General features: G+C 41.2%; 4 protein-coding genes across 6 annotated transcripts; 1 reads left to right on the top strand and 3 right to left on the bottom strand.

Annotated features, from left to right (window-relative positions):
- The first annotated feature begins 5,523 nt into the window (after window positions 1-5,523).
- On the top strand, window positions 5,524-9,650 carry LOC115594858 (claudin-7-B-like). 2 transcript variants are annotated; one of them, XM_030439139.1, is made up of 4 exons: window positions 5,524-5,975; window positions 8,150-8,314; window positions 8,414-8,498; window positions 8,690-9,650. In XM_030439139.1, exons 1-4 carry the CDS (start codon window positions 5,753-5,755, stop codon window positions 8,838-8,840), a joined length of 624 nt encoding a protein of 207 aa, XP_030294999.1. In that variant the 5' UTR covers window positions 5,524-5,752; the 3' UTR covers window positions 8,841-9,650. The 2 variants fall into 2 exon arrangements, with proteins under 2 accessions (XP_030294999.1, XP_030294998.1); XM_030439138.1 differs by having other exon boundaries at window positions 8,150-8,498.
- Window positions 9,651-13,834: 4,184 nt separating this feature from the next.
- On the bottom strand, window positions 13,835-20,405 carry npm1a (nucleophosmin 1a). Its single transcript, XM_030438974.1, has 11 exons — window positions 20,236-20,405; window positions 18,774-18,853; window positions 17,789-17,908; window positions 17,483-17,576; window positions 17,243-17,358; window positions 16,845-16,909; window positions 15,895-15,952; window positions 15,731-15,808; window positions 15,469-15,579; window positions 15,306-15,380; window positions 13,835-14,994 (listed from the first exon to the last, which is right to left on the bottom strand). Exons 1-11 carry the CDS (start codon window positions 20,282-20,284, stop codon window positions 14,941-14,943), a joined length of 900 nt encoding a protein of 299 aa, XP_030294834.1. The 5' UTR covers window positions 20,285-20,405; the 3' UTR covers window positions 13,835-14,940.
- Window positions 20,406-23,744: 3,339 nt separating this feature from the next.
- kcnip1b (Kv channel interacting protein 1 b) lies at window positions 23,745-45,372 on the bottom strand. Of its 2 annotated transcripts, none has more exons than XM_030438733.1 (8): window positions 44,452-45,372; window positions 27,159-27,283; window positions 25,660-25,729; window positions 25,499-25,569; window positions 25,302-25,409; window positions 25,107-25,211; window positions 24,668-24,730; window positions 23,745-23,828 (listed from the first exon to the last, which is right to left on the bottom strand). In XM_030438733.1, exons 1-8 carry the CDS (start codon window positions 44,537-44,539, stop codon window positions 23,781-23,783), a joined length of 678 nt encoding a protein of 225 aa, XP_030294593.1. In that variant the 5' UTR covers window positions 44,540-45,372; the 3' UTR covers window positions 23,745-23,780. The 2 variants fall into 2 exon arrangements, with proteins under 2 accessions (XP_030294593.1, XP_030294594.1); XM_030438734.1 differs by lacking the exon at window positions 44,452-45,372 and adding an exon at window positions 32,255-32,625.
- Window positions 45,373-58,609: 13,237 nt separating this feature from the next.
- On the bottom strand, window positions 58,610-67,303 carry hrh2b (histamine receptor H2b). The gene is made up of 3 exons (XM_030438620.1): window positions 67,221-67,303; window positions 61,023-61,895; window positions 58,610-59,714 (listed from the first exon to the last, which is right to left on the bottom strand). Exons 2-3 carry the CDS (start codon window positions 61,641-61,643, stop codon window positions 59,235-59,237), a joined length of 1,101 nt encoding a protein of 366 aa, XP_030294480.1. The 5' UTR covers window positions 61,644-61,895; window positions 67,221-67,303; the 3' UTR covers window positions 58,610-59,234.
- Window positions 67,304-71,702: the final 4,399 nt, after the last annotated feature.

The raw sequence follows: 71,702 nt of genomic DNA on the forward strand, positions 1-71,702 counted from the left end.
GCAAAAAACAATGAAACTGCAGAGAATTAAATGTTTGTCGGTTTGGATATAATTCAAACACTTCTACGTGGGAGATCATCGTCGATCATGTCTCACAGCTGACAGTTTACATTTATGGTTTCTGACATGTGACAACAGTTTTATCCACCGCTGTCCCTCAGACCGGCTGAAGGAAAAGGACGCGTTCACTCTTCCCACGTGTCCATTTGCAAATCACCTTTATTACGTATGCAAATGTGATAAATATGGGTGAAAAAAAAGAACAGGAAAGGACAATTGAATTAAAGGAAAAGCTTTTCTTTGTTCAGGAGGATTATTCTCACATGCAGCCTTTACGTCTTGTGGCCTGAAAAAGCTTTTCTTGTTATTTTTGTGACTCATGAATTGATTTCTTTCTTATATTGCTCCTAAAAAACAACAAAAACACAACAACCAGGGAACCATTATATACCACTTTTTACTGAATTGATGGTGTATTTTCTTTATTCCATCCTATTTTATTTGAAGTAATTTGATATATATCACTTCCACAAAAACAGAAGGTTGTCACATGATGTCCCGTTAAATCTTAATCTCGAAAATCATAACAGCACAATAGTCAAACACTGTTGGTATGAGAGAATGCTGACAGTATGTTCAGGTAAGTAAAGCTCGCAAACACTTTATATAGAAACCAACTGGTGATTTTTAAATAAACACAAGAAGACGGTGAGACGGTGAGAAATTTGAAGTTCAAGGTTCATTTAATAATTTCTGAAATCAACCTTTTTTCCTCAAACATGGCTGTCTAGTTCTTTCACACATCATGTAAATATTGGGCTTTATTTACTGAGTAAGAGCTAAAATGGGCATTTATTTTTTTATATTCACATCAACCACCAGATGACAGTCTTGCGCCTCATAGTTCTGTTCTGTTTCGCCTCACCTCGTCTAACCTTTCGTCCTCCCGCCTGCTCCTCTGTGACGACGGTGCGACGCTCACTCTGAGGGGGAAACGGATTAGAGCGAGGCATTAGAGGTAACATCAGCACACATGTGTCAGATGGCGAGGTTAAATCCTAATTGGAAAACATCTGATCAGAGAGAGAGAAAAAAAAAGAGGAAAATTGCTTAACAGGCCAAAAAATTAGGACTCAGAATATCAAAGTAAAGGAGTTTTTTTTTCAGGTAAAAACTTGTTTTGTTCAGTGGAATGTAACTTTAACTTCTCATTGTATAAACAGTCCTCTGTTTTAGAGCTTTAGTCGGCTCTGAGGTCAACAATACAGTGCGAACAATAAAGTCGGGCGGCTGTGGCTCAGCAGTAGAGCCAGCTATTTTAAGGTTACTGGTTCAATTCTCCTGGCCTGCATGTAGAAGTGTCCTGGGGCAAGATCCTGAACCCCCAAACTGCTTCTGATGTGCTGGTCGGCACCTCGCAGGGCAGCCATCGCCATCAGTGTGTGAACGTATGTATGAATTACTGTCAGTCGCTTTGGACAGAAGCGGTTTTTGTCATTGACTTGGGATTTAAACAGTACGGAAGAGGATTAGAGCCACATGTGGATTTTTTTTTTTAGTTTGGACTTTTTCTCAGAATTCTGAGATTAAAGTCAGAATTCTGAGAAAAAAGTCGGAAGTCTGCACATGTGAATTTTTTTTTTAGTTTGGACTTTTTCTCAGAATTCTGAGATTAAAGTCAGAATTCTGAGAAAAAAGTCGGAAGTCTGCACATGTGAATTTTTTTTTAGTTCCGACTTTTAAGTCAGAATTCTGATTTTATTCTCAGAATTCTGACTTTTTTCTCAGAATTCTGAGAAAAAAGTCAGAATTATTTTTTAGTTCTGACTTTTAAGTCAGAATTTTGAGATTTTATTTATTTTACCGTAAATTCTACAGAATTTTTTTACAGTGCAGAATTCTGACTTTAATCTCAAAAGTCTGACTTTAATCTCAGAATTCTGACTTTAATCTCAGAATTCTGGCATTAAAGTCAGAATTTTGACTTTATTCTCAGAATTCTGGCTTTAATATCGGATTCTGACTTTTTTTCTCAGAATTCTGACTTTAATCTCAGAATTCTGACTTTAATCTCAGAATTCTGACTTTAATCTCAGAATTCTGACTTTTTTCTCAGAATTCTGACTTTATTCTCAGAATTCTGACTTTAATCTCAGAATTCTGGCATTAAAGTCAGAATTTTGACTTTATTCTCAGAATTCTGGCTTTAATATCGGATTCTGACTTCAATCTCAGAATTCTGAGAAAAAAGTCAGAACTGAAAAAAAAAATTCACATGTGGCCTAATCCTCTTCCATAAAACAGAAAGGTAGTGAGGGAGACAAAAATCTATTTTCTTAGTCTGATCTGAATTGTTTTCCCTTGTGTGTTTGTGACTCAAAAAACACACAGGGGTAAAAAAGTTTGCCAGGATGAAGTTTCTACTTTATTTATTTGTTTGTTTGTTTAATCTTTACCGGATGTCGTTGTTGTCAGAACATTTGTTTTTTTTTTTTTACATTTCTCTTTGTTTTCCCTTACATAACTTTCCCCCAAAGTTTCACAGATGAACTCAGAAAGATAGAACACACAGGGAAGCATCACGTTTGCCTGTGCATTGTGGGTAAATTGTCGACCTGAGGCAGCTGACCACGAGTCGACACGCCCTCTGAAGCACAACAAACACATCCAAATTGTTCCATTCCGTGTCATCTGTTTCTCCTCCGGTGACTCACTTGACGGGCCGAGAAAATTGTGACAAGTTCAAAATATTTACTACTCACTCCTCCGTGTCTTACCTGCCGTGCACGGTAATGACTCACAGAGTGGGTATCAATATGAAAACGCTCAGTGTTGCACAAGTATCGGAATACTTACGAAACCTGACAACAACTGTATATATATTTAGACCGCAGTAAAAGTAGTAGTAGTGACATATACATGCCTGTGCCTGTTTTTTTTCTTTTTTGGTGGGATGGTTTTCTTTTATTAAGAACTGCTTGGATACCAGCCGCCGCTCAATAAAAACCTGTTTGACGGGTGAGGTCAAACTGTAACTCTGTTATCAGCCCATAACATGGCTGTACAAGCCAAAAGTGAAACTGGTTCTTACAGACAATCATCCAGTCAGGCTTAATTTTCAACATTGCACACACGAGGATGAACTAAAATAAAATCCCGTTCTTGAGCAAGAGTCAGATCATATCCGACACGCCGTACATGACTTTATCTCTATCTGGCTGAAAACGGACATTAAAAAAAAAGGCCCAGGATTTCCTCTTGGGTTTGTCGGAGTGAACAATTCAGAGCAAACTGTCATGTGGGAACTGTTCTCCCTCAGGGCACAGTGCTCTGAAAACACAACTCAGTGTCTCTGCCTCCTGGATTTACCACTCGCTGCTCCACCTTTTTGCTGCTTTGTCGGGAGGAAGGTGTTTACCGTAGTGGAGGATCAAGGGAAGTGGCTGTGATACTGTTTACGCTCACATTAGTAGATGTAAAGTTAGAGGAGGGTATGAACTGAGGGAAAAGATTTGTTAAAAAATGTACACGATAATCATTCACAGGAAAGACAAAGTTCTGTTTTTTTTTTCCATTGTCTGAAGGGGAAGTGAGCCTTACAGGTGATAATCAGAAGCAAAGAGCTGACGGGTACAAATCTTATTTACCTGTCAGATGTGCAGGAATGTTCCACGATCGAGGACAATGTGTGTTTACACTCCGAGTCTCACACCAGATTCAAGACAGTATCCGACATGATGACTCATACAGAGAGCCATTTAGGTCTCCTATAACTCAGACAGCCCCACACACACACACACACATAAAAGTACATGTTGAATATAAAAGTTACAAAGCCCAGAGAGTCATATATGAAAGAATGTGATATCATACTAGTGTTTAACTTGTGGGTTTTGACTACACACACACACACACAGATGATATTTGCATGAAACACGTGAAACGAGATGAAGATGAAACACAGAAGTTACAGGAAGTTATATTTGAGTCCGTTAAAACATATCGTCATCGTGTGTCTGACTAAAAGTTAATTATCAAATGGCTTCCTTATTTTCCCCCGCAAAAAAAGTCAGATCCGCTCTGGTCTCCTCGCCATGTTTAGGTGTTGACTGATTGACTGACCTTTAATATTCATGTGAGGTTAAACCTCCCTGAACTCTGCAGTTCAGCTCACTTACAGATATGTTTATGTCTTGTGATCAATTTACACAATCTTATATGTTTCATATTAACACTACCTCAATTGCATGGAACTTAATTGTTCACTTAACTTCCACTTACAGCTTCAACTTCCCATTTTGACACTGATATTGTTAAACCCTTTGACGGACATGTAGGCCTGCGTCGAGGCTTCATGTCTTGGCTTTGATACAAATTTATGGAAGCAATCTCCTTTTTGCTTTAACGATTCATGAAAAAAGTGTTCGACAAGCGTTAAGAGTACTTACGAATGCAGGAAGATAACTTAAACATAACATAGGAGGCTATTTCTCATTATAATTATTGTAATATATGTAAAATATTATGACAGTATTGCTTAATAGAGCGGCTGTGATTGATTAATCAACTGAAAGAAAGTTAGTCGCCAACCTTTTTGATAATCGGTTGATTATATGCAAAACTTTTTCTGGTTCTTAAATGTGAAGATCTGCTGCATTTTCTTTTGTCATGTATGATAATAAATGACGATTCTTTGGGTTTTGGATCAATTTGAAGATGTCGGTTATGGCTCTTGGAAATTCATTGACTAAAAGATCAATCGACTGATTGTAAAAATGATCGACATATTTGTCAGAAATTACTATAATCATTAGTTTCAGCCCTATTATTTATTTATATATACATAAAAAAAACAAGTCGATCAGTGAACAGAATACCTACATTAGGACTTCATAATAACTGCAAAGTAAAATACATTTTTAAAAAATCACTTCAGAAAGAAATGTGCGGGAAGAGATGAAAAGATATAGTAAAGTAAATAAATAAGAATACACAATTTCTGACATTAAAAAGAATAAAAGCAAAACATGATTGCTAATGTTTTAAAGATGCTGGATTGTAGATAAGACTGTGGGTGAGAGTGATAACGATGATCAGCTGTTGCTGAATGTCTGGTGGTTTTGAATCCTCCCGTGTTTTTCTGCCTCTCCTGCTGTCACAAATCCAGGAGTTTATGACTAATGCTGGCTCCCACTGTCCACTTTTACTGTGCTTTTTTTTTAAATCAAATAACTCGACATTTTAAAGATACTGATCTGTTTGTTACGACTGGGACATTTTCTGAATCATAATGTGTTAAAAACAACACAAACCAAAACCATTAAACACCAAAATAATGCATCGAAAAAGTCACATGTCCGTCTATACCTGCAGCTCTCATGACTTAATAGGGGGTCTGTTCTCTGTTACCGGAAGTCCTGACATCACGAAACTTCAGGTGTTTGCCGCGACGCCGTGATGAGTCGATACTGCGTGCGCGTCCCCGCCCACCTGAGACAGAGACAGAAACCGCCTAGAAAAGCTCGCTCCCGCCGCTCCCCTCCCCACTCAAGGTGCGGCTGAGGAACAGGTGCGTGGAGATTCACCGAGACAGTTGGTGTTTTTTAAGCGTCCCATCAGAGAAACACACACGTATCACAGCAAAGAGGAGCTGACTTTACCTGAAACAGAGCGAACTTTATCTAAAAAGAGGAGAGAGGAGGATTTTGGACGTCGTTTTCAAGAAGAAAAACAAGGAGAAGAAGAAGAAGAAATGGCCAACAAGGGTCTGCAGATTTTGGGATTCGCCCTGGCCCTCCTGGGTTTAATTGGATTGATAATTGGCACCATTCTGCCGCAGTGGAAGATGTCCGCGTACGTCGGGGACAACATCATCACCGCCATAGCCATGTACGAGGGGCTGTGGATGTCCTGCGCCTTCCAGAGCACCGGACAGATCCAGTGCAAGGTGTACGACTCGATCCTGCAGCTCAACAGTAAGTCCCTCACCCCCCGTCGAGGTTCTTTTGTCATGTGGAAATAAGTGTCCTAAATGTGGGGACATTTATTTTAATTTTCTTTTAGTATTTTTAGTCATATTTAATGAGGCCTGTTGGGTTGGGAGACCTTGGAAAAGGCTGTGATGCCTTCAATGTCCAAAAAAAGTAGGCCCTTAAACACATCACATACTATTTCGTCATTTATTAAAGTTTATTTCTTGCCAATTGACCTACAAAAAAAAAAAAATAATAATTAAAGTGTTGCAGGAAATGATGTAACAGGCACCTGTTGGGAGAACAAGAAGTGACTTCTTCTTCTTCTTCTCCTTCGGCCATTTTCTCCCTCCTTAAGCTGTTCCTAGAATCCAGCTGGCCTAACCGGTTTCATGTCACTCATTAACCTCTCCTCAGTTCCTCAGTGCAGGTATTTGGGTTAGAAGCAATCTCACGAGGCCTCACCTGCATCATAAAGCAGCAGTAGTACGAGTAGCTTGATGTTTAACCTCCCAGAGATGATTTAAATTAACTTTAAAAACACACATTCTTTCACTTTTTTTTTACACCCCTTGGACAATGATTAGCCTTTGTAGCTACAGCATGCTAACCCCCATCTTCTTCCTCCTCCTGCATGTGTGTGGGGGGGGGGGAAAAAAAGGCCCAAAACGTAGGACTTCCATTACACAGCATATGTAGTTACAGGTTAAACAACACCTGTATGACCCGCTGTTTAGTCAACAGGACTGGACACCAGCAAGCCACACAAACATTCGGCCTGCATAGGGGATCAAATGGAACCACTTTGTTGAGTTTCTGGTGCTTTAATGTCGACTCATGTCTTGAATTCAAATTGTCTGAGCAGGACAGTTGCAGTAGGAGCCCGTTAGTTAAACAGTTACAGTAGGCCTCACTTCCTGGATATTTGGCAACACGGGCTGTTTGACGCTCGGAGAAATGTAATAAAATGACACAGTTACTCATTGTTGGTCGAGAAAAGAGCACCTGAAGCTAAATGAAGAAGTTGGAGCGGTCGTTGTGCTTCCTTGTCAGGAAAAAGTCCTCGTGCTGTATCTGTCTTTTATGGCCTTTATCTCTTCTCATCAGGCAGTGGCTTAAATGGGTCACTGGTGGCACGACGGTTGGATTCATGTCTAGAAATCAAAACCTGACTGATTGATTGATAGTCTGCCCTCAGGCATAAACTGCCAGAATGTCACACAGGGATCTGTTTCGTGTGAAGTCTCCTCCCTGTGTGTGTGTGTGTGTGTGTGTGTGTTTGTTTGTGTTTGCCTCGACTCACCTTGTTCACTTAAAAGAGCTCACAGCTGCAAGTTACTCGTTAACTTTGAGTTAAAAGTTCACAAACGGGTCATTTCCTCCAAAATGGCTTTTTTTTTCTCCTCTCTCTTTATTTTTATTTCTCCCTACTGGCTTATCAAAACATTAGATTGAATATCTGCAGCACATTGTTCCTTATCACCTTCCTCAAACACGAGCACAAACCAACTCCTGATAAAAACATTGTGTGATTAAAGCTGCGGTTTTTAGATACGGAGCGAGTGGACAAATAGTGGCTTATTATTCAGAAATACCTGCTCAAAAATCCCAAAGTTTAGGAACATTTGACTCAAACTCCTTTTTCAAAGATGCTTGTCTTTTGTTTTTGTTTTTTTGAGGTCGTAGTTTGAAAGCTACAAACTATCCACCTGCTGAGAAGCCGAGTGCGAGCTCCTGAAAGTGGGAGCGCCTTTTTCTTTTTTTCCTTTATAATGAAACTTGAAACCTGGTCAGACCTGTTTCTGACTTCGCATGCATGCACACAAGCCCACACACCTCCTCCCCCACCCCCACCTCTTTTAGCGCTCCACCGGGCTTCCGGTTGGAGCCAGTTTCTGTGGTGCGTTGTCATAGGGAGCGGCAGCGAGACACAGGAGACGGAGGCCGCTGTGTCGTGCATGAACAGAGCTCGTTTACACGGCTTTGAGTCAAATTTTGTGGCTTTTTAAATGCTTAAAAGCCAAAAAAATAAAGTGTAAACACATGAATCATTCAAATATAAATAACTTGACTAATCCAGCACGGCCTTTCAAGTGTTGCCGCACCCCTTTTACCTCGTGTACCCGTTTAATGTCACAATAACTGATGGATTAACCCTTTCTTGTCCTCTTACCCAGGTGCCCTCCAGGCAACCCGCGCCCTCATGATTGTCAGCATTATTGTAACGGTGGCCGGCCTGGGCGTAGCCTGCATGGGAATGAAGTGCACCAACTGTGGAGGAGATGACAAGACGAAGAAGTCTCGCATTGCAATGACCGGAGGCATCATCATCCTGATCGGCTGTAAGACGCCACTCTTTAAACTTGTTTCTGTTTCGCGGCCGTCCGTGTCTTTAACCCCCGAGACAGTCTCAGTGACGTTCTGCTTTGCTCTTCTTGCAGCTTTGTGCTCCATCGTCGCCTGCTCCTGGTACGCTCACGACATCATCCAGGCCTTCTACAACCCTTTCACCCCCGTCAATACCAAGTAAGCACGCCAGCAGAGTACGATGTCTCCAGACACGTTTTTAGATGTGCTTGTTTGTTTAAGATACCGGATTTAAGCTTGTCCTGCCCTCCAGACATTTGCATGAGCCCAGCTCGGTGCTGATGAATTGTCATGTGCATGTTTGTTTTTACGTTCTCTGCTCTGACCTACTGCGACTCCTCTTTCTGCAGGTACGAGTTCGGCTCCGCCATCTTCATCGCGTGGGCCGGAGCTTTCCTGGCTGTAGTTGGAGGCGGCATGCTGGCAGCATCCTGCCCGAGGGGGAAACCCTCGCCAAAGTACCCCATCTCCAGACCCCCCAGCAGCAAGGAATACGTTTGAACGGGACAGGACTCGGTGTTTGGAGGCTGAAGGAACACTTTGACATTCATGCTAGTCCTGCTCAGAGACTGAAGCATTGAAAACATGTATCCCAGGAGACGACTTGTACCTGTTTTTATTATTTTTTATTGTATGTTTTAGTTTCTTCAGGGCCCCTCTATGTTACTGTAATATTATTTTAACAGATTAATTATTAAAGTTTTAAAATAACAGCTGTTTACTTCTGAAAGTGCTTGCCGACCTACAGTCAGTGCTTACTGTTTGTATACTGTGTAGTGTACCATCCACTTAGTTGACACCTGTAAAGCACTATTTGTCAAATGCTTCATGCTAACTTTTACAGTGTGTCTTTGGGGAAACAGTTTGGATGCACTGAACAGAAATATCATCACAGTGGACAAGTCATGCACCACTTGTTACTGTGAATCCACACAGGTTTAAACATCTGGCACCTGAGAACCAATCTGCTTTCATTATTCTCATGTATTTGTGCCTTTTTATTTATATGAACGTAACAAAATCTGTGGAGACTACTGTTTTAAAATCAAACTTAAACTACTGCAAACTGATTCCATAAACTCAGATTGCCAATGTTCTTGCTGACATACACGCAGCAGCAGCTGTTGATAGCTTCGTATTTGTTTTACTTGTTCTGTAACAGTTTGTGTGAATGGGCTTTTGCTTATTGCTCCTGTTTGTGGTCCAAATGTGTCGCTGCGCTCAGCTAATGCTAATCTTTTTTAAAAGAACTTTTTGAAGTTGTGACTTTGCCATGTTTGTATTGTATATAAAATAAAAGCGTAAACTTGACCGTTTGTTTTCTGGCTTGTGAAAATGCTTTTTTAACAACTTTTTTTTCTTTAACAAAGAACAAAACCCAATTATTTAAACTGGTTAAATATTAAATACATTTAAACAAGTAGTGTAACAGTAGTACTTGAGTAAAAGTAACTATATGGTGCTAAAATGTTAAAGTGAAAGTCAACAATATGAAAAATGAGTAAAAGTCTTAAAGTATCTGATATTAAATGTACCGAAGTAATAAAACTACACGTAGAAGAAAATGATAAGATACCGATGTCTCCATGGTGTCAACTTATTATTGGCCCGGCTGATTCTCGGATTCAGTATTTATTTTGAATGTGTTTTTGTTTTTAATTGAGGATCTTTTGCCTTACTTACATCACATTTCAGGGCATTTATCAGTCACTTTTGTCCAAAGCGACTCACAGTAATTCATACATCCACACACTGATGTGATGGCTGCCATGCAAAAGCAGCTCCAGCTCATCAGGAGCAGTTTATCTTGCCCAAGGACACTTCAGCATGCCTGCCAGGGGAATCTAACCAGAGACCTTCTGCTAACAAGACACTGGCTCTACCCCTGACCCACAGAGACTCTTACTTGTCAATATGTATTTGACGACTTTAGTTTCCTTGCACATTGCCACTTGCAGTTAAAATGAATTCATCACCTCTGCAAGTAAATCAATTTAGTTCCGTTCCATCTCTGTAAAAGAGGAAAAAAATCAAATAAACAGGTAAAGAAATAAAACATGACACACACACACACCGACAGTAGAGTACATGAGACTCAGCCGTCATGTGCAGATGTTTAGTAATTCTGAACAGCATTTTGAATTGTTGGCAATTAGACATGAAAAACCGGCTGCAGATGAATTTCTTACAGAAGCCGGAATCTAATATGATCAGGGCTGCACGTCACTCTGGCTGGAAGCCATCTTCCTTTGAGTTGATGCCTCCACAGCATCGTCATGGCTCACAACATGAGAAGTTGCTCTGGTTTTTACTGCCACCTTGTGGTGCGTACAGGCAACTGCTTTCAGCTGTGGTACACATATGTATTGAATGGATGGATTCATTCACTGTGCATTAGGGGTGGTGAAAAAAATCGATTATTGATTAATCGCGATTACAATATTGACGATTATGATTCGATTATTAAATTTCCAAAAATCGATTAAAAAAAAAAAAAAAAAAATAGTTTTTGAATTTTTTTTAAATAGTAATACAAACTGGAGTCCTCCTCTTACTGGCTTCCGCTACATGGTCCACAGTTTCACACTTAAATTGATTCCAAATCTTTACAAGGACACAAAGCTTTCCATGCAAGTGTCCCTCAACTCTCCTCACAGGGTAGCAATAACCTGCGATGCCTGGACATCCAAAACTACAGTCTCAAAAGTGACCATTGCACAGGGGCGGTTCTAGGGGGGGGGCAACAGGGGCCAGTGCCCCAGTAACTCTGAGTCTGGACCCCCCTGTGGCCCCCCCGACAGGGAGTCTGCATCAATAATACTATGACAGATTTCTTGTAAAGATTTTGTTTTGAAGGGAAAGGCAGAAATAAAGTGTCTCAGCAGTTTACTACCCAATCAGAATTGCTGAAATTGTAAACACTGTTTTGTCTGAATGAGGGATTTATCTTTTTCTCCAGGTTGTATGTGCCCCCTAACAAAAAAGGCGTTAGGCGAAAATCGAATTGATAATCGTTAATAATCGAAAATCGATTTGTAATCAAATCGAGACTTCAATAATAGGAATCGAATCGAATCGAATCGGGAAATTGGGCCGATTAACCACCCCTACTGTGCATTATGAATCACGTATTATAGGTTCATTATGGGTATAAGTGTGTAAGACAGCATACGCAGGTCTTTGTGTATTTAATTCAAGCTGTCAGATGATGTGAGAATTTTGAGAAAGCCACAGAGTTATAATGTCAAGCACTTTCAAGCACTTAAACTAAAATCCAAGCACTTTTCAGACCTTGATAACACAACATTGAAATTCAAGCACTTTCAAGGATTTCAAGCACCCATACGAACCCTGTTTTAAAGAAAAGGCTTCGTCCTGCTGTCGTTCACAGCGTCTCGTCTCTCCTCACTTTGTCATTATATGTCTCCGAGTTAAGGTTCTTGTGATCCATCAGAACCAGCGGCGCCTTGCTCCACTTCTCCTTCTGCTCTGCTCTCATTCTGCCCGCTGTTTCCTCTAATCATTACTCTCCCCCTCGCCCTCGGGTCAGGTCCAAAAAGTAATAACGGTAATGATTTCAGTCCTAAGTGGCCGAACTGTCTGACCCCCAGTCTGCCTCCGTCCTCTAAAACTCAACACACAAAGCCACTGGAAAACTCTTTTTTCTTCTGTTGTAGGACTTTATATCTACACTGTGGGGATGAGCTGATGAGGGTGTGTGTCACAGGATTTGTCATTTAAAAGCGGCTCCTGTTAAACGCTCTCTCTCTGCTGGAATTTAATTGTTTTTTTGGGGGGGACAACATTCTTCCCCTCCTGCATTAGTTCAGACCACAACACACCTGTTCACTCCTCTCGTCTGATCATTTAATCAAGGCCGGGCTATTTATCACCAGTAGATCCAGGCCGTTACATCAGGCAGTCCCGTGCCACTGAATCACCGAGTAATGATGATGACTTATCGCCGTCCATCAGCCCTCTTCATCACCCTGACAGTAAATGATGCGCCGCTTCGTCTAAGCGGTCATTTATTGGACCATTAAAGGTAAAGATGAACAGAATGGGTCTGAAGTGGCCTTATTACACCAACCTGTGAGTGAATCCACTAACTCAAACTGTCGCCACATAAACAAACATGCACATACATGGATGAGTGAGTGACCGGAGAGAGTTGTGTTGGTTCGTGTAAGGAGCTGCATGGCACAATATTCTATCTAAATGTAAAATGCATCAAGTTAAACAAAAACTATGGGCCTCATCTCCCCAAATATCAATATTTCAATCAGGGGCGGTTCTAGGGGGGGGGCAACAGGGGCCAGTGCCCCCGTAACTCCGAGACTGGACCCCCCTGTGGCCCCCCCCCCCCCCCCCGACTGGGAGTCTGCATCAATAATACAATGACAGATTTCTTGCAATTACTTTGTTTTGAAGGGAAAGGCAGAAATAAAGTGTCTCAGCAGTTTACTACCCAATCAGAATTGCTGAAATTGTAAACACTGTTTTGTCTGAATGAGGGATTTATCTTTTTCTCCAGGTTGTATGTGCCCCCCTAACAAAAAAAGCCGGCCCCCCCAACCTGGCCCCCCCTATTAAAACTGGTCTAGAACCGCCACTGATTTCAATATTTCTCTCATGTGAAAACAACTATTTTTGCTTCCGTTGAGCAAAATTACACAGCGAGGAGAAGCTTTCCGAAGGGGGGGGAAGCTGGACGGAAACAAAATGCAAAGACATCCCGCTCACAAAAAAGGGCTGATATTCACTCTCCAACTCTATAAAACACAGTACTGGCTATAAAGATATTATCTGATCAAGGGTCACAAAGTGCAAACAGTGCAGTGTGTGTGTACGTGACCCAGTTGACACAGCAGCTGCGGTTCGTTACAAGCAAGAACCGGAACATTAGACCTTAGAGCAGCGTCGACGTTGTGTTACATTTTGAAACGCAAAACGAGAAATCATAGACACACTGTTGCAAAGAGTCTGGAGGCAAGATAGAGTCGTTATCTCCAACGTGCCACCAGAAAATATTGTACTGAGAGAAAGAACATTATTGGTAGTAAGAAAAAAAACAGTATCAGGAATGTGACTGAGATTTTGGCCTTTTGTGGCATAATCATGCTGGAGGAACAACACATTTTGGCTTCAGGATCTGAACTCTTTCTAGAATTATGACGAGAAATATCAAGAATTTTGGAACAATAACGAATGCTCCTGTCTTGTTGTTAATAAGTAAAAATAAGAGCCCACCAGCTTTATTCTAAATTATTTTCAGTCAATTTCACAATTTAAGGATCTGCTAAGTAAAGTAAAGAATGGTACATAAAGAATAAAGATATCATGTGCACCTTTTCAATAATCAACTCTACTGAAACTGCACTTTGGCTTGATTTCTGCCCCACAAATTCAAATCAACTTTAAGAGAAATTAACTGCAACTGCATTCATCTGGTTAAAATAAGCGATCACTGCAGAGAATGACAACAATCACAACACTTCCACAATATTATTTTATTATTTAATTCATCTTGTATAGCACAGTCAAACCCACAGCATAATTAAAGTCGTACAAACTTTTACTTTGAGGAACATGGAATGATCTTCTGCTTTAACAGATCAACACTTTCGTAATGTTACTTTTAACGGGTCGAATGAGAACAGTGGATTCATTAAACTTGAGCACAGGTGGAAATGTCTACAAACATTATAACATCCGCAAGGTCTGGGTTGGAGTTAAAATCATTGTAATTGAAAAGAAAAAAAAAACAACCTCGTTTGCAAATTCCTTCATGCATTCAGTCACTCAGAGTGTCACTCAACAACTGGCCTGTTCGCTCCAAGTACTCATGGCAATACAAAAACAAGTGGAACAAACCCTCCACAGTCTCCACTCAGGCCACGCACAGATGTGAAGGCTCTTCAGATGGTTTTTATCATTTCCGGACGGTAAAAAGTCTGAAGAATCATACAGAATATGTCTAAATTCTGACAACGTTTTCAAACTGAAACTAGGCGGACAGTTTGTAGCCATGGTTTTTCTTTCACCTTAGGAATCTCACAACAGCATAAACATTCAAAACATTCCAAAAAAAAGTGCAATATGTTCATGGTAACAAACAAATTAATATTAAATCAAATATCGTGATCATTAACATCTAAAGTCCACCCAAAAAAATTAGGCTTTACCAAAACTGTAAAATGGTTTGAAGATGGCTGGTAGGTGATTTTTATTGGCTGTTGAGCTCTGTTGGTGGTCTTTGTATGTGCTTTCAGGTGGTGTCAATCTGATGCAGTGCCATTGTTCCTGCATGAGGGCCAAATCAACATTAACTGTCTATATGAAAAAAAAAAGAAAAAGATATCCTCCATACTCATGGGCCAAGAATCTAGTGAGAATTTTATTTACACATTTACAAAAAGATGCAAATTTGTAACGTGCGGCTACGTCACCATCTCTCTAGTCTCTTCATTCAGGAAGGGGGCCGGACAAGACTTAGAAATTAATGAAGTGTGAGGCACAGAGTTTTGGCTTCAGAGGGGTTTGAGAGGTGCTATGGATACAAACAAGTCATAAAAAGAGACGATAAAACTATGGAGACGAGTTATTTAGTAGCATCCTTCACCGTCTGCCTCCACTTCCACAGCTCCAAAATAACCTGAGGGAACAAACAAAATGTCTGTTAATATGACGGCATCACGTGTCTAATTAGAAAGAATCAAAAACATTTAATTATTTTCCTGTGTACATTATTTTCTGACCTGCTCCTGTGCTACATTTATTTTACATCACTTCCACTGCTGGTGATTTTAAAAACTTGGGAGCCCTCTAGTGGCAGAACACAGCGGGGAAACAACAGATGCTTATTTTCCTGCCATGCACTTTGCACTTAAAAATGTCTTTGTTAAAACTCCTGATAGTCAACAATGGGTATCTGATAAAATACTGCAATGTGAACTTGTACTGTACCTTGGAATCTGAGACTCTATAACCGTGCTTCACAAAGTTCTCAAACTTGGGCTGGATTTTGGGTAATGTTCCTCCCTGTAGAATAAAAGAATGAGTGTTTTAATTCATGGACAGGACAGGAAAAAGGACTGTAATAAAACCAGATAGATGGAAGGACACCAACCTTCTTCATTGACTCCATTATCTTGGCTTTAATCTCAGCAACTGTTAAATCTCCTTTGGGTGTTGGTGGGGTTTTGGGGGACTTCTCACCCTTACCTTTAGGAGTCTGTGGCTGCGAAGGACATCAAGTTTAGATATTAGTAAAAATACATGGATAAGAGAAAGCTTCGCGAGCATTCATTATTTTTTTGGGGGGTTAAGTAGACTGCTAACCCACTACGAAGCGTAGAACAAAAGGCCAGTCAATGGAAACTGAGAGTCACCTGTTTCTTGGCTGGAGTGTTGGGTTTCGAACTCTTGCCATTCTGAGCAGGGGCTTTTTTGGATGGTGTCTGCTTGGCCTGAAACAAAGACTTGTCTGTTAGTGACAAAAAGGACAGCAATGTCATTACGCAACAACTGCAAAGACTATGAAATAGGTGCACACCTTAACAGGAGACTCTTCATCTTTGCTCTCCTCATCTTCATCATCCTCGTCATCATCCCTAAAAAGGACAGAAAAAAAACATTTCAAATCAATCGACTAACAGACACAGAAAGTGATCATCATACATATTCTAAGAGACATTTTAATCACACATTTCTGATGCTGGCATTACATCTTTCATTTCAGCTCCGTCATTATGCTTAGACAGTTTTTTGGTCAAATACCCAGCACAGATAACAATAAGTGTTCTCTGTTAAAGTCACAGCTCTACAAGTGTAATAATATACAAAAGGCTTCCATCTGAGGTCAAAGTTGTTTTCCCAGCGCTGATATATGGCTGATCTTTTACTAAAAACAGGGTAGCAGAACAACACAGACACAATCGAACCAGATGATGTTTATGTGAAAAACAACCAGGCGCTTCTAAAGCCACACCTGTTAATCAAGCTGATAGAGCAGCATTACCATCACAGAGGCAAAGCCAGGTGAAGCACCTGTATCTTCCAGTCACACTCACTATCAAACTGCCAAATAGTAATACAACCGCTTCCAAACAACTGAGACAAAGTGTTTAACATGAACCAAATCGCATTAAAATTTCACTGGCAGATCATCAAGATCAAGCTGATGAAAGATAAAACCCTTGTTTGTTGTACAGATGCATGCCAGCTGGCATCAAGATGAGCAGAATCAGGTTCATTTCCCAGCAGGACAGTGAACTCAACATGCAGTGAAGCTTTTGTCTGTCTGAAGTCCAAAAAAGTTCTATATGACACAGATTCATCTTTACAGTCACTACACCTTAAACAGATTAAATATCTTTGGAAATATTTGCGTAAGAACAAGCCAAACATGTCGCAACACAACTGAAACCAAAATGTTTTTTTAGAAGGATGAAAAAATGTCAATTCAGAAAGGTTAACATGATGTGCGTGCAGCTCGACACTTACTCGTCATCATCATCGTCGTCATCCTCATCGTCGTCGTCATCCTCGATGTCCATTTTCATTTTCTTCTGCAAGGAGGAGAAAAAAAAGTAAGTTTGTGTCCACTTGAATCTGGAATAATTCAAAACTAATGCAGTAAAGGATGCAGAGCTGCAACCGTTAGTAATTTAAGGAGTTATTCCATATGAAAGTAAATTAATTGCCAACTACTTTGATAATTAATTTCGGTAATTTCTTAAACAATTCATCACCTTGGGTTGCATTGTTATGATATTGTTTGAGCATTTCTCCCAATATTTAGACATTTTTAGGACAAGGCGATTAATCATGAAAATAATCAAGAGACTAATTGATCATGAAAATATTGTCAGTTGCATTTCTGGAGAGATCTAAAAACAAACCTGAGACTTGATGGCGGGAGAAGAAGCAGGTCTTTTCTTTGACGTTCTGACATCTTCCTCCTCCTCTTCATCATCCTCGTCATCATCTTCCTCAAAGGACTGATCCGCCTCCATCACTTTAAGAACAATTAAGAAATGTCAGGTTTTGGTAGTAGTGTTTTAACCAAAGTTAATAATGCATAAGCCTGTATCAGACACTGCACACTTTCCCTGACAAGTAAAAACATCTTATATACTTACTGACAAGGTGCTGTCCACTGATATGGATTGGACCAGAACCTGACTTCAGACGGAAGACTGCTGGGGGTGTGATTGTGAAACCGCCGAGACACACCTGCAACAAACACTCGCATTAACATCCATGTTGTACAGTGCTGATAGGTGCACACTACTCTCACTGGGTGCTCTTAAGAGTTTGAAGTTCAATAACTTCACACAGAGCAGCATTTAATAGAATAAAGGGTATTCATTTTCTGACCCTACATTTGTGGGTGGCTGAGGGATGAGAAAAGTCCACACTGAGATGACAAGAAGCAGTTCACTTACACTTGGCAGGGTAGAGGGCTTCAGTGAGACCAGCACTGCCTTGATTTTCTGACCCTCTGTGTCTTGGCCTTCTACCTCCACCATGTGAAGTTCATCTTTCGTGCTGGCGTCCACGCAGGCCTGGGGGGAACAAGGCGACGTTAGACTTTAGTCAGAAACTGGAGGCAAGTTAAGCTTGTGTCCTCGTCCTAGTAATCTTGCAGTCCCTTCTCAAACAGTCAAATGGTGCAACCACACGCAGGAACTATGCCAAGAATATTTCTGCACACTATTATTTTCTTCCTGTTTCTAAAAGGAGTGTTTGCATGTTTGTATCCTACAACCACTGTATGGAACAAAATTTAAAGCTGAGCTTATTAAAGCGGCACTTATTAAGACTCTGATCGTGTTTCGAGCACAGGCGTGTAATTATTCTTGCGTAGACAGTAATTGTTTTTTAAAAGAAAATGAGCACAACTTCAATACTACGCACGAGAGGGTGGTGCAAAAAATGCAATCACTGCATGAAACGGGATGCTAAATGTCAAACTAACTTAATTGCAAAAAGCAACGTGCAATTCAATTTAAACTACAAATTAAAATGTGGTTGCACTCCTAAAGATTCTGTTTGCTTCATTCATATTCTGCCTCTTGCGCTACATCTAGGTTGCAGGAGAGCTTATTCTCCAAATGTTAAGCAGGCTGCCAATAAAGAACGTTTTTCATTCAGTTAACCATGGGGCACTTGACACCTTTGTTTTTTTAATGTCACTTTAAGCATTTTATTAGGTTTATTTAATCAACTGTCAACCTCTGTGCATATAGCAAATCAACAGAGTCCATGATTTAAAAAAAACAAACTAGTCCATTGACAAAAAGCAAAAAAAAAAAACTCCAAGAGAAGTAAGCAAATAGCAAAAAATGGTGGTTAGGTGAAGTTTACATGTGTTATATATGCATTATTATAGGTGCCCCCTTTGAACACCTTAGATCTCAGAGTACTCACCATCCGTAGGTCCAGCTGATGCTCAAAATCATCGTCCTCGGGATTGAACACCACCTCCTTCCCAGCTTCCAGCATGCAACCTGATGGAAAGATGTCACATAATGATATAGCATCTATACGCATGGGCGAACATACATCCTGAGATTTATTTTAAATCTGTGACAGACAGGAAATAATAATTTGAGCATAAAGTGCAATACTTTGAACGCACACAGGAGGGAGCCATACACACTACTGATATGAATACTTCCACATGGCCTTTTTCCCACATGGCCTCAAGTCCCCTCCGTTAGGAGACACAACTCTGAATAATTTCACTTAAACCACGTGGTGCAAATTCAACAACACAACTATTGGCTGTTCTCCTTCCTAACAAATAAGTGTTTCCACAGATGAATACAGTTTCGCTGCACTTATTTAGACAAGAATATATCTTTTAAATGTGTTTTTTGTTAAAGCAAAAAGTATTCTATTGTGCAGTTACTGGAGACGTTAACATATACAGTGGCAAATTCACTAAATTGATTATGCCCCTGTCTGGAGCATGATTCTGAAAGTGATTATGTATTTTATAGATGATTGACTCATTGCTAGAACACAAATCCTTTTCACATACCACATGTGTTAAATAGTTTTGATCATCTCTCTAGTGTCTCACATTATTTGCCATCATTTCAGTCAAGTTAAGGAGACTGGAGCGTATAATATCCTGCGGTTTCCTGTCTGCAATGAGAATCTAAAATTATGTCTACATAAATATAAAAGTTTCCCATCTCATGAGAGGAAATAAGTATATTTCAAGCACAGAAACTTCTGGAAGTCATACTGGTAAGAAGTCTGACTTGATGACTAATTCACTCACAAGGATATTCTGTGATGGTGAAACAAAAAACCTTAGTGTTTGCTGGGTCAAACGAGGTGAACGGTTCTGGGTTACTAACCCAGAGGAGGACGTCAGCAGCAGCTGGGTCCACATGTGTCTGAACACACGTTGAGTTAGCTTCCCACCCCGCGACTAGCTTAAAAAACTGTCAGGTCCAACGTTAGCTACAAATTCGCTAGCTAGTAAAAAAAAAAGAAATGTAAACAATACTACAGAATATTCTCGACGTTTGGCGCGAAGAAAATGCTTAAATATCAACATTGCTCGCTAGGCATGGGCGCCGCCATGTTGATAAGTCAAACACGTGTGTGGGCTAATTCGGTTGCTCTCTCCTTTAACCTCCTCTTCAGCTATCATATTTTTCCTAATACGAGATTTAATAGACTTTAAATCATATAATATGTCAGCCCAAACAGTACCTTCCCCTTACATGGTACCAACTGCAGCTAAGTTAACGTTAGGCAGCTAGCGGGTAAATTTACTCGTCTTCTCGTCCTGACATCAGCAGTCAAACACGAGGAGGCGACACGTTAAAAACTGTCAAAACCAACCAGGCAACATAGAGGACGTGTTTCTCACCGTAAAGGAAGGTCTGCGGCGCCATCGTTTCCTCGTCTAAACCGTTCATTTTGGAGATGAAGTCGCTGACAACCTGCTGCTTGTCTGCGGAGGGAGAATGAACGCAACTCCTGACGGGTGAAACGACCAAACGCGGGACTCCGCCTCCCCGCCTCGGCTGCTTCTTCTTCGTCTTCTCTGGCAAAGTCGACAAGACGCGTAGACCGGAAACAGCGCCACCCAGCGTGCCGCAAGCAGTAGCGCACACAGAACAGACTGGTTTGCTTGTTTACTCTACTGTGTCTCAAAGGCCAGGAAATGAAGGCTTTTAGTAATTGGTGTTCATATGTTTTTTTTTTTTTTTTTCAGTTAAGCTTTTTGTTGTGGTCAAAAAGGGCTAAAACTCTGATTGTCAAAAGTATTGGAAAAAAGTATTGTTCTAATTAACTTAAGAGGAGTTGCAGGCTTTGAACCTCTGTGTGGGAATGTCCTTACAAAGTCATCTGCAACTCAGGCCCGGTTCTAGACTGCTTTGATTGGGGGGGCAGTCAAGTTGAGTGGCATAGGGATGACGTTTTTTTGTATGCCTACCAGTCTATGATGCCAACCCAGACGTAAGCATAGCTGATTCACCGTGGTCCATCAGCAAAGCTCTAATGGGAATTCTTTTTCTGGATTGACGAAGAAAACACATTCTGTGGCCAACAAATTCTTAATGTCAGTCTTCTAACATATTTTCTATTTAAATGTGAAGCTACAATGTTATTGGCATTTAAAATTTTAAATTGTAAACTCCACAGCGGCTGCCGATGGGACTATGCTACTACTAGCAGTTGCTAGCAGGCATGCAAACAACTAACAAGCCTGTGGCTAAAACTATCTGGAGTGCGCGTGGTATCTAATGTGATGCTAACTGAGAGAAGCTGCTACTGACTGTATGGACGGCGCAAGAGAGAGAGAGAGACCCGGCTCTGTGGGCAGAAGAGCCGTGGACTGTGATTACTCTGAGCAGCATTTATGGGAATAAATTACAACATAATATATTTGTATATACTTTTCTTTTTTTTTTTTGAGTTTCGGAATTAAGTGAGGTCAGTTTGGTGGGCCATGCCTAGAACCGGGCCCGCTGCAACTCCAACAAGTCCAGTTTTCAGTACATTTATAAAGCATTGCTACAACAGAGGTCCAAAATAAAAAAAATAAAAAAAACACTTTCAGTATGTTGATGAAGGTTCTTAGTCATCCAGGTCATGGTAAATCTAAGTGCTGTATCGGGGGGAACTGGACTTGTTGGAGCTGCGGACGACTCTGTAAGGACACTCCCACACAGAAGTTAAAATCCTGCAACTCCCCTCCAGTTTGTTAGAACTGAAGAAGCCTCTTGGATGAGCGTGAGACGTCTTCAAGGAACTGAAACACATTTTGGACCTCTGTGGTAGCAATGTTTTATAAATGAACTGTGCTGTATGCATGTGAATTTGAGGTGTTACATAATCCCCTTCATTCATTAATTTATTCATTCATTCAGGTTGGAGAAGACAATACATTTTTGTGTTCACCTAGATTTTTAAAATAATAACTAACCCACAATATTTACTAGAGTAATAGCTTCTTCCAGTCACACTACTCAGAGAAACATATCGTTTTTCAAATATTTGTGTTATATGTTTTGTTAGTGGGATACATTTTTTGAGCAGAAGGAGTTATCTAAAGATGACTAGGTGACAATGATGAGCACATTTAGCTGGATCATCCAACTCAGACCTCAATTTAAAGGCTAAATTAAAGTGGGGTGTTATTATGCTATGCAGGCATTTTGTTTTCTGGCTAAGTAGCTCATCTTGAATTACAGATATGAGGGCGTGAACTAAAAAAAAAAACTGTGGCAGATGGATTGGGATCTGGGGATTGCGAAGGCAATGGCATAATATTCTCATAATTTTCATACAGATCAGCCCACACCGACACCCTGTGTGAAGTCAGCTTCATTTCTTATGCACCCGGACTCATTTATTTTGCTTTTTCCTTTGATTTATGGTTCAATTACACACTTTCTTACCCACAGACAGACACACAGGTACACACACCCCTAAAATAAAAGTAAAAACACCACTCAGTTTAAGAATTTACATATTTATTCTTATGGCTTAAAATTAATATTCTGTTTTTTGGAGATCAAACAACTCTGTTCCGAACCAAAGATTTCAGGGACCGGAGGCTGTGATGTCACGCTGATGTGTCTTGAAGCAAATAGCTGCTCCCCAGACAGCAAAAAGAACAGCACTGACTATGTTAGTGCTTAAACTATTACATCCTAGTGAGATTTCTAATACGGGGACGCTTTCCGACGCGCCCCGACTCACAGGAGACCATGTTCAGGACTCACCATGTGTTGTCTGCGGCTGCACGTCGGTGTGACATCACAGATCTGGTTTGGGCCGGAGGAAGCGGCGCCAAATGTTGACTTGTACAGATGGCGCTGCCCTCCGTGTCATGAAAACATCACATTCCAAAGCTGACATTCGGGGGTTTTTCCCTGCAAGATTATCTTTCTCATACCCAGATTTCATTAGATTGGCCCCGCACCTGCCACCACACCAATACTTTTTTCTCTCCCATCTCTGATTTCACCTGTGTGACTAAAGATATCAGTTCGATGACCACAAACCACTTTTTGACTATTCGACAAATTTGTTTTCCGCGGGCACTTCATCGTGAAATCCCAAAATGTACGCATGTTTTCCCAACGATACTTGCTCTGTACACTTTTGACGACACACACACACCGATTTTGACCACAAGACGCGAAGCAGCAGGTGAAAGTACTCAAAAAAGGATTGAATTCTTCTTTGTTTCCACTAAAATGTAAGTTCCAAAAAACGGGACAGAAAAGACGGACGAACGCACCACACAAGACCCATGTTTTGACTTTCTACTGACAGCTTTGGACGGACTCTTAACAAGACGGACTCAGCAGGCAAGCGACAGCCAGGTCCACACAGAAGTACAGGGGGTCACCGCGACAGTGGAGCCAACAACCTGACATTTTAAAAATGCCACACCATCCACCACTAGATGCATGAGATAAATACAGGAGTCCTTATGGCCAAATTCCCATAGCAAAGATCTGGAAGATAAATCAAAACCTCTGCAGAAGCATGCATTTATTTTGGATGGAGAAAAAAAAAAAAAAGTTCCACTGGTTGAACAGGAGCTCTCTGCTGGTCGGGAGCACTCTAATCGTTAACAGGCCAAATCTTCGAGACAGGACCGAGAGTGATGTGTCCAAGTCGGTCACATCGGTCACTTTGTGTTCATGCGGAGAAACCTCTGCAGGAGAGAGAGAGTGTGTAAAGCATTTCCAGTCCAAATCCCTTCGTTCAAGTCACCGTGTGTCGGGGGGGGGGCGTTCTACCCAGAACCACGAGCTGGATACGGATCGGGAAGAGGAGGAGAGATCGGACGTATTGCACATATGCATCCACCCACACTCACAGACACGCACTCACACCAAGCCCTCTCATTTTTTCCCCCCGTGTCTTTGTCTCCGTCACCTCCTCTTGGTCCTACATCACGTTCTCAAACAGCTGCATGGACCTCATCATGGTTTCATCCTGCAGAGAGAGAAAAGGAGCAATCAGAGAACAATGATGCAATTAACAAACTATGTGCTGTAGCCTGTATAGCGTATGTACAGTAATGTATTGTCTGTATAGGCTGCTTGAAGTCAGAAGTTACATCATTGTGCATAGAGGAAAATACGTTTTAATAACTCTGTTCCAGATGAAACGGAACATCACTTTCAAGTATTTACATTCACATTCATTAATGGTGTTTAAGTCTGTCTTGTCTGCATGTGTATGGCCTCATTTGGACTCTAGACATTTGTGTATTTATGTATTTTGTTCATGTTGTAAATCTACATACAGTTTATACCTACATGCACTGTTTGGTTTGTGAGTATCATTGTAAAATATTTCTTTAAATAATCATCCAATCTTCATCATGTGTAAATATTTTTTCTGGGTTCTTTTTGCAATATTGTAGAAGCACATGTAACAAAGTAATCTAAACTCAAAGGTCCTTTTACTAGTTTGGGGATCTTAAACAGCATCTCGTGGCTTTTATTTTGGCGAACAGCTCCAAAAGAAAGTCAGTGAACCTCTGTGCCTGGATTAAATGTCACACAGGGACGGCACACTGGAATAAGTTATTAATTATTCAAAAACAAAATAAGAATAATAATAGCAAAGAAGGTACAATCAATTCTAACCAATGTCATAATGTGAATGTGTTAGTACAGTGAGTAATCGCACCAAGAATGAGCAAACTCCACACAGTCGAGACAGAAACACAACGCTAACATCTTATTCATTTGGTTGACTGTGGTTAATATATATTCATGTAATTTCTTATAGTGTCATGTGGAATGTAGATGTAGGACGACACATACCTCCTGACAGGCTATAACAAACTCCTCTAAAGTCACCACTCCATCCTTGTTTTTGTCCATTTTCTGTGAAAAAAAAGCAACAGTCAGTATCAAATAGAAACACATGTTTAAGTCATTGTTGTGGCATTGTGTTCCCATTATATAACATGGTACCTAACTATACTATCTGTAAGTTTTGCACCCCAGGGACTTTAATCCGTAGCGATATAAAACTTAATAAGCCTTATCCAAAACGTGTAATATATGCAAAGAGCCTCGATAAAACCGCGGAGGTTCATTTTGGAAGCTGCTGGGGTGCGATGAGAGGCTTTAAGAGTCAAGATGTTTTTTTTTTTCCCATAAGCTGTGCAAACACAATGGCTTTAAAAATCACCCCTCACTCTTAAAATATCTGACTTTTGACCTTCGTTTATGTTCATCTCATGCATTAGAAATTAACCTGAAAAAAGGCGTCCACGTGCTGCTGGGGGACGTCTCCTTTTAGCGCAGGGTAGGTGTACTTGCCCATCATGTCATAAATGGCTCTCACGATCTCAGTCATTTCCTGGAAGGAGAGAAGATTCGCACCACGATGAGACTTGGCCTTTAGATGACACACAAAACGCCGTATACGATGTGAGGGCCCCGGTCTCACCTCTCTGTTTATGTAGCCGTCTCTGTTGATGTCGTAAAGGTGAAACGTCCACTCGAGCTTTTCTCTCAGGGTTCCTCGCAGCAGTATGGACAAACCCGTGACGAAGTCCTGGCAGCCACGAGACAGAAGGCAAACTCAGATTCTAGGTGGAGGTGAAGGTATGAGTCATAATTTACATTACAATTGTTTGTTTTTACCTTAAACTTGATGGAGCCGTTGTTTGTGGTGTCAAACGCGTTGAAGAGATAATGTGCATACATGCTCGCATCTGCAACACAAAAAAACACATTTGTAGGATCTCCTGCTATCAATAAGCCTCACAGAGCATTAAAAGAGATGTGAAGACAAAGCACTGTACCTCCATGAGGAAAGAACTGTGCATATATGTGTTTAAACGTCTCCTCGTTCACCATACCACTTGGACATTCCTGTGTGAATATAATAAATGAATTAGGGTTAATATGCTCAACGATGTCAATGCTTTATTTCCTGTTTGCTGTAAGAATTCACCAGAACCATGTAGTCATGTGACCCTAATCATATATATCATTTGTCCCTGGAGTATCCCGAGAAATATTATTGTTTTTCTTTTTACAATATATCATGTCACTGTTATACTTAAATTGGATGAATGAGCCATATTCCTCAAATTATCATTCTCGTTCAATCATTAGTTTCACATTGTAACAATGTTTGTCACCACTTAATAAACTCGCACGTCATAACATGATAGATATTATTGTCGTAGCAGGAAAAAGTTTCTTGTTTGGCTCTCAGGATGACAGTGATGTTTTGTTGTTTTGTTGCTCTGACACTTTGCCTCAGATTGAAAATATCTCAGCAATTATTGATGGCATGTTGTACAGATATTCATGATCCCCAGAGATTAATAATAACAATACGCTGTTAATTTCATATCCTAACTTTCATCTTGCGCTGGCAGCAGGTCGAAGTTTTAATATTTCAAACACATGAGTTTTTGAGCTAGCAAGATGTTAGCATGGCAACAGAGTGAGCTAAGATGGTGACGGTGGTAAACATTAGTCTTCACCAGCTAAACATCAGCTGTCACTGTATTCATGTTACCGTTGTCACTTCCCAATCGAAACTAACTACCTGATACGAGTAGCGTATGTGTAGCGCACGTCGGCCATCTTGGACAGCAATTGAACTAACTAATGGTTATTTCGGACGACGGTGCATGGTTTCCTGTCACAGAATGTTATTATTTTGAATTCAATTCAGTTCAAATGGGCTTTATTAGCATGGGAGCTCTAAGAACAGTATTGCTAAAGCATAGAAGTACAGTTTTGGCGGCACACATTAAAGTGAAACTCTCGCCAAAATGCAATCTAGGCTTTTTTTGGGAATGTATATGAGTACGCTTTTACACGAAGGTTTGAATCATATACATTCACAAAAAAAGCCGAAGTTGCATTTTGGTAAGAGTTTCACTTTAACAGCGAAGATGAAGATTGTACAAAACTTGCTATGCCACACAACCATCTGCAGTAACCATGAGTAAATGCAATCATTACTCAACTTAACAAAGTGGTTTTAGTGCAGCTCTGAATGTGGTTTGTCCGCGTGGTGTTGTCGTACCTCACGGTCCAAGATGGCCGACGTAGGGAAAGCTTGCATTAGCATTCACGGCACTGCTGGCTTTAAGTACATAGATCTCATAGATCTGCTTGCATGGCTTTAGACTCTTAGTCTTGTTCAAATAGAAATCACCTGGATACCATTAGGAGTGAACGGGTAAATGTTTTCTTTTGGAATTAGGGTGATCCAGAGCTTAGAAATTAGAAATGCACGCACTGTGCACCAAAGTATTCTAATGAGAGAGTGGGTGATTACATTCTTGAAGCCGCGATAGAGAATCTGCAGCTCCTGTTTGGTGAAGTTGGTCTGGGCTTCCAGCTGCTCGAGGCCCTCTGGCCTGTGGCACACCGTCGTCATCTCCAGCTCGTCATCTGCTTTATCTGGAGGGAAGAAGAAGAAGAAGAAGAAGAAGGAAGGAAGACAGAAAAAAAATACATCTATTATCAGTTAAAGACCTCTGCAATTTCTGTCCGACATGTGCTCTTACCATGCTTTGGATACATGAAAACTGTAACACACAGTAAAGAGGAGAAGTCAGCAAAAGTGTGAGAAGGTGAAACATCAAAAAATGTGATTAGACAGCAGAAAGGGAGCTCACAAAGCAGCGGAATGATAGGACAGCGAGAGGCTCGGATAGAGGTAAAAAGAGATAAAAACGACGGATTATATCAGAGCCACATGTTCCCTCCCCTCAGGGGTTGAGGGATTTTATTAATGGCTACATGGAGCATGGTATCGGCTGCTGTGGAGATGGATGGTGGTTAACGATGTGAAGCGTTTTGGTTCTGCTGCGGGGGGGGCAAGTGTTTGTCACTGCGACTGTCTCCCGGCTCCAGGGCCAAGACTAACATCCTGACATCAGGCAGTGGACACAACACACACACACCAGCAAGTTCAGCAAACATCCAGGAGAAAACATCCTTATAAAGAGCTCCCTGGAAGACTTTATTGAATTCTGGCAGCGGAGGAAACCTAAAGTGGGCCGATCGCACACATTTACAGGCTTGTATCAGTGTGTGGAGCTGGTGTGTGTCTCTCGTGTGAGATATAGTGGAAGTTAGACCAATTTCGATACGCACATGTACTGCTGAGCCTGTTCTCCCAGACCAAGCATCATTAAATACTTGAATGCTCCTTTCTCACCTGGGTTGATCAGATCCGCAAATCCCAACTGTTCCCTTACATGCTATATCCTTTAATTAATTATCTTAACACATTAAATCCTGCCACAGTGAAATGAAAGACCGGCAAGCGACGACTTGACCAAATGTTCACATGTGAGCGCAAAGCAAGCACTGCGCTCCAGCTGCGTCAGCATCAATTGGCTCAGTCGCCCTTCGAGACAAGAAGATTAAAATGGATATAATACTCCTGCTTTTGGATATGGGTGCTGATGACTCATTTCATTTCAGCCCGTTAAGCAGCGGTGTCAAGATTAATCCTCGACACTGAAACCGTATCTAATGTCGTGCATCCCCTGCCAGAGGGGGTCTTAATTTGAAATTTAAATCAAATATCCTGTTGTTCATCCGATTTTTTTTTCTCTTTTTAACATGTCCCAGAGGCGTCAAACTGTGTGATAATAATCTGTAAAAGTAATCCCTAATCAGCTGTGATGCTTCTGAGAATGATTGCTTCTGCTTTGCTCTTGAAATCGTCCTCGTTTGGATCCAGTTCGCCATTTTCTCTATTTCACTTTCAATTCATGCACAATGGTGTAAACTTGCAGCCGCCCATCACATGCGTCCACATGTGATTGTTCAGATCAAAGTCGAGGCTTACACATATGTAGGTTACATACAGCATTTATGAGCCCATAGGCTATTAGGTTCATGCTAATATCGAGATAGTATGAAATTGAAAGGAACTCATTTGAAAGAGATCTTCCTCATGCACAGAGAGCTATTAGAATAACCCGGAGAGATAATGTGCCTGCTGGTCTAAGACATTTTTTGAGAGATTAGCACATTTTGAGACGGATTTCCTGCCCCCATTTCACAGATTATCCCCCTTTTTTGGCTCCATCCTCTCTCGGTTTTTGTTTCTTCTGTTCAACGCTGAACTAGTGCGGTGTACGTTTAGAGTATTTACTGATACAGTACAGCGTGTGTTCCTGCGCAGCCTTCTCTCCATCTTCCCTCCATCTTCCTGTTGCGGTCGCCCTGACTCCGGTTGTCATGGGGATAGACAGCCAGGAGGAACATGAACAGTGGTGCGTATACTGGGTCAGCCCGATCAAAAAGAAAAAAAGGTGTCAAACACAATTTGTACAGAAGCCCCCCCCCCCTCGCACGACAGCAAAAACAACAACGGCGTTGCTTTGCTGCACTTGCGTGGATGTATTTTTACTGCCTGGGTGCAGCTGCCTCCCTGAAAAATACGTGTCGATCAGAAGCAGATGAAATGGAATGAGGGCGCGAAGAGGAAACGGGCGGAGGTGTTGATTAGAAGAGGGGTGAAGACGGGAGGAGGGCGATGGCGGAGTGTGAAGAATACATTGTTAAAGAGGAGGGCAACATATGGCAGGATAGCATACACAATATGTGTGTTGGACATCAAATGGGATGGAAAGACAAACACTGAGCTATTGATCTCAGAGGCGTGATGAGGAACCAGACATATTGATTTTGAATTTGAGGTTTTTCTTGTAATGACTAGCTTTGAACCGCCTGGGGGTTCGAAACACTTATTGGGGATAAGAATATTGCCAGACGACAACATGATCTGATTACCAGTGATGGATTTATGCTCGGAAGTGTGCAGAAGAAACACTGCAGCCGCTTGATGCTGATATACAAGGCAGGAGTCTCGATGTAAACATTTATCTTCATGTACCGGGAGGAGGCGGGGTGTTACGTGATGAAGTGATGGAGATAAGATGGTGATTGCACAGACAAACAGCAGCCCTGTCATGCAAACACACACAGATGGAGGGACTGGGTTCTGAAGGTGCTACAGGTCCGGGCGTAGCTTTGATTGGATGCATTTTCGCTTTACTTTGTTAGTTTGGGATGTATAGTTAACACTATCCACTTTAGTGAGATGAGAAGATCGATGCCGCTCTCCTGTTTGTGTGGTAAATATAACACTACATCCAGCAGCCGGTTAGCTTAGCTTAGCGTAAAGACTGGAAACAGTGGGAGCAGCTAGCCTTGTTCTCTACAAAGACAACTAAATCCATCTGCAAGCACCTGTGAAGCTCATCAATAAAAGGTTTTATCTTGTTTGTTCTATCCAGTGACATCCTGAAGTCCCTGCTTGTTGCCTTGCAGCCTCATGGTGATGACAGAACTCCAGGAAGTAACTGCACTCAGCCAAGACCGACTCATAACCCCCCCCCCCCCATAAAACCACAACATGTCGACTTTTATACGGCAAGTTAGCTTTGTGTGGAAAAAGCCAAGCCAAGCTAACTGCTTGACCCTGCGTACATTATGTGTGCTAACCTAAAGCTAACTGGCTGCAAGGGGTAGCATAGCTTAGCGTAACGACCAGAAACAGGGAAAACAGCTGGCCTTGCTCCGAACATAGGTGACAATATCCACCTCCCTTCTGGCAAAAACTATACAGACCAGCACCAAAACACAAAATATGCTGTGTCCAGTCACTAGCAAGACCAACATATGTTGTGTTTTGGTGCTGGTCTATGCTGGTTTTTCCAGTAGGGCTACCAGCACCAGCATCCCTGCTTGTTACCTTTCAGCCTGACAGTGATGACAAAACTCCAGGAAGTTCTGCAACCAGCTAAAAGTTAGCCCAATGAAATCATATAGAGCTAGGCTAACTAGGCTAAATGCTGCCTGCTTTCAGTCTTTATGCAAAGCTAAGCTAACTGGCTGTGGGCGGTAGCGTTATATTTACATTATTGGTATCAATCGTCTTAAATTATTCCTTTCATTTCCAAAGACAGCAACCACTTTCTATTTTATTTTACTCTATATTTTCTGTATTCGTGTCATGGACCGATAGCAACTGTTGCTACCGTCGACTTTGGTCTGAGCCCTTTTTTTCCGGACTTGGGTTGTGACCGCACATACTGGTGAAAAAAGATTTGCTCTGTTTATAAAGTACACTTGCAATCTGCTCAGTGGTCTAAGATGTAGTATTGTAAGTAACTCTGGCTTCTTTTTGTTCGGATCCCGCCTTGACCTACAGTATCTCTCCGCTCTGTGTCCTATGCTGCTGTGACACTTACTTTCCCTCCAGGGGATCAATAAAGCCTTATCTACCTTATCTCATCTTGTATACCTGTGCACGGCTGACAACACAGGACACACTTTAATGGACCTTGGTAAAAAAAGGTGAGCTCAGTGCATTGTTTTCTCGTGCTTTTGAAAGGCTTTTTATCAAAGCGAAGGACGAGACGATCCCATCTCATCTGTGTAAAAACTGATACCGAGCATCACCCATCGTCTCGCAAGGTCCCACGACGGAGGGTATAACTCCTTTTTCGTTCGCCGCTTCACGTATTTTTATCTCTTATTTCATGCTGCCACAAATTCATCATTCATCCCGGGCTGAGGACTGTTCACACTCATCCTCCCGTGCCCCTCACAACCCAGTCTCCATGACAACGAGGATCTCAAGCATAAGGCCAGGGAGAGGTATGATATGTGAGCTGCGTGTTAATTCACATGCTCCCTTCTAAACCTTCGCTCCCACCCCCCATCCCTCTCTCTCTCTCTCTCTCTCTCTCTCCCCTTCACTCACTCACTCACTCACTCACACACTGACTCATTGAACGGACACCCACATGTGCACAACACACACACACACACACATAATAATAATAGAGTGAGGGGCAGTGATTTTGCTCGCTGGTTATTTTTTTTTTTTCAAGGACACACTACCACGGGGGGTACGCTTTAACCTCCATCATGACCACAGCGTATTGGTTAGACCTCGCACACTCGCATCACTGCTACTTCTTTGAATTATTATTTGTACCTTATAATAGAAAAAAAAACCCGAAATACACAGAAGACACAACGTCGCTGCTATCGGTTAATGCACTTTACATGTATATGCCATCTGCTCACATGGGAGTAACATTCGGTCACACGCATTAGACGATCCATTTTTATTTGCAGTTTTCTGACTTCAGTGTTCAATAATTTACAGTCACTCCGAGAAAATCTGGCACATACAGAAATATGAATGTGCAATATATAGCAAGTAACATAAAAAAAACAAAACAAGCATGCATCATAAACTACAGTTGGTCCAAATTTGTGTCTGATTGTTTTCTTTCTCATTCTTCTCTCTCTCTTCCTCTCTCTCTGTCACTTTAGCTTTTCTGTTGCTCTTTTGTCTCCTCTCCATCTTTTTCTCTCTGACCAGTGTTGACGTACCTCTGGACGGTCTCCTCTGCTTGGTCTGCATGGTCAAAGTGCCCACCACTGCACCCATGGTGTCGCCGTGGAAACCAGCCTGGTCAAACAAACCCCAGAGAAATAACAGTCCTTCCTATTTATTTCACGGTCTTGTGTCAAGCCCTGCCGCTCTGTCTTTCTCTGCCTCCACAGCTCCACTGGATCTTAAAGAGGGCTTTCCCCCCCCCCCCCCCCCCACCCCCGACACTCTGGTTGGTTCTGTCACTGAGGGACGACTCTCCTCCTTTTTGAGCTGATTCTCGTGGATCTCTTTCTCCCAAACACACTCGCAAGCTGCTCCTGCCTTCCTGCGCCACTCCTTCCTCTCTGTGCCTCACTCCACTCATCTGTCAGCTCCCCCCCCGGCCACCCCCCCCACCCCTCTTTTCTCCTGCCTCCCTGCCTCCTCATGCCTTCATGTTATTGTGGAGCGCTGGTGGTAAACCAATGCCGTGCTCAGTAATGACACCACTGACAAACGGATGGTAACAGGTGAAGGTCAAGCTGACAGATGGGTCATTATTTATTCCTGGTGTTTTACTGCTCTCTCTGTCTCTCACACACACACACACACACACACTCACACACTCAACACAAATGCTAATGATGACTTCAGTTCAATACCACTCCAAATTAGTGCTCTGCTCCTTGCCACATGTTTTTTTGTTCCCCCATAATGAGCCCTGTAGATATATGTTAGCTGTGACCCTCTCCCTCTTGTGCTAATGTGAAGGGCACCGTGGCCTAAACAAGCGAGTTAAATTGTTTAATGGCACCAATTGATATTCATGGAGCGACTTCGATTTCTACGAAAATGAGACTGTGTGCATGGGGGGGGGAAAGGGAAGCAGTCGGCGTGAGTGATGTTTATGTCTGTAAAAGTGCTCGGCATTAAAACTCGAACAGCTTTGTCGGGAGCAGAAGTAAATGTTAATTATATTATAAGTGCTTTACCTACCCAACCAATACCATTCACTGTTGTAGAAGGCGGCTTAATGAGTCGTAGACAGATTCAGTCTGATGTAAGCTCGGATGTGTTACCTGACAGGGATTCTTTGCGCGACTCGGCCGAAGATCTTAATGAGTTCGTCTAAGAAAAGGACTTTTTTTTTTTTTGAGAGCGATCGCTCTGATTTACGAGAGCAAGTACAGCACACTTGTTAAAAGGGGGTGGAGTGAAGCAGAAAATGTGAATGTCTTTTTAAATATTCCACTGGCTGCGGACCAGAAATGTAAATGCTCTCCCCGCCTCACTCTTTTTCTTTGTGGTGCGTGGTGGTGTGTGTGTGTGTGTGTGTATGTGGGGGAGCTTCAGAAAAAAAGCCTCTCTTGGTTTTTAAAAAATTCATGCTCTGCCATTTTTTTTTTTCAACGACGTTTTCTTGTTTCTCGAAAGTTGCGTTCCACTTCCCCTTTTACAGCTGCAAAAAGGAGCAGGAGCCGTGTGTGTGTGTGTGTGAAAGCTGTCCAGTGGCATCGATACAGATATTCATGAATTTGATATTTATTATGTCATGGTTGCGTAACCCATGGAAACTCGCTGCCATGTGCTGTTGGAATAGCGAAGCACTGCACAGGACTGAGCATGCAGATGACTGGTGTAGTGAAATTGAAGTTGTGTGTGTGTATGTGTGTGTATTTACATGTGGCGTGCAGAGGGCAGTCCTGAGCTGATATGAGCCTGATGAGACTTTAACATGCGCTGATTAATCAAACATGAAGTCATGCCTAATTCTGATGAATGCACACCTCTCTCACACCAGTGGCGGTTCTAGATCAGTTTTAATAGGGGGGCCAGGTTGGGGCCGGCTTTTTTGTTAGGGGGCACATACAACCCGGAAAAAAAGATAAATCCCTCATTCAGACAAAGCAGTGTTTACAATTTCAGCAATTGTGATTGGGTAGTAAACTGCTGAGACACTTTATTTCTGCCTTTCCCTTCAAAACAAAATCATTACAAGAAATCCGTCATTGTATTATTGATGCAGACTCCCTGTCGGGGGGGCCACAGGGGGGTCCAGACTCAGAGTTACGGGGGCACTGGCCCCTGTTGCCCCCCCCCCTTAGAACCGCCCCTGTCTCACACTACCTGTGCTACCTTTTTTGCTAAAGTCCTTTTTACCTTTCTGTATCCAAAATTGATCCATACAAATATTGCCATACAAATATTCATTACTTTTACAAACTGGTAAAAAAAAAAAAAAAAAAAAGAATCAGCACAGCCACTTCAAATCGGTGATATCACAAATGTTACAAACAATCTTTCCCCTCCGCTGCCCCAGTTCGAAGTGAAAAAAGAAGCCTCCTGACACACATTCAAACACTTGCAGATGGAGAATTAAGTGTTCAGATTACTTTGAGTAAACCGTCGTAATCCCCGTGACAGATGTCTGGAACTTTCTCTCTAGTCGCCCTGCACTGTGACAAGCACCAGCAGGCGGGGTGAAAGGGGGATGCTGTCCCACTCTCTGGCAAAATTACAAAAATGCATTCCCGTTGTTGAACTGGCATGCCCCCTCTCCATCCACCAGTCAGAGAGAGAGAGAGTGCAGCCCATCCTCAACAGAGAAAACAAGTGTATAGGTCAACTGTAAAATGAGCGCAACACCCATGTTAGACATTTCTTGTTAGGCGGTGACCTCTAGTGGCCATAGGAGTTATTACGGCGCTAAAGGAGGAAGTCAGACAAGGGACATTACTCAAAAGTAGTGACTTATATTGGCATATTTTAATGTTGATTGCATGTGCTGAGTGAAATCTTTAGGCAAAGGTTTTTTTTTTATGTTTTTACTTGTCTAAAGTCATTTCTCATGCAACTGTATTCATCATTTACAGTTAAAAAACTGTGTGTGATATAAACGGTACATTTCAGTGGGCTATTTGCATTTCACTGACGTGTATTTTGAATTGTAAAGGGAATATTAAGTTAAAAACATGATTCTTATTGGGATTTAAAACCAGTACCATGTACATGCCAAGTGGAGGCATTTATTTGCCATTTATTTGTAATTCATAAATACGTTCACAAGCTTTAGCAGGGCCCCGCTCATAGAACTATACCCATATACTGTACAGTAGATACATGGGTCGGGTGCTAATCTTGCCTAAACTCAACCAGCTGTTAGCAGAGGCGTTCCTAGGTTTCTGACACATCCGGGGCTTAGCCCATAGCTGGTCAGTTAATGAAACATTTTTAGACATAGAGACATTCTCCACGTAACCTATCACCGGTGAAAAAGGTGACAACGATGCAATCCCATAATCACAGATCATCAAACGAATGACCCATTTTGAATTTAGTTTGCACCCATGTAAGTAGCCACTGACATTAGCTAGCTAGGTAACAACACATTGTTTTCCCATGTAACACAGTACAGTAGAAGAGGCAGGCTGTGCAGGATCCCTGTCTGCTAGCTATCATGCATGAAAAACAAATGTAAACAAGATGGTTTAACATTATAGCCTAACGTTAATGTTAGCTACTTTTCCCTCTAGAAGAAGCCCAAGCTTAATTATTTTTAGGAACACAATTTACATTTACAATTTACATTTACAGACAGATGCTTATAATATTAGATCGTTTTTTCCGTGTAATATCAGCCAGCTAGCTAGCTAACGTTAGCTACTCCCCTCTAGCTCCAGCTGCAACACTCATTTTGAAATTATACATTTTTCCATAATCCATATTCCCATTACCTCTTTGACTGCTGACCACCTTTGGGGGAAAAAAATCTTGTGACACTTGCTTGTTGTTGTAAAGCCAATTCGCGCCTGACCGCTGAAGCTCTTGGGTGAATGACGTGCGACCTGGAGGTGTTAACCACTTGTGTGCCAATGTTGTAGTAGTGGATTATTTTTTTTTTTAAATAACAATTAATTGTTACTCAAACCTGTTCGAAAACATTGTTTTATTGAAGCAACAACACAAGATAACCCTTGAGAATTACATTTTTTTTTTTTCTTTAATTAATATTCGGGGCTAATCAAAAAACATCCGGGGCTTTAGCCCCGAATAAAACAGCATAGGGACGCCACTGGCTGTTAGTGTGCAATGAAGATCCGGTACACTTGTAAGTGATGCTCAGCAGTAAAGTTGTTTTGGGGATGATAATATATGTCATTTCATTGGTGACTGGCGATCAACCTATTCAATCTTTTAGGTATGAGGATGTTTTTACTCCTGGTCCTGCCCCTCCTGTAAGTTTTGTCTTAGATCTATAAGAAGTTAGAAGTAAATATTATTATAAGCACATAGTTCTGTTCTATATTGTCGCCTAAATACTCAACAGTGTGAGCTTTATGATCAAAGTGACGAGCAGGAGCATGAGCGAGAGACACACTGCTGCTAGCATTCCTGTATATTTCTGTGATCGACTGTAACGCTGAAAACAAACCCTCAGAACAAAGCCACCTCGAGACAAAATGTTTTAGCCATGAGTACAAATCGCTAGTTAGTCACTATAGATGTCTGGTGCAGTCTGAGGACATTAACCTACACTGACTGCGCTGTGCTCCGCGTTTACAGTTACATAATTCCTGCTAAATATACCATCATACCTAGGGTTGTGTATTGGAACATACGCATCATTAGAATGCTTAATGTCCACATCCAGGACAAGAACAGTGCTCCCACTGGGCCATCCCCCCGGTCAAGATGAACAAATCACCCACTGACAAGGACCAAGGACACTGCGCCGCTGCCTGACTTACTAATGGCTTCATTATCTGTTAACCGCTTCATGTTCTACTCAAGTTAAAGCCCATTATCGGACTGAATACAATGTGAAATGTGCTCAAAATCAATTTGAAGACATAATTTTTTCAAGGAGAGAGATCTATGTTTGTTCCATGATGATCTGTGGACAAAGGCCAGATGAGAGGTTCCCCTCGTTATGCAACAGCTCCGATTACTGAATTATTTTGTCTCCACTGCTCTGCTCTTCACCTCAACATCCCCTCTGTCTCCTGCACTCTCCACATTCAAACAAGATGTGCTTTAAGTGGTGACGAACGTGGATTTGACAAAGGGAGAAAGGTTACGCGATGAATGAGCCGTCACATAATTCAAATGTATACGGGGAAAATGTAGTCATAGCAACTGATTGGTTTAATAATCTGCTTTTCCATGTTTGATACTATTATAATTTTGATAGCTTGAGGGCTGTTTGACTGGTCAGACAAGTTAATAAATCGGATGAGTTGTGGGAAATTAACTCTTGATGAGAAATGTAGCAATAGGGAGATTTAACCCCGCCGTATTTTAGTACTTTGTAATGCATGAGAATGTATCAGTGAGAGGCCTTTTGAGAATTCATTGTTAAGAATAAGAATTGCATAATAACGATAGCGTAGTTTCCCCCCCCCGTGTCTTTAAAATTAATATTGAAGCATGTCAAAAATTGGGAAAATTCAATTAAATATTTATTTGCTCGTATTTAAGTGCTCATAGTGCTCGTACTGTACCGAGCAGTGCCCTCGAAACAAGACAGGTATTCAGTGGAAAAATGTGCCACCAGTTCTATTTGACGAGACGGATTACAACTCGAAGGGGAGCCAACTTTTGACCGAGGAAACGCACACAAGAAACACACAAACAGACACAAAACAGCAGTCAGGAAGTGTCCACACAGTCAGAAATGTACTCAGCATTTACTCACATCATATTTGAAAGTGATTAGAAGTGATTTATTTGCCACGTTTGTCTTTGTTGGCTGACAGCACACATTTCCTTTGTGTGTTGGGTTTGTGGTGTCACTCTTTGAACAACAGGTGGCAGCAGAGTACCGTGTTCCCTGATGCTCAGGTCGCCATTGCATCAAACTCTTTATGGCCATGTCTAAAATACAAAAGGGAGCTCGATTGACCAGAGAACAGCAACATAAGAGCGTGTGAGCTGAACGTACGGCACCCCGCGACAACACATACATCTCGCTTCATCATCTCAACGCTATTCTCCGCATGCTCGTTCTTCAAAAGTGTATTTTGCATTTAAAAGTCGGATACTAAAAAACAGTGAGGCCGGGGAGAATCAACTTTGAGAATGAAAAAGGCACGGCGGAGGGCAGGAGAGACAAAAATAAACCCAGACGAAGACAGTTACATAAAAGTGCGTAGTGAGGTGATGTAAAAAATTAAAAGCAGAGACACACGCTGTCAGCTCCGATCCACTGCCTCTACAGCCACAGACCAGGAGAGAGAGGGAGGGAGGGAGGGAGTGAAAGGAGACGGAGGAGAAGGAGGTTTTTTGGGAGGGAGTACAGTTTACAGATTGAAGGGTGATGTCGGATAATTCTACAACGTGTTTTTGGATCACAGCCGAGGTGCGGTGGAAGTTCACGCAGGCTGTAGATCGGAGTCGGGCTCCGCGGTGTGGGATGAAGTGACTCTCGCTGCAAGGTTATGCACTCAGAGGGCACATGTGACTTGTAATGGCAGGGGACAAGTGCAGCGCGGGGCGGGATGTTCGATTCGGTTCGCCGTCTCCTCACCACACTGTTTCCAGCAGAAACACAATAGCGTGTATATTATAGTGAAAGCACAAAATGTCACAATGCTTTCATCCTCAACACGATTGCTCGGTTTGTAAGAAATGGCCGGAATTGAACGGTGGCAGCAAAACTTGTTGCTCGGTGACTCGTGTAGCTGTTGATGCTAACGGTGAATGGTTGGCTAATGTGTGTAGTGTACGGTCAGTGCTGTATTTCCTCAGGATGTTACGAACAAAAACAGAGCAAAACATTTTGAATCTGTTTGCAACTTATGTCTCTTTTTTCCCGACAAATCCAAACAAATTGGTACATTTGCTCAATGACCGCATTTGAGTACAAGTTTAATGTATATACTTGTACTTTACTTGAGTCTTTCCATCTAATACATAGATAAATCTATGTTTCCTTGTACTTTTTACATTTATCTAACTTGTTTTTGATCTACTGATCACTTTAAAGATTCTGTTTTTATAAATGCGAAATGTTGTTATTCTTTTATTGATTGAATGGCTGTCTTTTTATGGTTGTGTGTATTATCCGTCTTTTATGGTGTACGTATTATGTGTACTGTGAGCTATGGGATACATAGAATTTCCCTGAGGGGATGAATAAAGTATCCATCTATCTATCTATGTAGCCAACTTATAAATGATGTGCTGCATATGTTATTTTGGACGATGCCTCCCGGCTCAGTACAGGAAGTTATTAAAGTAAAGTAGCTTCACCGGCTACTACATACAAGTGCTAAGTGATCATTAATTATAATCGAGTAATGTAATATATATGAATATAAATGGGTCTTTCTGCATGATGAGGACTAATGTCTTTGGTACTTGAAGTACATGTTGATGTACGTGAAATACTTTTGCAATTTTATGTAATCGCAATTTGGAATCCACTCGTAACAGAGTAATCCTACATTTTTGGTACTTTTACTTAAAGTAACAGATCTGAGCACTTCTTCTGCCACAGGAGGGGATTGTAGGTTCCCCCACTTCTAATTTATTTCCAAAATTTAAATCGCTCTTTTCCGATCCACAACTCAAATAAGCCAGACACATTATCAGTGACCTCCCTTGAATAAAACTAGGAGCTTTTGTATGCATGTAAACTGTCTTGATAGTGTTGTTCAGCTGAATAATAAAACGATAAAGCAGCTAAACAACAAAAAGCTGCTTTCACAGGCTTTTTTTTGTTGTTGTCACAAACAACAGTCATTCTCGCCAACTTTACATTCACCTTACATCTCGCAGATTAGGGCTAAACCGTTTTTAGAAGCAGAGCTACGTAGAACGAGGACATACAGTTCAGTTTACGGGTATAAACACTCGAGACACAGGAGCCACCGGGGACCTCAGAATAACTGCACAGTCAGTCGGCTCAGGGCCCGAGGCACATCTCAGGCTCCGTTTCCACAACTCTGACACTCTCGCAACGTTTAAAGGTCTGAAAATGAATATACATGCAGCTGCAGTTGTAAGTAGAGCACTTTAAAGGTTAACAGGCGGCGTTTTTTACAGTTCGTGTCACTATATATATCCGAATGTGTGCAGGCAAATGTGCATAATAGGCCAAACTACTGAAGATACGTGTGTGTTGAACACGAGGGACTCTTTTTTTCAGTCTACCTGACGTGCTCGCGTGTGTGAGGATGAATGAGTGTGCGGGTTTTCATGTCGTCCTCCGTGCATACGACAGCACGCAGGTCCTCCGCGCCATCTGCGGAGTGGAGATGGTGCTCTGAGACGTGATGATGGGCTAATTGAGCAGAAGTAAACGCTTCAACCTACAACCACTGCGAAGGAAAATAGGTTCAGATTCGAAGGTTTATGGACGTTAACAGAAACACACAGTATTCAGCTTCCCTTTTTGACGCCATTGCTTAAGAGGTTTCTTCTAAACTGCCTTGTATTAGACACGCGTGTATGTAAAAGGTGATAACGCATTAGGGTAACACCTATGAATTAAACAAATCCCACTGTGAGCCCTATTTTAGATGATTTATAACTTATTAATTTGACCAGGGGAACTTAATTAACTCAGTGACATTCAATAATGGGAACCGAATGAAGACACGGCCTCTGCACCGCGCAGTGCACGAGCATCTTGACCTTAAATAACAAAAAGGGCAGCGCCGTGAGCCGCGGTCAGCAAAGCGCACACACAGAAAAAGACGAGGGGAGAAGCGAACTAACATGTACGGGGGCACAAAGACGAAGGAACTCGATGTTCCATAGAAGCCACACGCCATTTCATCTGCTAACTTTGTGAACACAGAGACTGCGGCGAAAAAAAATTAATAAATCTCTTCCCTCAAGATATTCTGTGTGCTTGGATTACAAACTTTGTTACATCTGCTTTGTATTTCTGCAATTAAATCATTTGTTTGGGCACTTCACGTCTGTTATATTATACTTGTACTTAGGTATTGCGTGACACCATGTGATCCACTTAGTACTCAGTTAGGATTTTAAAAAGCAACTGAGTGCAATTTGAATGAACATCCAAACCTTTCACCTGCATTTCTGTAGGAGAAAGGCTACAAACGGGCCAAAGAAAACGCTGAGAAACGCAAGAAAACACAGAACTCTGCGGCAAAACTTTTCCAAGAAAATGAAAACGATGCAGTATCTGTATAGACCTCTCCATAGCTGATATACTTGGCAACTTGTACCCCAAAACAATCTAGATGGGTCGATGGAGTAGCACTACAGGTAAGAGGGAAAATATGTATTGATTTTGGGGGGAACCATCCCTTTAATCGCAACCTCCGCACACAGGACAACATCTAAGTGTGTGTTTCTTTTCCCTCCTTACATCATTACTTAACTTTGTCAATTAGTCCAAGCAATTAAAGTCGAGCCCCTGACTGTAAAGTAGGTGTGGAATTGTTTCTCCGTTCTATAAAAGGACGGATCGTCTCTGAGACGCTGAAGATCTGTGGCTGCAGTGCATGACCCAGATTGTCAAACCCGTGGCGCCATAAGTAGGCTGCGTTACTTCGAGAATAGCTCAGTGGCTGAGGAAGCCACACGGATTGCCACCGTCGGCGGGTTTCATCGCATCGCACTGAAGTTATTCATATCAAAGTTATGCCACGTACTGTAAATGTGCACGTTGTGTGGATGCTTTTGAGGTTAGGTTGATTTTAGCGGTGTCCACTGTGAAGCTCTACTTGGACAACCACCCCACCAGGTAACAAGATAAAGTCACCTGTGAGAGTTCGGTCAGGTGGCCCTAAAGCGGATGGATCTTTGTTATTGGAAACACTGATTTTGTTGGTACAGTCAACTGCGTATTCATACTTTTAACAGAAACTGTTGAAAACAGGATAATCGAACATGCTACTGTTAAGTTGTGTTCCTAAAATAATGAATTTTTAGGTTCGTTAAAATATCCACATTTTTTTTTTTTTTTTTTTGACATTGCCGCCTTATGATGTGTTTTCTCCGTCAAGTTCACTTCATTCCCCCGTAAGAAATCAATTCCTGGCAGTGAGATACGCTTTCAAACAAGTCAGAGCATCACGGAAAGAGCATCCAGATGTTTCTAGTTGGGAAAAGAAGCAGCTGGGTTCAGCAGCTCTGCCTGCACCTACCACAAACAGACACACTGGTGTGCAGTTTGTATCAGAGCACAAGGTTTGTTTTTTTTTGTTTTTTTTATGTGAGAGCAGCCCAGTGTGTTTTATCAGTCGTGACTAATTGCAGCAGCACTCTGACTTGGTGACTCAGCATTCGTTCCTCCCCGTTAAGGTGAAAAGTAACTTCACCGAAGGCTGACGGAGGGTTCGGAGCAGAAAAAGATCCGGGGCTTTTAACGCGAGGGTGAAGAACATGACAAGAGGTGGAGAGTGCGTCGCAACAGTTGTCCAAGGGGGAAGTGGATGGATGACGCGCGCGTGACGTTCAACGTTCAGCTTTCAGTTCTTTACACGGATCGTCCAGGAAACGCAAAAAAAGAAAGCCCTCATCCACTGGCACATCAAAGGTAGGCAAACTCAGTAATTACTACAAATAAATGCACATTATTCACAAAATGAGCCATTACAACAATCTCTCTACCTGGACACAAGTTCTAGAGAATGGAATTCGTTCTGTGGGGAAGCTCGAGGCGTACTGGTGGAAATGAAGATGTCAAAAAGAAAGGATAATTGCCAATCGTTTTGAAAGAGGACAACTTAGCGTGGCAGTATTGATCAACCTCTACGCATTTTCTTGCAGGAAGGCAAAATCATGTGCAGTTATGTTCTACAGCAGATGTTTCTGATGATGTGGCTCTTTAATGTGACCCCTTAAAACAGGCTGTCCGGCACAGATGATGTGGTAATGTGAGGGGGGGGTTTACAGATCCAGTAGTTCACCTCCCCAACTCTCACAGATTCATCTGAGCCGCCCTGATGATATTGCCATTTGATATTTATGCAGCAGGACCAAGACACAACCAGTGAGAGAGGCGTCGCGGAGCAGCTGACGGTGCTGCCAAGCAACGGCAAACACTCTAGGCCTTTTAGCCCGAAGTTAGCTTGCACGCTACCGTGGAGAGAAACTCAAAATCTCGCAGAAGAATGGAAAAAAAACGTGCTGACGGCGTCTCCACAGGCTAAACTCCCATCTTGTACATGGCTGCTTCCGCATGAGTTCACGTGAGGGGGATACAGCTGCAGATCGATGAAGCGAAGAGCACTGAAGCCACGCCCCGCCGCTGCACAGAGCGGGGTGCTCTGTTAATTCAACATGCATTAATATTGAACGCGTTGAGTGTCCAAATTGCACTAATTCCGACATGAGGCATTTGAAGTAGAGTTCCAACAAGGAGTGAGTTTTCCTCCTCAGATTACTTTCCTCTGAGGCCGATTTAAAAGCCTCAAGAGGTTGAAATGTGAAATATTTCACACAAAAAATACGAGAAAACTGGGGGAAAAAATGAACTATCATGAATAATTTACCGTAACAGAAATATTTCACTAACCAAACTCCCGGGGTTGGGTGCCGCTGGCCTGTTTGTTAAAAGCTGCCAATCCTCTATCCTCATCGGACTCATCTGGCCTGATGGCTCAATATAGCAGCCACCAACACAACACCACTTACAGCGCTTCACACTCTTCTAGTGTTCAAAACTGTTAATAGTTCAAACTCAGTCAGCAAGAATTGCATTGCATCGCCAGTCTTGCTGTTACATCTGCACCACCGATTGAGAGGTTGTGTTGTATTTATATAATCGGAACTCTCACCGACCTGCACTTGCGAAAGAAAAAGGCTCAGGGTTTTGCTCAAGGACACCGTGACAGCGCACATGGCTGCAGATGAATAGGCTGCGCTTTGGTTGTTGTGGGAAGAGAATCTTGACCTTGACCCTGTGACAACAGAAAGTGTGCAGTACTGTGTCACACTGCAGCTGAAATGGATTTTTGAAAAGAAAGATGAATGCATAATTCTGTCGTAAAAGAGTTCTTTGACTGGAGACTGCAGCTATGGCTTTGGTACTAAATGCGTGTTAACACGTTTTTGTCTGGAAACACAACGATTACACTCATGCAGATCTTCTGTCATGTTAAACGTTGGGTGTAGCCCTCTCATAAAACACCTTTGTTACAAACAAATACACGTGAAGAAAGTCATGAATTTGAGTGAAACGTGTACAATAATAATGATGGTTCATTTGCGTTTGGGTGACAAACCACAGTACCTTTCGTGAGAGTTCCTGAGACCAATCTCTGCAGGGACTGGATTAATTTGAGCACCCCCTGCCTGCAGCGGCTGGTACAGCCAGCCATCCTGAGGGGCCGACGAGGGGGGCCGAGTCTCCACCAGAGAGAAGCTGTTTCCTCGAATATGTCTCGTTAATGGATCAAGCTCGCAAGTCCCTCCACAGTGTCCCTCGGGGAGCTATATGGTGTGATGTCCTGAATCCAGAGATGAATCTGCCTCAGTCGTTTTTGTTACGGAGCATCTTTAGGTTCTTCTAAGGTTCTAAGGTAAAAGCGGTGATAAATGATAGTTGACAAGCAAAATTAAGCTTCTGCTGTATCTTACAAACGAAACGATGCGTCTTCTCCTCCCACCAGTCCAAATAAACGAGACACAGTTCACCTACTCACTCAGAAAACTGATGCTCAACATACAGGCACATGCTGTGGTGAAAGTTTAAGAGGCAGGTGTTGAAAACAGCGTTGGAATTACCTAAAAGATTCAGAAATGCTGAATGGGAAAAAAAAATAAAAAATCCAGACCTGCATGTCAAAACTTTTAAAAAAGCAAAGTTGTGTTCCGCAGACCGACACGAGCCGGGAGATAAATTATTGAACGGACTCCAAAAGTAGAAACGCGACGAGCCGCGTGCCCCCCCTGGAAGTTCTGTCCGTCTAAGAAAAAAGCAGTCCAGTTCTTTCTCACCTCCTTTTCTGTATGGATCTGATCACTCTTTCCCTCTCATCTTCTTTGTCTTGTCTTCTTCGTCCGTGGTCTTTGTGAGGTAGCACTTTCTCCCGCGGTGCATGTGTGTTTCTGTGTGAGGTTTTCCTTCTGAGCTGCAGTGGGAGCCCTGCGGCTGTGGTCTGTGGAGGAGCTCTTGCTCTGGCACTCTCAGCAGATCTGTACTGCAGAGAGCGCCACCAGCCACCACTGTACCCGCCCTCCCTCCTCTGCACTCCCTCCTCCTGTCTTGCATATGTGCTTTCTCGCTGTCAGTCTGGCTGATGCTCATTGCTCCGCTTCTTTCTCAGAGTTGCGCGATAACATGAGCGGGTAAACAGCAAGGTGTGAAAACAAGTGAGATACTGATTTGAACCAGAACTCAGATTCCTGTAGTCCAAGTTTCTCATTAACTATTGCATCATCCTCTCCACGCTGGGATAACAATTGTGTTGTATAATATCACACACTAATATCAGTTGCCTTCACACATCTCACAGGCTGTAGGACACACCGTCAGAGCTGTGAATGTCTTTTGCAAAACGTCAAATCACAGCTTACAGTGAGACATCAGAGTCCTCCGTGTTAGATCAGTACATCTTAATCGTCTGTATGAATCAGACATATCAGGCTTCAGTGTACATTCTCTGTGAGGAAAGGGAACAAAACTACACCTCAGACCTTTTCTATTAAGTGTGGCCAACATTGGAAAAAAAAAAGATTGTGCCACATTTGCCATACTACATTTTTAATGGTGATTAAATGTATGTTCATAATGAACTACTGATATGTTCATAATGAACTACTGATATGTTCATAATGAACTACTGATATGTTCATAATAAACTACTAAGTAGTTCATAATGAACTACTGTTCATTATGAACTACTGATAAGTTTATAATGAACTACTGATATGTTCACAATAAACTACTGATATGTTCATAATGAACTACTGATAAGTTTATAATGAACTACTGATATGTTCATAATAAACTACTAATATGTTCATTATGAACTACTGTTCATTATGAACTACTGATATGTTCATAATGAACTACTGATAAGTTTATATGAACTACTGATATGTTCATAATGAACATATCAGTAGTTCATAATGAACTACTGATATGTTCATTATGAACTTATCAGTAGTTCATAATGAACCACTGATATGTTCATTATGAACTTATGTTCATTATGAACTACTGATAAGTTTATAATGAACTACTGATATGTTCATAATAAACTACTGATATGTTCATAATGAACTACTGATATGTTCATAATGAACTACTGATAAGTTTATAATGAACTACTGATATGTTCATAATAAACTACTAATATGTTCATTATGAACTACTGTTCATTATGAACTACTGATATGTTCATAATGAACTACTGATAAGTTTATATGAACTACTGATATGTTCATTATGAACTTATGTTCATTATGAACTACTGATAAGTTTATAATGAACTACTGATATGTTCATAATAAACTACTGATATGTTCATAATGAACTACTGATATGTTCATAATGAACTACTGATAAGTTTATAATGAACTACTGATATGTTCATTATGAACTACTGTTCATTATGAACTACTGATATGTTCATAATGAACTACTGATAAGTTTATATGAACTACTGATATGTTCATTATGAACTTATCAGTAGTTCATAATGAACTACTGATATGTTCATTATGAACTACTGTTCATTATGAACTACTGATATGTTCATAATGAACTACTGATAAGTTTATATGAACTACTGATATGTTCATTATGAACTTATCAGTAGTTCATAATGAACTACTGATATGTTCATTATGAACTTATCAGTAGTTCATAATGAACTACTGATATGTTCATTATGAACTACTGATAAGTTCATAATGAACATATCAGTAGTTCATATAAACTTATCATTAGTTCATTATGAACTACTGATATGTTCATAATGAACCACTGATATGTTCATTATGAACTTATCAGCAGTTCATAATGAACTACTGATATGTTCATTATGAACTTATCAGTAGTTCATAATGAACTACTGATATGTTCATTATGAACTACTGATATGTTCATAATGAACCACTGATATGTTAAAAAGTGAAAACAGTTTTTTATTTGCTGGATGTGCCAACAGAATTACCACAAAAGATTGAACAATGATTGGTTGAAGTTTCGTAGCCGGAAAAAAAAAAACATTTCTCGATCTTCATAGCAACAACAACAACAAGCATTCTCCTCGACAGCTGAAGTCGAAGGGGAGCTGCATAGAACTATTTCATTCACTACTTCATGCTGAAACGCTGTTTTGTTGCTCCAGAAATTCACCTGACTTTCCATCAGCGTGTGGGCGCCTAGATAATGACATCATTCTCATTTTAGGGTGACCTTTTCCTTTTAAGAACCTTTCCTTGCAGAATACTGACATCACACGTTGCCCAGCAAGCTTTCTGTTTTGTCAGCATGCAGACATTCTTAGTTAAAACACAGTATATATTATCACTGCACAGCAAACATGTACCCATTATGTTTCTGCTTTTTGGCTTAAAACCAAAAAAAGTTGCCTTTGGGGGATGGGATGTGAGAGAGCTTTATAATGTTTAGTGATATATCCAGTTTATTAATATGTACGTAGTGTTACAGAGGTTATCCTAGAAGAATACAGCAATAGTATTAATCATCATCATTATTATCTGCCTTCGCACTACTATCGCAGCTAGGCAGGAGGTAAATCTGTTGTCCCAAATGCACATTTTTGTCTCTATGGTGATCAGGCAGCCACTGGAGCTGAGAAAGCTATCGCTGCTGAAATAGCAACCTGAATGGGTCCGTGCCAAAATTCCCATATAGTCAGGCAATCGCCCATAAAACACACAGTCTACTCCATCACAAAATAACTCCAAGATGGGTTATGTAAGCCTGCAGACGGAGCTTTTTTGTTTCTCACTCCACTGAACTGGGGGGAAATGCTCGAGGAGAGCATGACGCAGTGCTTCCTCTGTCTATTTTTCCTCCCCTTAATCCTGCTGCCTTGTCTATATTTAATGCTTATAGATTTTTATTGTAGCCTCGGAGGAAGGGTTGCGTTTTTTTTTTTTTTGGGAGGTCCCTGTCCTACAGTATCTCCGTTCTAAATGTCACAGGTAAAAACAAGAAAAAAAAAAGGGAAAGACCACAGCTTTCGTGACTCGAGGTGGTTGTTCGCACGATCCTGTTTGGATCCCAGGAGAGGGACACTTTACTCACAGAAAAGTGGTGGAGTAAAAATAGCAGCACAGTGCCAGCCACACTGTCAAAAAAAGAGCTTGCGTATGTACAGGTAATTACATAACGCGAACAATGAAATTACTAGAGAAGTCACAATGGACTTTGTTCTCTTATTTATTTGTAGCTTTATTATAAGGGTCAAAGGAGCCGGCGCAGCGCAAAAATGACATAATAAGAGGCTCTATTTTCACCTTTGCTTCACCACTTTTTGTAGCAGCTGTGTTGGGAAAAGAACTCAAATTCACTTATGTACAAGTACTGACAGTCCTTTAGGCTCAAGTTCACCCAAAAAAGGAAAATACAGTCATTATGTACTCACCCTCGTGCAGATGGAGAGTCGGGGGAGGGCCATAAAGTCGTTTCTGGAGCGCCACAGCGTTGCAAGCGTTCTTCTAAACAACTGATGCAGATGGGGACTTGCTTTAAAACATAAATAAAACAACTGAAAAAACATAACATTGCTTCATACTCGTAATCCAAGTCTCTTGGTTCTCAAGCTGATTTGACAAGACAAGCCCCTCGACACGCCGTTGATCTTGTGAACCCATTACATGCAGGGTGGTGCGCTAACGCTTTTAGCTTAGCAGCTAGAGCGAAGATTCCAGCTCTGCGAAGACTTTCGAAGACTCGGAACGATGCAGAGATCAGCCGCCCAAGTCCCCACCTACTTCATTTGTTTCTTTCCGTGAGGCTCCAGAAATGTTTTGAAGACTATGAAACTTAACCCAACTTTCCTTTAACCTTAACTCGGAGACAATAGGTCACAACTCAGCACCAAAGCTCGGGAACAACTTGGTGATGAGTGAAGAGTATATGCCTCTGAAATGTTGTGCAGTACAAGTATTAAGTAACGTAAACTGCAAATACTTTGGTACAGCACAAACATGTCCCAGAGCTTTTACATACCATAATAACTGTGAAAGTACACCAATACGACAATCAGAAGTCCTGCATTCAAAACCTGAGTTGAGTAAAAGTATGTATCAGCAGCATTCACTCGTCAATGTGCAGTAAAACTGACTCCCTGTCAGTTTTTACTATTAAATATTGATGATTTTTTATTAATATTACGGCTGCGTTAATGTATACGTTGCATTTTACTGCTGTGGATGTTCAAGGTTGAGCTCATTTGCAAGACGTTACATGCTGTTCGGTGGCTCAAACCTCGGCAGTGCATCGCATTTTACGGGATCATCGCTCTCCTGTGGGAAGCACATATCTTAAGCAAGCCAACGCATTTTATCACAGCTAATCCACAAGAGGTTCCTCTCAGTTCCTTAAGCTCAAGATAAGACGCGGGACGATTCCCTCAAATCATAAACGAAACAGTTCGTCACAAAGATTCAAATTCAGAATCACCACATTTGTCACCGGACAGGAAGGATATGAATAATTGTAATCTCAAAATTAACTATTAACTTCAGCTTCCAAATGAACACAGCAGAGTTAAAAGTACAATGATTGCCTAATTGGGATATAGTATAGCAGCATAAAAAGCTTAATAAGGTTTTTCCAAATGTGTACTGTTACTGATTGTGAAAACATGTTAATGCCTCCACCGACATAAAAAATAGTAGTTAGAAAAAAAAAATTGCAGCAGTATTTTCGATATTATCTTCACAAGAAAAAACCAAAGTAGGTGAGGAGGAAGAAAAAGACAGTTTTCAGTTGGGCTACATGAAAGATACTCGTGTCCATGGTGATACGAAGATATTAATAATAAACTCACAAAATGACTTTGCTGCAAATATTGTTGCCATAGTGAAGTGAATTGGAAGTTGGAGATACAAGAAGAGGGGCAAACACTGTTAATGATATTGACTTGCTTTGTTTTCATAACCCCCTGATTCGTTTATCCATTGATTATGATAATTCTGCTTATTGAAGTCTCAGATTTTCCCAGTTCCTCGGGGCTGGCTTCTCCAGCGCTGTCAGTTTATTGAAACTGCTGCCGGGTGCAGGCAGATACTGAACCCCTGCAGCAGCACCGTGTTGCCTCCCACACTCAGATGTTAAGTCCCACAAGCCCCCGCACTGAGCATGCTCAGACCCAACCTGCCTCTTGTTCCGCAGACGGGAGTTTAGCAGTCATCCGCGCATGGAAGGATGAGAAGTGACAAGAACAGTGGGAGGCCAAGGAGCTGAGAGATCCTGAAGTGTGAGGCAAAGCCAACAGCTGCTTTATTACCAGACCCACACACAAACGCACACCCACACACGAAAAACACACAAACATATACAGTAAGCGAGCACACACGTCTTGGCTGTAACACAATAGCTTTTTTGTGATTTTCTTGTTTTTTGGAACCACAAGTTGGAGTCTCAGTAAGTTTAACGTGGAACGAGCCAGAACCTGCCGGAGGAAGCGGATCAGGTTAAAGCGCGCCAGTAGACAAAACAAATGCACAAACATCCGAAGACAAAACGGAGGCCACAGGACGTAATCGGCTTTATCCTTCGGAAAAGAAGGACTGTGGGAGAGTGAGCGAGTTATTGTTCTGTGGTTTAAAACTGCAAGACAAACTTTTGCGATGTAGAAGTGAAGTTTATCTGCCACATTCAGCTGTTTTGTGCATTTTGTCTTAACGTCTTTGCGCAGCGTTGCAACATTCAGCAGGTTTCTGCCCATTTTGGTGGCTTTCGATTACGTAACGTAGGCAGATATACTGTTGAACAAGTAGATAAAATTTTAGACTGCATGCTTTTGTCAACATGTGACAGCTGATTTAACGTCACTTGCTGTTCATTTAAAAACTTTAGTGTGTGTGTGTGTGTGTGCTTGCTGGAGTCTGTCCTCCTGTAGTTTCTTTTTAAATAGGTCTGATTTTGATGGGCTGTTTTGTTCATTCCAACATTACGCTATACAAAGCTGTTCTTGGGAAAAGCTAAGCTACATGCTAACGTCAGTGGGCTCTCACAATGATGATGCTGATGTTTATCTGTTTCAATGATTACTATGTTCACATATTAGTTTAGCTAGTTAGCATGCTAACATTTGTTTAATTTGCACTAAACAGAAAGTACAGGGACTAATTTGTTTAAACATTGTTATTATTATTCTTTTCTTATTATTATTATTATTATTATTATTATTATTAGCTTGGTTTGTAATTAGCACCTAAATTGCATCGGACACATTTTTGCAGAACTGAGTTTGAATTTAGGACAGTGGTGTTGCGCTCAGAAATTGTTGGGGGTGCCAAATTGCACAAAACGCATATTTCTACGTAACAATGCTTTCATTTTACAATATTTTAGCCATAAACCATGGTGGGCCTTTACAAAAAGAACGTTATGACAGGGCATCACCAAAGTTCTTACACTTAATGACTGATAGACCAGAGCCATGTTGCTGTTGTGGCTAAATGTCGTAGAACAAAGCAACCAGCAATTTACAAAAAATGTCAGTTAATGAGGAAAATGTTCGGGGAAATAAAGATGGTAAGTTTGCTAAAACTTCAGAAATCAGTGCTCTGGAGTCTTTCTGCAGCGCTTCACATGAAAACGCCTCTGTTGCAGATGGCACGAATGTGGGAACAATTAAAGAAGTGCAGAGAGAGCTGAATCTGCACTCAGGAGATGAGCGTTACTCTGCAAGGGACGCTGTGTTACAGCGGAGAGGAAGATATAAACATGATTTATCAGAGCCTTTCGGGCACAAATCTGCAGATTTTAGAAATGAGACGCAAAATGCAGCTGCTGCTAAACTGCACCGAAGCCGCTCCTTCGTTCGCTCGCGTTTATTTCCACCGATTGGCAGGCTCACGACACTCCGTGCAGCCCGCAGAAGGAATTTGTTTAATTATCCATGGCAACTGCTGTACCTGTTCAGGTCCACTGGGGACAATTATGATGTGTGACTTAACAAACAGCAGCCAGCACTCCAATCAAATACAGTGGCAGCATTTATAACATTACAGTGCAGGCTTCATTTTTTTTTTTTTTTTTTTTACACCTCACCACCCACCTCAACTCCTACTCAGTTGCATAATGCATGAGGCTTTTTAAACACTCTTACTGTATTCATATGACAAGTATATAGATATTTATATATATAGATAAATGACTAAAGAACCAACCAATTGGAAAAAAGATGATGCAAACATGAACAATAGGTGATCAAAATCAGTTCTGGAGCAAAATGGAGCAACATTTGGAATAAATGCAACGTCCATGTATCCTGAAGAATAAACTAATCCACACCTCTTTTCTGCTTCACTTGATCTTTGCACCGAGGAGACAGAAACATCTGTTCTGTTTTTATTCATTCTTCTACTCCCAAATCTCAGAGCTGACACTCTCTGTCCAACAGTTACATTTTATGAGCTTTTTTTTCCCCATTTAATGCCTTCAATTTATAATGAATCCAATAGACCTTTTTAAACTCTGAAGTCTATACCTTCGAGGACATACTACCATGAGGGCACGAGTGCTGTCTCCTTCTGTATACTCCATCATCAACATTGTTTGTCCTGAGTAACAATGCAGTTACTACATGAAGAAAGAATTGAGGCCTTGAGAAGTCCACATTATCTAGAGGTCAAGTCTGCAGCGAGGACTAGTTCACACTGCCATCTAGTGGACGTACTTTGCAGGAACAGAACTGTTCCTGTTCTGTTGTCTTTGATAAAACCTGCAGTGCGTGCCCCTTAGAGGCACCATGGACTTACCCACAAAGCTTTGTGAACTCACTCACTGACAGGTGTGCGTGTGCGTGTGTGTGTGTGTGTGTGTGGTCTGACTGAGCTGATTCAAATCTATGAAGGCTTTTAAATGCAGCAGCTGCAGCATTGGCCAGCCGAACCCACCAGGGGCTCCTGCGGCAGAGATGAGCTACGGGCCTCGGATTGTTTGGAGCAATTTGCTAAACACATATTTATTTAGAAGCGTGCACCATGTAAGGTTAGGCACAGGGCTCCCTCTACAATATAGAGGCACAAATAAAGCACTGCAGCCGAAGGTTTTGGGACCCCCATGGGTCTGGGTCCTTGGGGAATATGCCATCTTCGCCTCTGATCCAGCCCCAAGAAGGGCTCCTGCCACTTCTCTGCTTTTCCACTTCAGAGAAAGCAGTTGAGGAAAAATTACTAGAACTGGCTCCTCCAGAAGTTGGCGCACACACACACACACACACACACACACACACACACACACACACACACACACACACATTGGCACTCCCCTGCCTTGGCTGTGAGCTTGACACTGCTACGGTTAAGTTGTTGGCAGCAGTGGGCTTATTGTCAGTCATTCCTTTTTGCTCCTGTGTTCGGTGTACTGCGCCCACTCATCCTCTGAAGGCAGAGAAGTATTGTCATCCTCCGCTCAGACAAAGACCTCCGTCCCGAAATTGGTGAAGCTGTTTTACCCCACAATTTAAGCCGTGACGTTCCTGCACCACTTTGTTCTCAGTTTCTAAGTGAGCATGTGCCATCATTGGAGTCCAAGTGAGCAAGACATATGAATAAATCTATAAGGGAATGTATTAGCTAACACAAGGTTATTGCTTTTCATGCCTGAGTTATAACATGTTTAACTCAGGCATGAAAAGTGTATTTGGGGAAATAGTTTGACATTTTGTTAAATATGCTTGTTCACCTCCTTGCAGAGAGACAGAAGATTGACAGTCTCTTGTATTCGCGCGGTCAATGTGAAGAAAAGAGCCGATAGTTGATTCTCGAAAAAAAGCGAGGCAAATGTTCTGCGTCAATTGAGCAGAGGTGGAGCAGGTGAACAGTTCAAGTTCCCTTGGAATCTAGAGAACCTGTCATCATTGTCATCATCGCGCATCTCATCACACTCTGGTAAAAAGAAAAGGCTCTCACACTTGAGAAGGTTAAATTCCTGTGCCAAGTTCTTGTCAAGAACTGTTTTTTTTTTTTTTTACAGAGGAGCAATAAAAAAGCTTCCTGCCTGGAAACATCACAAATTGGCAAGAGCTCTTCAGCAGGTGGTTCAAACCGCCCAGAACATCATTTGTACCCATCTGAAAATTTTGCAATGTCAGTGCAGTGAGATGTCTGCAGAGAGCACAACGGATACTCAAAGACAACACCCAACCACGGCACACCCCGCTGGAAGAAAAACGCATGGAGCAGCACCAAAACACAACATATGCTGGTCTTGCTAGTGACTGGCCACCACCAAGACCAGCATTTGTTGTGTTTTGGTGCTGGTTTTGGTGCTGGTCTATGCTGGTTTTTCCAGCAGGGTAGTCTGTTTCACCCGGCTGCTGTTTGGCAAAAGATACAGAAGTATCCGCCGCCGTACCATTAGACTACAAAGCAGCTTCTTTCTTCATGGTGTTAGACTCCTGAACTTTAATCGAGAATCTTGAATATTTAGCCTAACTTGGCACAAAGATTGGAAACAGGGGCAAACAACATGCCAGGCTCACCGGTTACTCCAAAGCTCACCAATTACCACTCCAGGAAGTAGCTGCACCCAGCCGAGCACATAACCGCCTGTAAAACCACAAGCGTTTTTGCACTCGGATCGAACAAACAAAATATAAAGTAACATGTTAATTAGTGAGCTTTAGAGCTGCTGGGAGGTGATGATTTGTTTCTTTTAGACACAGCAAGGCCAGATGTTTCCCGACATTTCTACCGTTTGTGCTAAGCTAAGCTAAGCTAACCAGCTGGCTCAAGCTTAATTTTGCATGCAGAAAGTTTCCAAGTAAAAAAGCTTCTTCTTTAGATCTATACAATTTATCAAAGTTGACCATATGTACAGTTCACACTTCATTCATCTGACATGGCTGTTGGTGGGTTCTGTTCCTTTTTTATTGCTCCTCATCAATATTATCAGTGTGTCTCTGGAACAGGCTCATAGAACATACAGCATTATGATTCTACCCGGGTGTGTTATGTCTCGTATTGTAATCGCACCAAAAGGCCATTTCTAAACCAGAATCCATCTGTACTGTTGGATTATTTACATACATCCATCTAGCTGAATTGGCTGAGTTCCGTCGACATGAAAAAAATAATTTATTCACACACAGACACAAAATGTTCTTCTGTTTAAACAGCAGGTGGGGTTTTTATCTGCCTACGCGGTGCTAAGATGTGAAACAGGAGAAGACGGCGTAAAGAGCAAACAGAGATAACCGCGATGAAACTGAAAGACCTCAGCGTCCCAGGTCACGGCAGGTAGCGCAGCCACCGCGCCTGACCTGAGTAATGGGACAAGCACAATATTGGATTAGCCCACTTCTGAGCGATATGTTTTCATAAAGCACACCGGTGACGCACATTGCCTGGAACCATTGTGGATATGTAGTCTCTTAATCAGTTCTAATGTGATTAAAAGGCCCATTTTTGGTCCCATTACGTAGAGAAACAACGGAGGGCAGTTCGATCATGGCTGAGACTATCTCGACATGGTCCAAAATCAGTGGTGGATCCTTTATTCCTTTTGCGCTCTGTTCTTCTGCGGGTCAGTCCAGGTTCAGCGGCAGCAGACAATTTATCATCAAACATTTACAGATGCACAGAACCCAGACTGGTTAAGGTTAAGTAGGTTGAGCTCAGAGTCATGAATGGAACTTCCCATTATGAATTTCACATCAAAATTTTAAACCAGAACTAATGCATTATTTCCCAGAATCCTGTGTTAATATCTATCTATGCATAATACAGTAATACATCTATGATACATGATAAGGAGTCCATGTTCCTTTTTTATACAATTTGCAGGTGAGAGACATTTCAGAGCTTAAAGACACAGATTAACAATTTTATTTTTGGTTTCTTTGGCAGCCGAGTAAATGCTATTTTGAACTGTCCATTTTATTATTTTACCATCACAGTAGCAGACACACACAACCAACAGAGAGCATTTCAAAAAGCCTGATTGAAAATCTCTCGCTCATTTCACAGAGGACATGTATTAAAAAGCGCCAAAAGCTCCTAGATTTCCCCTCCGATCCATCTCTTGTTGAACAGATGAAACGGCAGCTGCATTGCAAATATGGACTGCAAGCTTAAACTTTTAATTTCCACTATTTGCCACTTGAAACGGTTTCCCTTTCATCAAACCATACATGCTTAAAACCCCTTTTCCAAAACAGTTGGAAAGCTATGAAAGATTTGTTAACCCGTTTGTGACGCATGATCAATTGAAAACAACATGAAGATGCAATCTATTTAGTGGTTTACCTCTTTCAAAAAAGTTGGGTATAACAAAAGGAGAGGGAAAGTGGTGGATTGTTAGAAAAAACAAGAACTGTATGTTCCACAGGCTACGAGTTGCTAGTTACAGGCTAAAAGGAGACGAAGACGTGATTGAACTAAAACAATGCGTAGAAAAATCTTGGCCTCCAATGTTTTCGGAGTGCTGGTTGTATAAAGATTTATAAGTAGACGTTTTAGAAATGGCATAAATTGAATGGTACAATCGTATCAACAATGCACCTTTTTGTTAAAACAGCATTTGACGATAGTGACATTTGTCACCGTGCCAACCGCCGTAGACTCCATGAAGTCTGTTCGCTCTTGAAATCTCTGACTGCACAGCTGTCACTGCCACCTACTACTGCCAACATCACTTTTGTTTACTCTTTCTGTGTCTGCGTGGAGACGGGCTTGATCTATTGCATGTTAAAATACAGCCGCGGAGCCTTTCTCTGTTGGATTCCCAGCAAGTTTTTACAGAGACGAAATCTTTTAACATCAATTTCGCTGCACTTGCAACACTCAAACTCTGAGAGACCTTTGTGCTGGAGACGTTCTGACGTGATGTGACTGGAAACGGTGGCAGAAATTCACTCCTACCTCGGCTCAGAGGACTCAGCTGCATTTAATGCTCCCCATAAGTGGTCCCGCACCTCCATTCTCACCTTTTTTACTCCTCTGCCACCTGACCTGAATTAGATTCGATAATTTTATGACTTTCATTTTATACGTCGCCGTGCAGCTGCTGGCTCCATCGCCTCCACTTTTAGACCCTGTATTCAGGAATCTAAGTGTGATCTAATGTTTCCTCCTCAGCAGCGCGCCCTCTTCTAAAAGGCTGAGGCGAGTCATCAATTCATTCCAGCAGGGATTTAAATCTCCTTTTTCCTGTTTCAGCCTACGTCAAGTACCGCTGACAGGGCTGAGGCTCACATTAAACTTTAATCACGGTCAGCCTGCCTTGTCTTGAAACTGACAATGCATGAAAAGCTGCACACTACTGGTGATGGTCTTCATTAAAATTCATCATTAAAAGCACCAAACAAACCAACACAATACTTCCATTAATCATACAGTAAGCTAGGCAAAAGTGTGTTTGATGGATGAATAATTGCCTATAAAACTACAGTATTATTATCATTCTGCCTATGAAACCAAATATATGTATGTATATATATATCTATATATATATATATATATATATATATATATATATGTATATAGATATATATATATACATATATATAATTATTTTCATCTATCAATCACATTTGTCAGTAATTAGATTATTAATAAAAATGTACAAAAACATTATAAATATACATATAAAGGTGTAACCAGGAGGCAATTAGCCTCGATTTGAATGCATTTTTTAAATTATAAAACATATTATAAGTAAATATCATCATTAATTATCTAATTGATTGAAAATTATAAATTGTTATTTGGTAAATAACGTAAATGAATTCAAGCAACATTGTGTGGAAATTGGCATTTTGTGTGACTTGGCGCTCCCTCCACAGTTCCTGAGCTCAACACCACTGTCGTAAATACAGATCCCAGGTCTGCGACAGTTAGTCAGATGTAATGTAGGTGCTAACCACGAACAAAACTCATCACATTACAAAAATGTTATCTGTTGAAAACATGTGGGGGCGGAGTGGCTGAGCCAGAGACGCCATTCTCCCTGTTACAAGACACTGCAGCATCAACATGATTCTGAAGCTGTTATTTTAAGGTAAAAACATTACATAATGTTGCTTTAAAACCAATGAATTAGTATCACATCTACCAGTGTGCTTTCTTTCCAGCAATCCATCTCAAATGTATCTCTCACTCCATTTACATGCCATATCTTTACTGAGACTGGTGACGACGGATTACAGCGTCACGATACTTCATCTGTTGTCGTTGTCTATGCATGAGAAAAGTCCGAGCAGTGTGTGCAGAACATAAAGGCAGCAAAGTTGTCATTGACATGGATTTTAATTCATATTGTAACGCAGCGTGTGTGCAGCAGACAGTCAGGATTTATGCCTGAGTTTGTTCTGGTGGAGTTTCCCGGCTGAAACATCCAGGAAGGTCGTATGCACATATTATACATGTAAAATCAACTCGCTGGTCACTTATTCACCCCCGCTGGCTGGGCTGAGGAGAGGGAAAATAAACAATTTGCAAACTTTTAACCACCGGTGTCCCCGGGCAGCTTTCATGGAATCTTACTGAGTCATCCATTCATTCCACTCAGCTCAGCTCTGCCTGCTCTGTATTTTGAACGTTTGACGGTGTTGCATGCTTACAAAGGTAACCACATGCCGTATGCACACGTCTTATAAATAGTCATATCAATACTGTGAATTTCACCGATTGTAAAAACTCAGTGCAATCAAGAAAATAATGGGCGACAAGTTGTGTTCTTTCTCGATGCTGTGCCTGGCATTTTACAAGAATTGCATCGGCTTTGGCACCAAACACTGAGCAGAGTTAGATTCTAACTGATGCAGTCGATCTGATGCTGTGAGTAGTGGAGTGTGTTTGTAATTTACAACATCTTGCCGCCAGTCTGCGGTCCAGCAGTGGCTCAGCCGCACTTCAGCTCGGCTCAATGGGGAAACCATTTCCCTCGTGTGTGGCGAGGCTCTTCCCCTCAGCTTCTTTCTTAACTGTATCTGTATGTTTCTCAGTCTGTCCGGGAATTCTCTGTCCGTTAGTAAAGGTCAATCGTTTATGCACGGACACACGAGTGAGCTGCAGTTTTCTGTGGGACGGTCCTCTGCAGCGAAGCAGCTCTGCGTAGGCCCTGCGGAAATCCCTGTTGAAGGCCGGGTACAGGATGGGGTTGAGAGCAGAGTTAAAATAGCCCAGCCACAGGACGACGGAGTGAAGCGTGTTAGGCGGGTTAGTCTTTTCCTTTATGCCCATGCAGGTGAAGAAGGTGAAGTAGGGGAACCAGCAGATGACAAAGGCCCCCAGCACAGCTGCCAGGGTCGCGGTTGCTTTGTGCTCTCGAGCTATGGCTGCGGTCGATGCAGAGCGTGCAAATGACGGAGTGGCAGCACGAATGCGCCGCACCTGAAGAGACGGGGTGAGAAAAAGTTAGAGCGCCAGAGCACACAGAATATATAAAAGATGAGCTCACACACTGTCCCGTGTGGAAGTGTGAGGATTTAATTCTGCAACATATATCGAGCCTGTCCTCTTCAGAGAAAATGGTCATATAGGTTGACTGTGCAAGCAACTTATTACAATCTATATTCAGGTTTATTGCTAGCGACCTCTAGTGGCCATGTAAGTTATTACAGTTGGCAAAGGAGGACGTAAAGTGACGGAGTATAAAGACAACAAAGTCCATATAAAGAGGTGGATGGGACGAATCGTTGGGTTTAAACAAACACAAAATTTCAAGTGACCACTGTTCATGTTGCTGAGTTAATTTACCTTACAAACGTGGTACGTAACGTATCCATGGTTACCCACATTTGTGACTTAAGCTATGAAGTGACGTATTTATTTTAACCCAAGGCCACAATGTTATCCTAAACCTGACCAAATAGTTTTAATGCTTAAACCAAGGGGCTGGATTAAATGTGTAGATTACACTAGGCGAACTATGTATGCACCCCATGTAAGCACATTTTGATATTTGATATACAAACAAAATGACTTAATATTGGTATGATTAATATTATGCTCATTAATTGAGTTAAGCATATAATTAAGATTATATATTTTTATTTTTGTATCTTGGTATTATAGATATCGGCTTTGTATGATTCTATTATACATTTCATTTGAATTTGATATTGAACATATTGAAATTGAAAACTTGCATTTACAGACTCTTTCTCCTGACTTTCAGTAAGGAGGGTACCACTGGCAAACATACTCTGACGCTAATGTTGTTTAAGTTGATTTTAAAAAAAGAAACAAATTAATGACTGACGAAAGTTTTAGAGTGGAGATTTGTTTTGGATTTCCCCTGTTTTTTATGAGAAGACAGTTGACGTTCTTTTCACCTCTGTCGGCTCCCCCTAGTGACCAGGAGGCCCGTGGCATGAGCATAGAATCCAGCCAAGCCTAAAGCCTAACCCTATGAGCAAGGCACGCCTGTCCCTGGTGGTGATATTTGTCGTCTTGGGAGTCACTGGCGATCGACCTATTCAGTGGTTAAGGCATGAGAATATATTACAAGTGAATATGACTTTGTGAATGTCATTTTGGTTTCTGCTCAAATGCAAATCACTAATTTGAAATTGTGATTTCTAAAATAACAGCCTCAGTGTAAATGCATGCCAAGTTCTGACCTTGAACATCCCACCTCAGCATGTTTAACAAAATAATTTAAATACATGAGGGAGTTTTACATTTACAAACACTGACCTGTTCTCGCGCCACTCTGAATATGCGAAGATACATTCCACACATAAGCAGCAGAGGCAGGTAAAATGAGCCAAAGGTATAAATAAGCACATAGTTGTTATTCCATTCAAACTGGCAGTAGCGTCCCTCCTTGTCCTCGTCCCCAATGCCCCAGTCCAAGTGCTGCACTCTGTAGTCCACTGTGTTCCAGCCCAGGTGGATGGGCACAAAGGACACAGCCAGTGACAAGGCCCAGATGGCGATCATGGCCAGTGTCACCCTCAGAGGGGTAACTCTCCGGGAGTAGCTAAGGGGAGCTGAAATGGCTAGATATCGGTCTACACTGATGGCCATCAAAGTGAGGATGGAGGCGGCACACAGGAGGACATCCAGTGAAATGTAGATGTTACACAGTGCTCCTCCGAGGGGCCATTTCCCACTGCGCAGCTCCACAGTGGCGGACAAGGGCATCACCAGCAGGCCCAGCAGGAGATCTGTCACTGCCAGTGACACGACGAAGCAGTTAGCTATGCGCCAAAGTCGTCGGCTGAGCCCCACGGCCAGACATACCAGCACGTTCCCACCAATGGTCAGAATGATAAAACAGATGAGGAGGAGCCAGCGGACAGCTGTGGAGATCATGGTGACCTCCTCTTCCAGCAGTGGGTCACTGAGACAGTGCTGCCGTAACTCAGTAGAAAGTGTTCAAACAGGCTCATCCACTTGTTTTGAAAAAAAATCCTCTCATGTGCTGCCAGTTTACTTCTCTTTCAGAGGGTCCTTTCCACGGCTCCTGTGCATGAAGTTAATCAGGTTCGGAAGTAGATCACAGAGTGGAAAGCGCCTCCCGGCCATCTCTTGCGTCACCGCTGGCCTCCAAAGTAAACACTGCCCCTGGTGAAAAAGAATGAGGGGAGTTACTTTGAAAACTCACATGTCACCATAGAAAGGACATTTGTGTATTTCAAAAGTAAAGCATGTTTAATGAATAGTCACATCGCAGCTGCCTGTTAAAGGTCATATTACCAGAAATGGTCATCAGAGAAAGTATGTAGAAACCTTGGAGCATTCTGAAATATAGTTCGATGTAGTTATACAGCCTCATTTTTTTTGCCATGATGAATTAGCTTCATCTATGCAGGGTGGAGGGTTGTAGTTGGTGCCATGTGTAGACTTTAACGTCCTCTTTACTCCATCGGGAATTCCAGTCCAATTTGACTGGCTTCCGCTCTGGAGGCACAGTGTCTTTACCCCTCTGTGATAAAGACACTATGCCGTTGTGTAAACACATGTTGAGTTCGGAAAAATGTACTACAGGGAGGAAGCATGTCCTAAAGCGTGGGCTGATCTGTAAATGTGCATCACTGTCACCGGCTGAGTCAAGACAAGATCATAAAACCATGCGGTCGCGGTTTGAGGAGTACTGTAAACAAATTCCGGCTCACCGGTCGGAAAAAAGGAAAACATTCCTGTGTATCCGACCACATAACATACCTTTATTTTGAAATTTGAAAGACTTGCAAACATCCTTCCATAAAACTACTTTTTCTCTTTAAAAGGACAACACAGCTGAATATACATCATAACTCAAAGTGTGTATGGATGAGTTGGATATCATCCATCTGGAATCACAGACTTTTTGGCATTTTTCTGTCAGGTGCGCTTTCAGCTGTCGAAAAATAAAACTAAGCTATGTGAAGTGTCAAAGAAAAACTTTATTAATGAATAAGCTGAACACATTTCCAGTGACAGCTAATGCAATTAAATTCTATCAATCCAATCTTGGTGTTTTGTGTCACTATATCAACGAATTTCGAAAAGATAGGCACTGACAGTGACAAAGATTTTGTGTTTCTAACATCTTCCACTGTTTTAAACATTAAACCGTGGCAGGACTATTGGCTGATTAAAGCAGTTCAGCTCTCACCGCCTCATACTGCTGTTCGACAGTCTGTTCTGACGGTGTATATACGTTCTGCATGTTTGATGGCGTTATCTTTAATCTGCTCATCTGCTGCCTTATTGCGGCGAGGCCATCCAATGTACTCCCATAAAAAATAGATGAGCTGGTCTCACATTCTCTAATTAAGGTTTGACGATCAAAGGCAACGGCGGGACTGATATTATCTTTGACGGGACAGTATATTTAAACCATATGTGACCGCCATTTATCTTTCGGTGATTTGTCATGAAATTTTGCAGAAAGAAGTCCTGAGTGTAGGTTACCATCTTCAAACTTTGAACTTCGTAAAAGTACGACTGAGCCTGTGTTATTTTAATTAAAATCAAATTATCACATAAATCCATTTAAGATTCCGGGTGCTGTTTGGCCCGACCCCTCTGACCTCCTTGCGACAAACATCATTTGAAAAACGCGACATGTCGCGTGGCTGTTTTTTTTTTGTTAGTTTTGTTATTTTAGTCATCAAACAAGGAGCTACCATATGTCCATTATTAATATGTTGGCTTTCGCCAAGTGTTACACAAGCAATGTTTAATAGTAGCTATGGTTTACACAGACAGCAGCGTATCACCACCTCCGACTTTATGACTCGTTAGACCAACAAACTCGCTCAATTATGTTGAAGAAGGTAAATGTCAAACTTGTAGGAGCGACATGAAAAGTGCAGACTACCACTTCACCCGGGGACTACTTTTATCTCTTGTTATATGACAATGAGTCACGTAAGGTCACCTTATTCAGGGTTTTCCCGACATGATATTAATCCTGGTGTGACATAAGATAGGATGATATAAAGTGTTTACAGTGACAATAATAGGGAGCGGCAGACATATATTTGTAATGTCTAAAAAGGGCGGAGGAAATTATGGGGTTGTTGAAATAATGGTGTCTATATTGGTGAATTATATTATAGAGTGAAGTATAATTAAATAATTTTATTTACAGTCAAAATCCTCCTGAAAAAGCTGCTAGAACTGAACACGAGTCAACAACAGTAAAGATTAAGGTAAATGATCGTGTCAGGGAACTAAACATGATTAAGGATTAGTGCATTACCACTTTTTATTATACTATTGTCATTATGAAAAGTGCAATGGTCCCAATTTTATCACTAAAATGTGTTCAGCAAGAAATGATGACCACATATATACCGTAAGTCTGAACAAATGGACATTTAAAGAAGACTGCACTGACAGTCAGAATTATTGTATATCTATCTCAACATTACATATGTTTTAGGATTTGGTAATGCTCTATATGAGGTAGTTGTAAGAAGCGTTAATAGGTAGATAGTTAATAAGACCTTTATGAAGCCTTAAAAGATGGTTATTTCATATTCAATAGCATTACTAGTTTAACTAACACCTGTTATTTCATTGGTAAACCTGTTTAGATGAACAGATACTGCACTACATCGTGCATTTATTATCATTTAACTATACAGTTAATGGTGCTTTCTACAATATTACGATATATAATTACGATATACGATGTTTTTATACAGCGTCCTCTATGTGGCTGCATGTGGCTGCCATTTATATGAAAATGACTGGAAGTAAACAAAAATTTCACTCTTTGAGTACCAAAGTTGGCTCCTTACTGCAGCGACCCGGCTATGATTCTAGTCTGGTGCCATTTGCTGCACGGCATCTAACCTGTCTATTCTCATTCATAAAGGCAAAGGCCTGAAAAGGTAATCTGAATATAAATGATATTCACTGACTGAAAAAAATGTTAGTGAGTGCTTAATAAAGGATTTATCAACCTTAATAAGAGATTGCCCTTGAATTAGATGCTGTAGCTGCAAAAAGCCTTTTTTCTCACTTTAGATCCAATAGTAGCAATAAAGTAACAAAATAAACTTAGTTAGAATCAGCAATGACATAATAGGTAAGTTAGATGAACTCATTGAATGTGTTTGTTTGCTAAAATGCTCTCTGACATGTTGCTTCACATGAGACATGGTCGCAAAGCAAATGGTCATTCATTAATTAATAATAATGCATTTGTACAAAACTTTACTCACTGTGCACACTAATTTGATAACTCATCTTCTCAAATGAAGATTTCAACTTGTGTTATCGCAGGTTATAAGTTAATTTGTTTGAAAGTAGCCATTGTTTCAGCTTCGCCTCGCCTTTCAGAGAATCCAAGGTTTTTTATTAATGCCAATAGATTCCCCTCAGGGATAAACACTTCTTGTTTCCATGGTGACTTTGCTTGTTCAGCACTGACATAGTGTAGATCGAGCCATGTGCCTGGTCAGCCTGCTGCTTTCATTTTGGTCCCGCAAGAACCGAGAGCTAGTGAACAGTCACAGAGGACTAATACGAAACTCAAAGAAAACCGAACGATCCTTGTTTGTCTGTGCTTTTTCATTTGACCTTTCACTGCTGATGTACCAGAAGACTTGGGTAACAGGTGAAACACAACACCGTGTTACCACGATGCGACCTCAGATCATTTTACAATACATTGCATAATTAATTTCTTGCTCCGCAGACAGTCTTAGAGAAGAGGCAGAACAAATTGATGATCAAACTTTCTTCACGTGAGGCGAATGTGCCAGAAAATACGTATTCTTATATTAGACAGACATTGCTACACTGGCATAGATCCACATGGTGTGAAAGGTATGTATTGGTATATTGTGCCTATAAACTTTGGCTACATCCTGTATTACAACTACAAACCACATAATATTGGCTCTGTGCAGCATATCTCAGTGTTACGCTTATTAAGAGTTACCAATTGAGATTTATTGACTGCTGTCATCAGATATGCAGGTGCTCTACTCTACAAATGATCTCATCTACTTAATTGCATGACATTATATTGCTATTCAGCGGCTCCTAATATGATAGAGGTATATCTGCACACAAAGGTGGAAAATTAAATCTAGCTGGTGAGGCAGGATGAGTCAACAGCGTGTGATAGCACTGTGGCAAAACATCCTGCCCAGAATGACACATGGTAGGCCGACAGTATGGATATATTATTTAACAACGTGCAAGAAGCGAAACCACCGAGAGCAGAATGGTCCTTTGGCAATTTGCCAAGGTCACGTCCACGGAGACATTTATATGACCTGTGTGCTGTGCATTTGTATGCATACCTCAGTGCTCTGCCATAAAACTGAATAAAGGACATTTTGGTTGCATTTTATGGTAACCACCATTGATTAAATTAAATTAAATGGTATTTCTTAACCCTTTACAAAGTGGTATAAACATCAGTATACAATTGCTTAACATTTGTAGGCAATTTACAAAAAACAATTGAACAGCAGTTGCTTAATAAAAAGTTGTCAAGGGTTGTGAACATCAGTTGCAACTCTGTAATAGCCATCCGAATAATTCTTAAAGACAAACCGTATTCACAGTATTCATATATGATTTACAAAGTCAAACTGTTTAAACATCAGATGCAACTTACCAATAGAAAATTTGCTTAATAGAAGGTCTGTCCATTGTTTGGTACCAGTGAAATAGCTATCAACTAAAGTTTAATCCACCATCGTTTACCATTTGTTAATGATAGTTATTGTACAGTGTTACCAACATCTGTAACCATTAGCTCATCCAGGATGTGTTGATTGCACAACGCAGTACATCCTCGCAGAAACACAAATTTAATGTCTTTGTGACTCGCTGGAACAACTTCCACATTATTTCTGATAATCTTTTCAACCAGCGACATGTTGAAATCGACAAGAGAGAGCGGTGCAAGTCATTTACTGTACTAATAACACATTTTCACATTAAATGTAAACACCCCAGAGTCAAAACTAAACTTTAAAAAAATCAGAATTATTGTTACTGAAATAGAGAGTTTGAGTGTGTTCTGATGCAGTATCAAAACGATTTAAACTGAGTTACAACATTAAATCCTGTTTCAGCAAACAAACTAAATATGCAGGACAGGTAATAAAAACTGAAAACCACAAGTTCACTCAGACGTGCAGTAATGTTATAATAACTCCCACACATGCAAACACTTACAGCTTTTATGCCTTAAATATATGTACACAATACCTGTGGCTTGTGTGATAGAACAATTTACTCCTCCACAATTCAACCATCCACCTAAACGCTCACCGGCATCATGTCAATGTGTAACCAGAGAAAAAATGAGAGATAAATGAATCACTAAGCAACACATCCTGAACAGTCCTAAACACTGAAAACCATCAGCTTTGTGACGGGGAGTTTTATAGAAACCTCCAAATGAAGTTGCTCCAAAGTGTGTTGACTCACCTCACATGGTTTGTGTTTTGCAGCAGATGTCGTCAGATCCCAACGTGCTTTCCCCAGATCATGAATGCTTTCCTCTGTTTCCCCCTGATCCTGCTTAGGTGTAAACTTATTTCTCTCTCTCTCTCTCTCTCTCTCTCTCTCTCTTTCGCTCCCTCTCTCACTCGCTCTTTCCTTATCTCCTCCCTCTCTCTCCCTCTCCGTCACTGTTCAGCTGTAGACAAACACTCGGACCAGCACAAATGCAGTTAAACTCCCCTCTAATGCGTCCATTCGCTGTTTGCTCGTGAACATGGCCGCTGTTGTTTTAGCTTGATAATTTAGCTTTTGAATAGCCGCACACACAGCTCTGCTCTCAACAAGGAGAGAATTGTGTAATTTTCCGCAACAAGTATTTCAACTGATTAGAAATGACATTTGCCACATATGCAGAATCATGACCTGAAGACTTGTTTGAATGTATGTTTGTAGCCTCTATATTTTGCTTGCAATGTACAGACATGACATGGTGAGAATGGGGGTAAGATATGCCAAGTTTTATTCACTTAAAGCATCATTATGTAACTTCTTTTTCCCTTAAAACAAAGAGGCATTAAATTTGAATGGCAACATAACCACTGAAATATTTTGTGACACCCAATTCAATGACATTGAAGACAACCAAGATTCTAGCAGTCATGCTAGCGGCTCTAAGAGGCAGTAGTAGTTGGGAACGGAGCTGCTTCTAATTGAATGCTAACGACGGCATGCTAACATGCTGAGATTCATTTATTCATGGCACTAGATGGCAATACGAAATTTCATGACTATCTATCAAACGGTTATGTGGAGATTGTTCAGTCTAGACCAAAGTAGGGACGGACAGACCGACTTTACCATCCTACGCTGCTAGCAAGGCTTTGAAAATATATCATAATCAATCTCTCTGTGTGCACCCATCAATCGTCTGCTGATTTTTGTAATTTCAAACCTAGATCGCACAGATCATCGTATTGTTGCTGTTAAAAACAAAGACATTCAAACACCTTAATTCAGCTTGAGTTCTTTCCACTGTCATAAGATAAAGGTCTGCTTGTCCTGTACTTTAGGATTTACCTCGAACAGGCCATTTTTCCAGACCAGCTAGCATCCTAAAAATGTTATATGACTTCAGCCGGCTGTGAAAATGTGTGATACAGCATGAAGTGAACATTTTAATTCAAAATGATATCTCTTTCCCCATGACTCTTGTGCACTTTTAGTTGGTATGCAGATACCTGCCAGAGAGACTTTGTGGAGGAAGTGAAGGGAATTTTTAATACGAAACTTGCATATTTGAAACTCATCAAAAACTTCCCAGTGTCAAAGTCCCCAACTTTAGAAATTCACAGACTTCGCTGTGTGACTAATTAATAAGTTCTAACATGTGTGACATATTGCTTTGATATCTTTACCGCAGGCTCTGTGATCATGACTGTGTCAGCATTAAAAAAGATTGTCCTCCTCCACCACAGTGAATTATGCATTAATTGTTTGAGGCGCAACTTTCCCAGGAGCTAAAGTCAAATCACCGCTCTTACCTTGAGATGAAAACAAGTTAACAATTAAAGCAAGTTTGAATAACCGGGCACGCTAAAGAGATTGATCGATAACATGAGTAACTTTTAGGGGGGGGGTTGTGTCAGTCAGCCATACTGATGTGGTAGAGCGTCACCATCCTCCCTCCAAAAACTTCCCTCCAGACTGAACAATTACATATTGCAAGCAATAGCTTCATCAAACTAAGGAATTCTTCTTTTAGTTGCTTTAAATGGGTGGTAGTAAGGGTTAAAAGATCAGCCTGGATGTTGATAGGAGTATTAATAGCCTCAATAATCCAAAAGGGAGTCGTAAAATAGGGAGGAGGAGACGGCCTGAGAATCACACAGGCTGCTTGTTCTATTTGTTCAACTAGAAATAGCACTGCGCTATGTTTCATAACTGACCGGTTCAATGGAGGGCAACAGAAACTTCTCAAGTTGAGAACAACTTAAGCATTAAGAATATTATGTCACTAGGAAGAGGGGGGGGGGATGGGGGGATGGGGGCTGTTTATGGTTTTCTCTATTAACTAATTAGAGCGATTTGAATGCTCACGACGTCCAGACATGAACACCAGACGCCACATAATTGTCAAAATCACGTTATTATAATCAATTCAATTGAAGAAAAACAGGGGAAAAACAAACAAACTGCATTATCTTATTCTTTACAGTGGTCTCACTCGTTGTATCTTGGAAAGCCACTCCTTTCAGCGCTCGCCGGCTGAGTCGCTCAGAACGACACAGTGTTTCATCTTAATAATGAAACAGACTGTGTCTCATGCTGCAAGCTGTCACAGCGGTCAGTGGTTTTGTTCTGTTTTTTTTTTTTTTTTTTAAATGAATCAGAACCTTAAAAGCACTGCAATTACATAATGCACTTAACCTCATACCCTGACAAAACATCAAGCCTTCCTCTCTGTATGTGTTATCAGGTGCTCTGGTGACTGACACGCTGACTCTTTTCTTCCTCCTGCTGGACATCAGCTGGTAGTGAACTGTATATTGTATGTGTGTTTCCATGCTGACACCTGGGAAGTGGCCACATTATACAATACTTAATGGTAAAGTTCTCGTATTTTTTTACTTGAGGATTTAAATCTCGTGTGCTTCTAGTCAAAATATAGTAAGTTTGACTCCATTGCATTTGCTTGAGAAGCAAATTTTGTCAGTTTTTTACAGAACACCATTCGTTACAAAATATTATATCACTTTCCAGTAATTCATGTAGCAGCAGGTTTTACCAAATGTTTTATTTATTTATTTTTTATTAAGCCAGGCATTTCAAATGGACTGTACAGGGATTCTTTATTTCTTTAGTAATACAAATCAACAGTTAATCTTGATAAAGAGCTTTTTTCCCCTCATATCTCATGCTTTCTCCAGGTAACTAGCTAGGCTTCATATTTTATATATGAATAGCAGCATCTTAGGTAGAAAAGCATATGTAAGAAAAAAATAATAATAAAAAAATAAAGCCTTTTGTGGCTCCAGAGAATGCTGCATGTAACCTGATGAATTGCCTCCAGTGATGTCACTTGGTGGGTGGTGCATTGTGGGAAATGTAGACGGAAAGAAGAACGCTTGGAAAAAATATAACTCTGGTTCTGCGGTATCAACTTCAATAATTTGTAAACTTACCATAACGAGCCCAACAGTGAAATAGTTTCTGGTGCCTGGTGCCTACATTACCCACGATGCAACTGAACAACTCAGCGGCATCACTGGAGGCAGTTTAGCAGATTACATGCAGCTTCCTTTGGAGCCGCAACAGGCTTTACACCACTGTTTTCATATACTCAGTAGTACTCCCAAAGGAGTGTTTACACACACACGTGTAAAATTGGCATAGTTACGCTTTAATCTTTGAGCATCATCCACAATTTTAATAAACATCTGTTCTGCGTAGTTCCAAATGAAAAGGGGGTACAAAACAAAATTAAACTAAAAAAGCATAGTTACTAGTTACGTCTCTGAAAGAAACATGTTATATGTTAATTGGTTAAACATCCAATCATTATATATAAAACAGTTCTAGCTTGACAACAGTACAATTATTAATGCATTAGCTTTAATAAGTTTATGCATGAATTGTTTTAAGAAACTTTAAATATAGCATCCCAAACACACCTCAACACTTATACTTAAGTGACGTTCTCAGTGCTTTGATATAAAGACGTTGTCGTGCAGCTGCGTGCTCGTCCTTATGCATATGCTCTCTATACAAGTGATGAATGTGTAGACTTCGGGAGGAGCAGGCTGCGTTAGACGACTCCAGCCACAGAATCATGATTCTTCTCGTCCATTAACGAGAATTAAAAAGGCCTTCCAGCTGTGTTGTCTGCGTTGTCAATCATCCTCATTCACACGAGTGTGCCAACAAGACGCGAGAGAGCCCGAAGTGACGATCCTGACTAACAAGCTTTCTCTCACTGTTCCAAGGCCGCTGGTCTGACCTGCTTCGCGTTGCTGCACTTCCCTCATTGCTTTTGTCTCTCATCAAAGCCGTCTTCTAAATCAAATGAAAACATACTGGTGCTGGATGAAATATCTCAGCTGCTATTGGATGGACTGGCATACAACTCTCTGCCGACATTCAAGGTCTCGAGAGGATGGAAAAGATTTTTCATCCCTTTCATTTACTTGGTGAAGCATCTCGACATCTGTAAGACACACAAAATGTTTCTAATACACACATTAATGGTTTTCCAGATAGAAAGGGATTGGAATGTATTTGGTACGGAGGGTGAATTCCCTAATGGCGCCGCATTCATCTGTATACATCGAAGCCGACAGACATGTTTGTGTAAAGGAAGAAAAGGGCTCCTTTCTCACCTCCACACAGCCGGCCAATTAGCTTGACGAGGGTGTGAATGCTGGATTGTGGGTTTTCAGAAAAGTTGTGTCACCCATTCCAACATGTTCT

Source organism: Sparus aurata, chromosome 13, assembly GCF_900880675.1.
Source record: "Sparus aurata chromosome 13, fSpaAur1.1, whole genome shotgun sequence".
Taxonomy (NCBI): Eukaryota; Metazoa; Chordata; class Actinopteri; order Spariformes; family Sparidae; genus Sparus; species Sparus aurata.

What these genes read in the sequence shown, in the direction of transcription:
- npm1a (XM_030438974.1), bottom strand. Translation starts at nt 20,284, where the DNA reads ATGAACGGTTTAGACGAGGAAACGATGGCGCCGCAGACCTTCCTTTAC. An exon ending in CTCCCGCCATCAAGTCTCAG is followed by an intron (nt 16,910 to 17,242) that starts GTTTGTTTTTAG and finishes TCCTCCTTGCAG; the next exon opens with AAGAAAATGAAAATGGACAT. An exon ending in TAATGGAGTCAATGAAGAAG is followed by an intron (nt 15,381 to 15,468) that starts GTTGGTGTCCTT and finishes TTTATTCTACAG; the next exon opens with GGAGGAACATTACCCAAAAT.
- hrh2b (XM_030438620.1), bottom strand. Translation starts at nt 61,643, where the DNA reads ATGATCTCCACAGCTGTCCGCTGGCTCCTCCTCATCTGTTTTATCATT. An exon ending in TCAGAGTGGCGCGAGAACAG is followed by an intron (nt 59,715 to 61,022) that starts GTCAGTGTTTGT and finishes CCGTCTCTTCAG; the next exon opens with GTGCGGCGCATTCGTGCTGC.
- LOC115594858 (XM_030439138.1), top strand. Translation starts at nt 5,753, where the DNA reads ATGGCCAACAAGGGTCTGCAGATTTTGGGATTCGCCCTGGCCCTCCTG. An exon ending in CTCGATCCTGCAGCTCAACA is followed by an intron (nt 5,976 to 8,149) that starts GTAAGTCCCTCA and finishes CCTCTTACCCAG; the next exon opens with GTGCCCTCCAGGCAACCCGC. An exon ending in TTCACCCCCGTCAATACCAA is followed by an intron (nt 8,499 to 8,689) that starts GTAAGCACGCCA and finishes CTCTTTCTGCAG; the next exon opens with GTACGAGTTCGGCTCCGCCA.
- kcnip1b (XM_030438733.1), bottom strand. Translation starts at nt 44,539, where the DNA reads ATGGCTGGCTGTACCAGCCGCTGCAGGCAGGGGGTGCTCAAATTAATC. An exon ending in ACAGTTCTTTCCTCATGGAG is followed by an intron (nt 25,570 to 25,659) that starts GTACAGTGCTTT and finishes TTTGTGTTGCAG; the next exon opens with ATGCGAGCATGTATGCACAT. An exon ending in ACGTGGACGCCTTTTTTCAG is followed by an intron (nt 24,731 to 25,106) that starts GTTAATTTCTAA and finishes TTTTTTTCACAG; the next exon opens with AAAATGGACAAAAACAAGGA.